Source organism: Protomyctophum bolini (assembly GCF_963924005.1).
Source record: "Protomyctophum bolini genome assembly, chromosome: 6".
Lineage (NCBI taxonomy): Eukaryota > Metazoa > Chordata > Actinopteri > Myctophiformes > Myctophidae > Protomyctophum > Protomyctophum bolini.
In genome coordinates, this window is record NC_137867.1 from 14077251 (window position 1) to 14149339 (window position 72089).

General features: G+C 42.0%; 2 protein-coding genes across 2 annotated transcripts; both read right to left on the reverse strand.

The window, feature by feature from the left end:
- Window positions 1-41519: 41519 nt before the first annotated feature.
- On the reverse strand, window positions 41520-45267 carry dmrt2a (doublesex and mab-3 related transcription factor 2a). Its single transcript, XM_080765127.1, has 4 exons — window positions 45090-45267; window positions 44455-44890; window positions 43872-43974; window positions 41520-42967 (listed from the first exon to the last, which is right to left on the reverse strand). Exons 2-4 carry the CDS (start codon window positions 44818-44820, stop codon window positions 41847-41849), a joined length of 1590 nt encoding a protein of 529 aa, XP_080621253.1. The 5' UTR covers window positions 44821-44890; window positions 45090-45267; the 3' UTR covers window positions 41520-41846.
- An 8051-nt stretch (window positions 45268-53318) lies between these two features.
- On the reverse strand, window positions 53319-56649 carry dmrt3a (doublesex and mab-3 related transcription factor 3a; the record flags this gene model as incomplete). Its single annotated transcript, XM_080766269.1, has 2 exons — window positions 53319-54346; window positions 56244-56649. The coding sequence occupies 2 exons, from the start codon at window positions 56647-56649 to the stop codon at window positions 53319-53321; spliced, it is 1434 nt and encodes a 477-aa protein (XP_080622395.1).
- Window positions 56650-72089: the final 15440 nt, after the last annotated feature.

A 72089-nucleotide genomic window follows, 5' to 3' on the forward strand; every position in this document is an offset into this window, starting at 1 on the left:
TAGCTGGACCCGTCAACAGTGCTGCAAGTTCACTTGCCTTATCATATCACAGTCACAGAGACTGATTATTTTTCATCCTAGGAAACATACATCATGTGCATTTTTCATTACTGTACCAACTAACCAACTAACTAAATATGTGCACTTAACTGAAAACAAAGATTTACAAAGTGATGTACAACATGTTCCTAAAATGAAACAGAATAACAGGAAAATGGGAATTTCAACACAGAAAAGCAGGATAATCCCCGGCTTTCAAATTTGCACAAAATACATCTCACAAGACAAAGTGCTTGCAAGATAAAGGCATGAATGGCATGAACTCATTCAAATTTTCAACTTTCCTATAAAGTTATATGGAAAGCTAGCATAGCAGAACACTTTTGTCTATGGAGAGGCAAAAGATGCGTGAAAGTAGCCCGACATGGGATGTGAGGAAATTATATCACTCCATTTCTCTTCCATATGGCCTACAGTGCAAGAATGCATCAATTTATTTAATTCACTTCTGGCAACAACTAAATCTAGGATGTCGACTGCTGGAGTTAAATACATTTGAACCCTTACCCAGTAGCTTTGTGGTACATGGCTGCTTTCTGAAAAACCTATTAAGCACTGTATGTTTTGATGCAGTTCTCAAACATTTTCGTGTCAGGGACCCCAAATTGATGTATTAGGATTAGTCCATGGACCATTGGACCCCATTTGAAAACATTTAGCTGAATTAAGCCACACATACAGTACAAATGAAATATTAATGCAATTTAAAACTGCACACTAAACGCTTTTATCTGTACATTTTACAAAAGCGTTGTTTGTACAAAACATTGTCTTAGACTTAGACTAAACAGCTCAAAGATGTTCAAGGTAATTTAATGCATGGCTATATGCAACAAGAGTCGAAGGAAAAGCTCCTCAAGAAATCTTAGAATGTTAAACCTTTTACTGAAACATCGCCTTGTTTAGCTCTGCTGTGTGGAGTAAAATGTCCAAAATGATTCACACTCTAATTGAGGGCACAGTGTCACCTTGTGTCAGTGGCTCTAGGATATAGTAATTAATAAGTTAACAGAAATTGCAACAACTCCAGCTACAATAAGTGGAAGCTGTTATCTCTCTGTTAGCCGACTGTCTGGTTTGTGTTTTCCACCTTCAGGATGATAGTTGTCCACATGTTGTTCCTCCAAGGTATTTCAACGTGACTTATGGCTTGATCCTGGGATGGGGATGGGGCTCCTCAGTTGGGCCTTGCCCCCCCCTTAACCCCCTCCCCAGACCATATGGTTTGACTTGGTTACAGCGTGAGTGTGGTAAGATACTTGTTAAAGTGTGGTATGTGGCGGCTGCACTTGTTGAGAGTCTTCTCCACCGTGTGATGTTTTGCTCCTTGCTTTTGGGACAGAGCGGCGGGTTGAGGGCTTGGGGAAGGGGGTGTTGTGTTATAGAGGGAATGTCAAGGACGCTCAAATGAACACTGCAACTGTTGTAAAGGGTGGCGCTAGTGCAGTGATGACAGTGATGGCGAAGCTAGTCATAATTGTAAATTTGGGATATTAGCAAATAAAACAACTTGGTAAAATGTCAAACATATCAGACATTTCTAAAAAGGAAATGCATGTATTCAGTTTGACCAGAAGTAAGGACGAAATATATCCAGAGCAGCAATAATATTGAATGACCAGTCCATGAGGGAGGATATCAAAACACTCCCCCCATCCCAAGCATCCCGAGTTAATGCACACGTTTTCACAACAATGAAAATGTATATATACACATTCAGTCAATTTTGCTAGCAGAAAATATACAGTAGATTTAGATGTTCTTTTCTTTCTTTCTTTTATATTAGAAACACTAATATGCTTTCACTCAGAGGTGGGCGATATGACTGTTATGACAGGTATACAGTAGCCTATACTATATATTTTTAAGATAACAAATTGATAATATTAACTAAACTCCATTCACAGGAGTATGCTGTAACCAGTTGGCAAGGAGTAGCTGTTAAAAAAAATCATGCTCAAAAGCCAGCAGGGCTGTAATGTCACTGTAACACACTAACACGCTTTCATCCTTTCAACATCAGATGACGCAACCAATCATACAGTAGCTAAATGTGTGAAGTCGCCATGTGATTCCAAACAACCAAAGGGTGGGTAATAATTACATTAGCTAATAGCTATCACAGGTTTTTTTTCATATTTCAATACATCTAGCTGTCAAACATCTCAGTAATCTTAGTGGCGTGTGCACTGTGCAAATGGGGTGATCACTGCCATGCCTCCTGTGAATCTTTTAATTTGTGTTTATTTTTCTTTTAATATAAGTTAATCATCTTTATTCACAGTAGGCCTATAGTATCTTTCTTAAAAGGGTTACAAAGTGTGCATGCTTTACAATAAATTAAATAATCAGGTTTGAATGTCCAAAAATAACTACTTGATTTTCTTTACTTACAATTCATTACAACAACAATTCACAATAGATACCAAAAAAAGAGTTTGACAGTGTACTGCTTGAAATGCTGCAAACCTTTTCTAAGCAAATCACTGGTAAATACCTCAGTAATTTGTATGATCTATGATCTTCAGGTTATTCCGGTTAGTAATATTAGAGGTGAAATTTAATAGAGATTGAATACATAATACCTATACACAATCCAGGTTTTTTATAACATTCCATTTCTGTACTGCATAAAGAAGGATTCCTTCCAAGTTGTTGACCAAATCCCCATTATTATCCGCCACTGATTTTGGGAGGCCACAATGGGAAATCTTTTATGGCGCTATAGAGTTCTGTCCAGATAGAGATGCACACACATTTGAACAGGATCCACAAATGAGTCAATCTGATTTGACGTTTGGTCTGAGAGCACATCTGATTTTCCCATTTCTACAGCGCTTTGGCATGGTCTGTCCTATTGGTCCATGGAGACTAATTGTTTCTGCCTAAGTGTCCTTCCTCCCACTGAGGAAACACGTAACCTCATCTGGAACACAACAGCCTTAGAGAATGTATTGGCTCTGCTCTCACCAATCACTTTTGAAGAGCTGACACCCAGATCGAATCACATTGTTCCGTAAAAAGCGTAATTTATGATCCATTACCAATGTTTTCTTTCTTTAGCTTTCTTTCTTTCTTTCTCCCCTTCTCCCCGTCCTGGCTCCTATACCTCAGCTCATAAGGAGCCTAACAAAGTCCTTTCTTTTTTTTTTGGATGGCGGCATTTCTCATGGCTCCCGTAAAGTGGCTGTATTGCAAGAGAGAGGGGGGGAACCGTGAAGGCCAAATGCAGCGAGGCTGATGCCTAATTTATGCTCTGTCGTTCGACAGTGTCGCTCTCTGAAAATAGCCGATCTACAAGCTCACTACGTGTCAAAGATACGACACGTTGTCAGATTGTAGCGTGTCTATTCTCGGTGAGCAACACCGTCGTACAACAACATATACATCAGGCTTTAGATGGAAACTGAAGAACTCATCAAGCTCATTCATCTTGTTGGATATGAAAGCCCAAAGCACAGAAGGGAGGGAATTTCACACCCGCTAATCTTTCTTATCACAGTCTATGAATCATATCAGATAGCGGGTAAAATTCTCGAGCCATTGAAAATTGGAGGAGATTTGGGACTTATCAATAATGGTGTGTGCTTTCCAGACATGGGATGTACATTTCAGTCTTATTATAACTAATGCCCATGCAGTCGCACCGTCTCTGCTGAGCCCAGGAATCCCCTCCTAGCCTTGGCAACTGTTGGTGGATACCTCTGGCTGACTATCAAACAGGTAGTTCAAGAGATTTATGCCTCTTTGTCACAATCATTGCACAGCCAATTGATGAGAAGGAAAGAAGCGTAAGGTAATACCTCACTAGGCACAATATACTGCTGAGAACTTGCCAAAACATGCCAAGTATTCTGGATGCCCAGCAAAGTCAGCATGTCCTTTAAATGCATCCCAGCTCCAGGGAAAAGAGATACTGAGCTGGACTGACAATTGGAAAATTTAAAGAAGTAAATTTATACATCATCATAAAGAGGTTTGATGTAACCGTGTTCCACATTTTCAATTCCTTGGTCCAGCTGCATACTTAACCACATGACCATTGTGTCTATATTCTGGGCGTATCATAATAGTTGAATATTCAAAGAAAACGGCCAAACATTTGGCAAAAATAGCAGCACTTCAAACTTGCAATATAGATAGATATTTTATGGTTTAGCGTAGAGGCAAAAAACCCCCAAGGGTTGTTAATTTGAAACAAAAATGACAGTGTTGGAGAACATGAAAAAAGTATACGGTATATTCATTCTATGAATGTGCTGCACATTGCAACCAGTGCACACACAACACTTAACATATCATCTCTAGTGATTAATGCCCCTGAAACAAGGAGCCATGACATGCTACAAATAATCAGAGAAAGTCAGGACATTGGAGAGCACTTCAAATGCAACACAGGTGGTACAAAGCCTATCTCCTTGGTATGTAGTGTGGCCTGCCTTTATCCAGCTATCTCTTGAGGCCCTAAGTGGCAGTTTATCTCTGCCACGAATAAGCATATCAATCCTTCGCTTGTCATTCTGAAGATTCTGTACCAGAAGAAACCAAGGGTTTGGCGGTGTGAAACGACACCTCTGGAAAAGGAGGAATAGTCTCTGATATCTTTCACCTCCCTCACAGCAGTTGCTGCCAGGTTTCAAAATGTGTGCGTGCGCACACACACACACACACACACACACACACACACACACACACACACACACACACACACACACACACACACACACACACACACACACACACACACACACACACACACACACACACACACACACAGTCCCCCCCCTCCCATGACCACATCATGACCTCATTCCAGTCACCTGCTGCTGGGACCGTGGCTAACCTGCCCTCCTAACCGGAAAATCAGCCGCCTTTTTACAAATGCTCCCTGAAGCTCCACAGGTCAACATGCTACTTGGACGGATACATACCTTGGCTGTTTGACATGTTTGTGCACCAACACAGTGGGTGGAAATTGTTTTGTCAAAAGGAAAGAAAGAGGAGGGGGAAAAAAATCAGTGCATTACATGCAAATCTAAGCTGAAGCCTGGTAGTGAGGAAGGGCATGTGTGATGCAGATATTGAATGCATATAGGTGTGTCAGCACATGAAATTGAATGAAACCATCTTGCAAAGTTACATCCTGTACAAGGAACAAAGGCCCTTCCTCAATGAGCCCCTCGGGATACCCCGGCCACTCTTAAACACTTGGAACATTTACGCCGCTTTAAATTTCTTTTTACATCTTGATATTCGGCCCATGGAATGAATTTTGTTTGCCAGAACAATTCGTGTCTCTATTGTGAATACCTTTTAAGTACATATGGGGATTTTGTGGTTAGAGTATTCAATTTCTAAATGCAGTTTATTACAGATTTAAAAAAAACAGAATGCATGAAATAGGTCACTTAAATGTAAGGATGACTTGTTACTAGACCAAGGCAATGTAAAAGCTTTTGAAAATAGCACAGTTATGTTTCTATGTGCTGTTTATGTATATGTTTTCCATGAAATGTGGGACTTTTGGCTTTTGTGGGGGATCACAAGCACTTGCCAAAGCAAAGAAGCTGTCAAAGGACATGTGTTTCAACATATCCTCATCAAATTGTTTTTGTATATAGCCTCAGGAGGAAACGGGCTTATTTATCCGTAGTGTGGTCATTTAACATTTTTAATGCTAATAATGAAGTATAGGAGGCTCATGCCATTGTGGCAATTCCCATGAAATCTTCTGATATTTCTTTCATTTGTTCTCCAACCACAATTAGTCATGGTCAGGCTGATCAAAGGCCTCGGTCGGGCAGTTGCATGTGAACTGGCGTCCACTTGCAATGACATCCACAAACCAGAATGAAATATGAAATATCAAGTTTCCACGGATGTATGGACTTGTAAAAAAATCTCAAGAATAGGAGGATTTTCACACTGGGTAATGTGAAACATTTGGTGCGGATTGTAGGCCTCAGTAGAGGGAAGAAGAGAGCCAAACTCTGTCCGGCAGTAAAACCTGAAGCAGCCAAAAGTTAAAACAACAGCGGTCACTGAATCCTATTGATTTAGATGTCATTCTCCTCCTTGCTACACAATAGTTTGTCCTTCCGGAGTGCATAAAAATGGGGTTACCCGCAAGGCAACTGTTCATATTGTTGGTACTTGTGAAATGTGCAGCTGTTGATACATCTCAATACAGAGAAATATGGAAATACTGTAGTGTGTGTGTGTGTGTGTGTGTGTGTGTGTGTGTGTCTCCAACCCCTTTACTTGTTTCTTGTCTCTCTACACTGACTTGACTGACATATGGTATATACAGTATATTTACCGATAATGCATTGACACAATTAACTATTGCATCTTTGAATGAAAGGGAAAAAAATGATTATTTTTTTACTTGCAACATACAGCATAAAATAGTAACACTTTTCATGAATTGGATTAATATAGTGATATTGGAAATAATAGCTCCAATTTTGACATTATATAATACTGTAGGTGAACTCTGTTGCTCCATGTGCAAGTGTATGACGGAAACTGAATGGAAGGCCTGCTCCTGACTACAATAATGATGGATCTGGAGGCCCACAGAACAAAGCCTGCCTTGGACAAATAGTGTACAGTATCTGAACAAAATGCTTCACTTTATCATCCTACGGCAATTGGCAGTAAATGTGGTGTCAGGTTCCCTTGTGTCTACCCACTTCACCTCACCATAAATACTGTGTGTGTGTGTGTGTGTGTGTGTGTGTGTGTGTGTGTGTGTGTGTGTGTGTGTGTGTGTGTGTGTGTGTGTGTGTGTGTGTGTGGCGTGCATGTGAGTGTGCATGAAGAAAAAATTCCACTCTGGTCCACAAAAAGGAAAGATAACAAAACAGACTTTGTTGTAATTAGTGTGGAGTAAGACAGGTGTTGGAAGGTTATCAACCTCCAGAGAGTGAATGGGCCACTGGAAAGCTGTGTAAGCAAATAAATAGACATCCGTTAAAGAGGGGAAAGCACTGGCGTGTGTGTGTGTGTGTGTGTGTGTGTGTGTGTGTGTGTGTGTGTGTGTGCTGGGGGGGGTGTAACAGAAGCAGGAGAAGAAGCGTTATCTCTTTAGCAGGCGCCCTGTCCTCCTAAGTGTCAAGACCATCAGTGGTGAGAAGGCTCTTCGCGAGGATTACTGTGGGCCTTTAATTGCTTCCCATGTTTTTTCCATCTGTGGGGGGCGGTGTGGGGGGGCGGTGGGCGGTGGGGTGAAACAAAAGATGTTTGGTGTGACCCGCCCCCCCCCTCATCCCTCAAGTACCTCTCGGTGAAGTTTGACTGGACAGAGTGCTACTGAGAACAAAAGTTTTCATTTTTACGTCCATCATTGATTGATTAAGACAGGGCACTGAACCACACTAATAATAATAAGTTGAGTCTCTTTATATCAATGCAAACATTCTGGAGGTTTTTTGTAATATGATTGTCTGATTATATTAAGCCAGTGGTTCTCAAACATTTTCATGTCAAGGAGCCCAAAACGGTGTTGTTGTGTGTTGTGTGAAATAGCCGATCTCCAAGCTCCTAAGGAGATCGCGCTTATAGATCTGTAATTTTTTAATAGACAAAGTAGGCTATATAATATGGTTAAAGTGCTTAACATGGACCCCGTGGTCTCCCTGGAGGTCCTAAAACCCACTTTGAGAACAATTCGTCTTAAACTCTGAAATGCACGGCAGTTCATATAAGTTTTGTTTTTTTATTCTTCAAAGGACATTATCAATTCTAAGGAGCTTTATTGGCATGAGAAAACATACATTTAAATTGCCAAAGCAAGTGTCAAAATAAAAGTATACAGTTGGAGCGGGTACATTATCCTTAGGGCAGATTCTCCATTATGAAGCATTGGTGTAATGGATCTTTTATCGTTTGTCCATTGATAATTTCAACATGAATATCCAATTAATGAGTTTATTTAGCATCTTTAAAATAATCACCATCTAAACTCAACAGCCACTACACAATGAACATTTAAACATGGTTTTAACTTCACACAAAACAAATCCGTGCCAACGTATTTTTTTGCTAAGGTAAAAAGCCCCAGCTGCTAGTTTCTTCACTGAGATGACATCACTGTCTATAAAGATTGTCTTCAATTGAGTTGATCTGAAACTGTCGGATCTTTGGTGGTCATTATGTTTTATTAAAATAAAATATGATCAGAATAATCATGTTTAAGCAGTGTTGTTCCACTTTCACTTCCCCTTTGAACTTTTGTCAAGGGATCATTCAGAAATGGGAATACTTTATGGGGGGGTGGACAGGGTGTAGTGTAGAGTCTTGGGCCTTTTTTTTAAGTTCAAGGGCCGTGCATTTATTTTATTACTACAGCTTTAGAGTAGATCCAGGAAGTGGAGTTTGATCGCAGACCTTGGAGACCTCAGTCTCCAAAATCATTAGTCAGAGCTCGACAGACTCCAAGAACAGTGTGTGAAAACCAAGCCAGTCTCACACACTCCATGTACAAGCTGGTACTGTGTGTGTGTGTGTGTGTGTGTGTGTGTGTGTGTGTGTGTGTGTGTGCGTGCCGTGAGTGCATGCATGCGTGTGCTGTGTCGTTCACCAGGCTGGGGGTTGTGTGCCAGAGCTCCTTGGAAAATGTGCTCATAACCTGACAAAACCACAAGCTGGAAATGAATGAGCTCTACTTTTTTTTTCTTATACATTGCCATAAAGCGCTACAACAAGGGCAGATATGTCATCCTCCATTTTGTCACTGGTTTACAATGAACAGCTCTTGGATTAGAAACCACAGGCCATTGTTCTTCTCCCGGAACATCTCAGCTTCTAGACCAGTTCCTTTGAGGTACATGCTCTAATTACCACCTCTCCCATTATAGTTTTTCGACAAAGCTACTGTACGTTATGCAACTACAGCACAATATAAAGCATGTACAACCAGTACTCACAATCTTTACTTACGTAAAAGGTATCAATACTGCAATACAAGTACCCCATTACAATAAAAAGTTCAAAATGATAAATGTACTCAAGTAAAAGTACAAAGGTATTGGTATCAAAATGTACTTAAATCAAAAGTAGAATGTACTCATTATGTTAATGTCCCATTTCAGTTTTCAAATATTTACAAATCCTTTTTTAAATAGCAGATCTACAAGCTCACAATGTGCCACACCACGATGCATTGTGAGATTGTAGATCGGCTATTTTCAAATGGCCAAAATGGAGGGGTTAATGACATGTATGTTTTCGTAATAATACGAAAACATACATGTCATAAATAATAATAAAAATATACAGTAACTAGTAATTCAAGTTTTCAAATAAAATAAAAGTACAATATTTGGATCCAAGATGTAGTAGAGTAGAAGTAAAAAATATTAGAAATTGGAAATACTCCAGTAAAGTAAAAGTACCTAAAACTGTTACTTGAGTAAATGTACTAAGTTACTTTGAAACCGTTCCATCACGTTTAGGAGTTGCTGATCGATTGACCTCAAATCGCTCCAAGGGCTAATTCACCATCACCAAACAACTTGCTATCGGTTTCCTGCACTGTCAGGAAATGACTAATGTCATGTTATACTGTACAGTAGGCCTTGCTCTTCATCCATGAAGTATCTGTGATGGATAGCAAAACAAAAGCAGCTTTTAGTGAGATTCAAAACACCTCACTTGATAAAAAATGGCTTTAGAGTCCCATTAAGCGTGTTCTTTCAGGTCTGTCATATGGCCGGAGAAGGGCTGTATAACAAGAAATCTGCTTTGTGTGCTCAAATATAAAATGGAATAGAATATTGTCACCCAGAAACATTATCATAGTATACTACCCGTTCGAATATATGAACACAAAAGTATGTACAGTGTGGGAAATGCGATGTAATAGATCATATTATTGAAGTATGTGTTTTGAGGTGTAATCAGTCTGGTGTCAGAGGCACTTGCACGTCGGTCAAGTACAGTACAGGAAAGGTGCAATTCTGGGGAAATATAGGCCCCTCCCACTGATTTAGCTAGCCAATTACAATGTCAAGTCACCCCTGTGATCATGTGTAAGTAATTGTTCTGCATTTGTGGCGCCCCCTATGGATGAAAATTGCAGAGATTACAATTTGGCGTGGATTGAACATTCCGTTTGTGGAATCTTTTGTAAAATAGGCCTCTCCCACTAAATGTGGAAGCCGATTACGGCCGAACCAAACCAATTGGATCGGTCCAGAGATAGTGTACCGGTGTTGGAAAATGGGCGCAAATGGCGCCTATATGGGGAGATGATAAGCGTCATGATCCCAGAAAATTATGACCTACGGTTCAAGAGTTTTAATAATAATTATTATTCTTATTATCTTCCACTCCAAGTGTAACTGTAGCCCTTACGGTTTCTGAAAGAAAAATACTTGAATGTGAGTTTTTACATTTTCTCTTTATAAGTCTATGGAGTAAAATGTATTCACAAATAAATGTAATTAACAAATAATTAGTCAATTTAAAACAGGGCTTCGTTAATACCTCCATAATGTAATGGTCAATGTCTGGAAATTCAGAGTGATTATGCATGGTGCAGACATTCAGTTATTCAGATATTGCCTTAATTATGTGTTAAATGTTGGTTAAGTGCATGTAAAACATCTGCACATTTATGTAAATCAGGCTCACGCTGAATATTTGTATTTAGTGAATCAAAAATAACTCAAGTGTTGTGAACATACTGAAAACAAGAGCCTATAAAAGCCCTGGGCCTTGACACACCAAGCTGCTGACTTAAGAACTAATTATAGCAACTACTACAATCACTTTGCGTCATCTCCTATCTCTGGTCAAAGTTGCACTAGAACACACTGCAAAGATAGCCGACGCTCAGCTGATTCCCAAAATCTGCGCGGCTGTATTCTGTATCACGGAATATCTAGCAGGGCAAAACTCCAAAGCAGAGATTACGAGGGCCATTTCTCAACTGTATCACAATGCAAAGAACAGACTTGCATCCTTGGGAAGAACGTTCTCGTCAAGTTGACTTGGGGAGAACCGTCAGGAAAATGTCTTCTACATCCTGACAGTTTTCTGAAAAAGCTATGTTTCTATGTCAGTGGTTCTTCGATCTTTCAAAAATAGCAGACCTACAAGCTCGTAGCGCGCCACTCGGTGGCGCGCACACACACACACACACACACACACACACACACACACACACACCTACACACAGTTGACTTGCCCTTTGGTGTGCCTTGGGCACAAAAAGTTTGAGTAGACAGGCTGCTGAACTGTCTGTGGCAGAAAGTGCACATAGCTTCCTTCCACATGTTCACTATAGGACTGAAATTCTCACCACAGAATCCAAGCTCCCTGGTACTTACAGCTGGCTACTGCCACCGCCAGACAAACTTATTGACCTTGACATTGCTTTTGAAAAGTGTGCGCCCACTCCCCAGTTATTGCTTATTTCCTCACATCATTTAACACCTCGCATGCACCTGGGGTTACCAGACATGGCCTTCTCAGTTACACTTGGCCAGGTTAAGTCTCTCCACTCCACTGTGCGCTCTCAAACTGCACAGTTGTTTTATTTCCTCCTGCGAAGGATTAAGTTATATGAGGACTGTCAGCATCTCTTTGATACGAGTCCACCACACAGTGGAAGTCAACAGGAATGATTTCAACATGTGCCTAATCATTTAGCCACTGCAAGCAAACTGGAGCTACTTTGTAGCGCTCAAACACGGATCAGCTTTTCTGCATTAGAGCTTTGGCTCAGGGGGAGTTGCCATGGTGATAATGCATCATGCACTGAGTTACAATTTAAAGGTCATACCGTATAACCATTTAAAAAATTATATCTAAAGGATATTTGTATGTAATATTTCAGTATATAATATATATGTCACAATAACCATTCCAAATAAATGTGTTTTTTTGTAGGGCTAATATTTTAATTAATTTGAGGCATTGTAATTAATCTAAATTTGCATTTCTATATAATTTTTGTGACCCCGGGTTAGCACAGACATTACAGGAGAGGCATTTTTATATTTGATCTGATAAGTATTTTTTTTGCAATTAAAACAGATTTTGGTATATCCATCCATCCATCTTCAACCGTGTCTGGAGCCAGCCACGGTACACTACCGTGTCTGGCGCCAGCCGCGGTACACTACCGTGTCTGGAGCCAGCCACGGTACACTACCGTGTCTGGAGCCAGCCGCGGTACACTACCGTGTCGGGAGCCAGCCGCGGTACACTAACGTGTCTGGCGCCAGCCGCGGTACACTACCGTGTCTGGAGCCAGCCGCGGTACACTACCGTGTCTGGAGCCAGCCGCGGTACACTACCGTGTCTGGAGCCAGCCGCGGTACACTACCGTGTCTGGAGCCAGCCACGGTACACTACCGTGTCTGGAGCCAGCCGCGGTACACTACCGTGTCTGGACTCTGGAGCCAGCCACGGTACACTACCGTGTCGGGAGCCAGCCACGGTACACTACCGTGTCTGGACTCTGGAGCCAGCCACGGTACAGTACCGTGTCTGGAGCCAGCCGCGGTACACTACCGTGTCGGGAGCCAGCCACGGTACAGTACCGTGTCTGGAGCCAGCCGCGGTACACTACCGTGTCGGGAGCCAGCCACGGTACACTACCGTGTCGGGAGCCAGCCACGGTACACTACCGTGTCGGGAGCCAGCCATGGTACACTGCCGTGTCGGGAGCCAGCCACGGTACACTGCCGTGTCTGCTATCGGCAGTTGCCGCGTCCGCTGCACTAACCGGCAGGAGGAAACACTGCCATTGGCTGTTGCCTGAACTGAAGCCGCACCCACAGCTGTTGTTGTATGATAAAGGGGGGTTAGTCGAGGGGAAGATATTGTGATGTCACTATATCACTATACATGTTATTTTTCATTGGCACGTTTGACTGTCAAGGTTTCAGCCTCCAGGAAGAAACCCTATAAGACAGCATTGCACATAACCACACCACAGGGTTTTATGCCTCCTTATGATGAAAATCCGCTTGAAAATAGTCCCATGATTTGTTATTGAGCAGACACATACACTTCCGCGATCCAACTCACAGACAAAGAGAAAAGCGGGCTAAGATCGTCCATACCATCTCGTTCACTTTGCATTGGACTCAGTTTCCCAGAAGCCCTTGCAAGTCGGTGGTTGGTTGATTTCCGTTTACGTCATTATAAAGCATCAGCGAATTAAACGCATAAAACAAATAGCGGGTTTATCGTATTACGCAATGGAATAAAACGCTGGTATAACAGGTTATGTAGTCAATGTGTTAAGTGGAAAAACAATCTGAGAGGAGGTGATGAGTCACTACTCACCTCCTCCCTTTCTCCTCCTACTTTTCACAAGGTGTCTTTCTAAACGCATCTCTGTCCGTTGTTTTCCATTGTACTTTCTCTCATCTTGTTTGGGAGGCTGCTCCATAGCCTCAATATCCCCAGATGGACACGAATGCCCATTAGTTATGCTACGAGCTGATTCCAAAAAGGAATTATTAACATTCAATAATAAAGTTATTTTCCGTACTGAACAGCATTTTACTTACTAATAAAGTTCTTGACCCCCCCAGGAGACTGCGGAGAGCACAGAATAAGGAGGAAAAAAAACACCTTTAATGTTCTGTGCCGTGATGACAGACTGAACTAGGAAAAAATAAATTTAGATTTTACGACCTATGGTTCAAGAGTTATAAGCCAAAACGTAAAGTGGGCTGTTATACCGCCACCATGAGGCCAACCAATATAATTATAAGTTAATTCATTTTAGTAATTATTATGTACCTCCCCTCCAAGTTTTGAAACTGTAGCCCTTACGGTCTCCGAGGAAACAATACTTGTTTTCGCATTTTCCCATTCATGCCAATGGGGACATTTAATGCACGAATAAATTAGTGCCGTGATGACAGACTGAACAAAATGCCCACTCACTCTTAAAACCTATAGACCATAATTGATTGACTGATTGTATGTTCAATATTTTAACACTATAAGTAAAATCTGTCTTAACTTACATGCAATGTGAATTTTATCATTTTTACTAAATAATACTTAAATAAATAATAAATAATATAATAAACAATCTCTGCAACAATGATTTGCAAAGTTCTCTTCATCAGCTGTCCTCAAACATGGCAATAAATCTATCTATTTTAAATTGCTTTCTACTTCCTTTGCTTAATTTAAAGTTGTTTTGGAGGTAAACTTCACAGTCAAGCAAAACATAACATCTGTTCTTACACAACCAGCTAGCCATAGTGGCCTCGTCAAATATGACACATGCTGTTTAATATACCAACATTGCTTCCCCTTTTTTCCATTGTAACAAGCAATGCTGGCCTTGTGGAAATCAGTTGGAAAGTAGCCAAATTCATGGAAAGTCCCTGCAAGGCACCTCTCCTCACAGCAAAGCATCAGTTTCTGTTTTGCCCTCAACAAGACAATGTGTGCTGCAAAACAAAAAGTGTACTGTGTCTGTTCAAAGCACTGTCACCAGTCTCGCGAGAGCATCAAATGGCTCACTCCATCTCAATAAAGTCAGAGCTAAACTCTCCCCTTGGGAGCAATATATGCTGTGGCATTAACCAATCACAGACAAACTTCACTGCCTGCAAATTCCCATTCACCCAGAAGAAAAGCTGGACTCGTGCAAGCGAGGGTTTGCTGGGGTCAGAAATATGAGAAGGGCTTGGCTTGTCTTGTGAGCATTGCCATTGTGTAACACAAGATGGTGGGAGACTAAAAAAGTATTTGCATGTGAAGCATTAAAATTAATATGCGTTTCCTGCTTACATTAGCGTTGTATATTTTGCCAAAGAGTAAATGTGATCCCAACTGTCTTCAATGCTCACTCCCTTTCTAGCCTACTGTCTTTGTATTATTCTTATACTCGTTCCTCTCAAAAGAACAGCTTTAATGCTTTCCAAAGGTGCCAACTTGTTGCACTCCTAGTTCTTAAATAGCCTGTATAGATCTTTTCCACAGAGGCCACCAATTTCTGACAGCAGGGTAAATGCATGTTACTAATTATACTAATTAAGAGTCCATTCCATTTAAGTCAAGCAAAACCGAGTGGAATAGTTAGAGAGTGGCGACACTAGTGTTCACTCCCATTGTAACAATGGTATGCGGAAGTGCTCATTCTATCTCAATGGGATAGTTCCAATGTTTGGAACTATAGCCCATAGGCATTAGGCACCCGCTTTGTGGCGAGATCAAAGAGTGTCGCCACTCTCTTATTATTCCACTCGGAGCAAAACAACAGCAGTTGACCCGAAGTGCTTTCCAATCAAGGATGACCAGATGATTCAGGTCAAACAGAGTCAGGGTGCCCATATTGTGCATGCATGTTGGCTCACTGAAATGGCTCTGCTATGGTAACTGGAATGGAACCTTAATTAGCATCATTGGTAACACAGGTGTTACCACACCACACCACTACTATTTCATGTCTACCATAAAAGTAATATATTTTACTATAAGAAATGAGTGTGCAAATCAACATTGAAATACTAATAATAACATTGGCAGGACATGGATGCCTTACTTTACATAACATAACAACATATTACAGATCAGTAGGTCACTGTGGTTGGACAAATGACTATGTCATCATCTGTCCAGACTAGAGTTAATTATACGGCAGGGATGGCATTCAAAGAGGAATTTCCCTGGAATACTTCCTTTCCGGACTGTGGCATTACATTTTCATCTTTGGAGTTCTACATTTTTCTCTTTTAAATTTAAAATAAATCTAATGTGTACCTGGGATGATTATTTTAGAAACCCCATTTCTGATGCATTGAACTCTCAGTCCCTCTACTGGTTATTAGAGTGCCTGTTTTTGCTATCATTGGACGAACCCAAAAAAAAAGTAGTTATGCCAGAATAAAAACCCGTGTTTCTCCCAGCAGTGACGTATAACTTATTTAGGTTTTGAAGCAGTGCTGAGGAGATGTCTGAGAGATTACTTTATGTAGACAGGAGATTGGAACCATGAAGCACATCTATCTATCAGGCCTGGCAGTGAGTCAAACTGACCCTGGAAAATACGCAGGGCCTCCGGAGTGTTCCATACTGGAGCGTGCATCTGAAACCATGCCAACCCCCTGCCTCAGCTCCCCTGGAGCCGCTTGATTGGCTGACAGAAATGATGTAGTGATTCTTTCCCCCAACACAACAGTGATTCCTCTTCTCCATTCCTCAGATCTCCATTGGTCCCCCGTGGCACAGGTGAGATGAGTCCTTCTAGTCTTTCTTGGGGAAACGTATACACACCTTATTTAATGGCTTAATGAAAACCTTCTGTCAGCGCCAGCTCTCTCCTGTCACTTTGGCAAAGTTGTAATTCAATGTAAAGCATTTAATAGTGTAGGATCAAGGGATAGGACTAGCCTATATATACATCTATAAAATGTTTATCCATATGCAAGAGAGAGAGAGAGAGAGAGAGAGAATTACCGTAGCTTTTGTCATTGTACAAGGGCCAGGGGCTGCTATATCAAGGTCCGAGCCATAGACAAGAGTTGATGCAGCTATGCCTGTGGCATCTGAACGAGAGCAATGTGCAGTTGATCAATGTTTTTACCACATAACTCTAACCTTATTTATCAAATGATTCCCGAGCGCGGCACGGCTGCAGCTCAACGCTCCAAGAGATGGGTCAAATGCGGAGAACAAATTTCACTGCGGTAACGTCTGTGACAAATCGTATTACTTTGACTTTGACTTAACAAAGACAGATGAGAAAATAGCATTTGATCAATACTTTAACACTAGATTAACAGTAGCCTACTGTCAACAAAGAACTGCCCCAGTGTACAAAATGTTAGTCCTGCTGGGATTCCCCAATCGTGTGTGTGTGTGTGTGTGTGTGTATATGTGTGTGTGTGTGTGTGTGTGTGTGTGTGTGTGTGTGTGTGGGGGGGTTGGCTGAAATCATGGCAGGTGCTGCTGCTGGCCCACCACACTACTTAAAGAGATATGTCAACAATATGACGCACGCGTATGTATTTGATTATTATTAATGGACACATGAACACTTGGTTTTCATTTCGCCGTGTTCTTTATTTGACATTCCACAGTAGACAACTGAAGCCAGTGAAGTTAAGGGATGCACTATAAACACTTTGTCATTGATGCCGTTGACTGCTGTTGCCTTCCAGTGTTTGTGTATGACCTATAGTGACACATGGCTATAAGATGTTGGCCCGTTTGAAGTGGAGGGGTGTTTTTCCATGTCCTTAACTGAGATTACTGCCTCTGGACCTGGAATCCGTTGCACATCTGTAAGCCAGCGGAAATACCAAAATCTTGCATGCCTCTTTGATTGTTACATTCGAGATATCATGTGCGCTACCAGCTCCGCTGCTGCAAACCATTAGGCTCAGTAACTGGTCGCTTGTAAAATACGTTTGGAAATCCTGGAGACGAGGGAAAAGGGGAGTAGATGAGGATTCCACATGGCTATCCTAGGAGATGATAAACAAAGGGAGAAGGTGATACACTCTAAAGTGATATATTGAGCACATGTGGGATCTTGGAGAGAAAAAAGAAGAATGAAAAAAGACGGAAAGAACAAAAAACACGAGTCCGAAAGGGAGATGGTAGGGCGGCTTCTCTCTGCTGATTTATTCCAAGCTTTGGGGCTTGTGTATCCGAGAACAAGATTAGTTCAGTAGATCACATCACCCTACATCCTTTACAGATTTTCCTCCCATCCCATCTCTCCCCACCCTATAGTGTCTTCATATAGCCAATGGGGTGGGGTGGGGAGCACTTGTTAAACCTCAACTCAGGCAGACACAGAGGTCGGCAATGGCCATTGCCCTGCGGAAAAGAGACTTCCAGGATGCCGAAACGAAAACCTCCAGCAGCGATTAATGCACTCCTTTATATATGTTCCAATCTAGATTCCAGATCCCTCTTGCTTTTATGGTTTCGCAGGCATTCCTCTCGCTATTGTAGCCCCCTTTGCACGGAAATAGCTGCATCATACTTGCCAGGCTGAAGATTTGAAGTAGCCGCCCCATTTAGCCATATGCTTGAGCTATGCTCCGTCACACAGCCGTGCCGAGAGCAGAAATTAGCCGCACTACAAGCTCACAACGTGTTGCGGACACGAAGCGTTGTGAGCTTGTAGATCGACCTTTTTCCGGGCGCACAGGACTGTTGTACGACAAAGTATACATTGGGCTATATGAGGCAGCTGGTCTCTCAGAAAGGATCAGATCTGGGCAGGTCATCAGTGAGCCCACATCAAGGAGCTAAAGCACTTCAAATCCTCTGTGTTAACTTTTACAGCAAGTGTTTATGCAAGGTCATGCACATTGACTTGCACCTTTCTTTTATGTGGGGTTGCAGGACATATGTGTCAGACAAAATGTATCTTCTATCTAAGGTCCAGCAGCCCCTGTAGCTATAGGCTGCATGTTTTAAACATATTTCATTTCATATGCATTCAGCAAAATGCTTGTACATTTTATTTTCGTGATCTATGTCTAATTGTCTATGATTCAATGTCACAGCTTCGACCATATAGGCCTGTTTAGGTTCGAATAACTGAGCCCAGTGTTAACAAAACGTCATTGCAGTTATTTATTAAGTTACAGACTTTGAATTTTGGTCATTAATCAAGCTTTTCTCCAGATAACATGTTTGGATAAACATGCCAGGCCAATGGCTTGGTCCTTTAAACCAGTGTTACTCAAACATGGATCTGCGAGCAAATATACAGTTGTTTTGTTTTGTTTTAGGTTTTTACGTTTTGTCAATTGACATTTTTTTTTTATGCAGGCTCACAATGTGTCTGCTATTTTCATTTTCTATTTATAACTAGGGTTTAAGTGATTATGTTTTGCTTTTTGGCCTCGAGCTTTGAGAGGGTATTATGCATTAAATTAAATGCATTATATGCATTATTTACAGTGCAGTATATTTGGTGCTTACATACTACATACCTCAATACATTGCTTATTTTTTATCTGTAATAGCAGGTTTTTTGCAGTTGTGTTGTTAAACTTGTCATAATTGTATATCTTGTCAACAAGGTAAGCATGAGGCAATTTTGTAAATGTAAAAGCTTCATTCAAAAAACAAATAAACCATGACCAAAACTTTGGAGAAAAGTTACAACTCTTTATCATGGCAAATATGCTTGCTGATTTTACAGAAGTATAACTCTAGTTCCACGCTTGAGGTATAAGCCGAATGCGTGTGGGCAAAAATGTGCTATATTGTATATTGATAAGGAACATAAAGAAAGTGCCACTAATGTTTTCACTGTCCAGTTGGATGTTAGCAAGCAAATTCTTTTTACGACCCTACTTAACCTCCACAAAAGGAATCATGGCAATTGGCAGTGATTTGTGGCCTGCTTCCGCCCAACACCCAGCCCTTGAGTGATTCAGTGGCCCGTCTGGCCTGCATGTAGCCAGTCACCATTGTTTACACAGGGGCTTTGTGGACACGGCTGGACTAGTCATCGCCTGGTCTAGCCTGGCCTGGCCTGGCCTGGCCGGGGTCACCAAACCCCTGAACCTGTCCCAGCTGGCATTCTGGGTGGAGGTATAGAGCTGCCTGGAGGAGCTACAATGTAGCACATCTCCAGGAAGGTTGCTGACCGAGTGAGAGAGGAGGGCATCTTCCCCTCCCCAACAGAGTCCACACACACACACACACACACACACACACACACACACACACACACACGATGAGCTCAGAGGGAGAGCAGTGGGTAAAATAAAACTTGTACGGCTTTATGTTTAACATTATTACTTACGACACACGCACACACGCACACACCGCAAATGCATCAAATTCACAATTTTTACATACAGTACACAGTCAATGCACTGATCTCCTTAATGTACAAACCCAAAGCTTAACTAATCGTAGTGCAGGTATCCTCCAGTGACCAACCTGACGTGTAGGAGTGCAGGTCAGGAGCACATAATGCTTTGTGTTGCGTGTTGTGTATACTACACACACCAGCCTGTATGTATACTGTGATACGTGTATATATTTGTGTGTATGCTGAGATGCTGTCCGGCTGATGAGGTTTGAGACTAACCCTCTCCATTTCAGGCACACTCCCATTTGTCTCCTTGTGGATTACCTTGGTGGGCCTATGTGGACTTAGGCTGCTTGAGAATTTGTAAGCCTAGACGACAGCGTGTTCGGGGAGGTTTAGAGACGTCAGCGGGCTTTAGATGACCTCGGGTTTCAAACAATGTAAGATATCCCGTGGGACAATGCTCTCCACGGGTCACAGAACAATAAAGGCCATTTTCTTGTTACAAAACGGCATTAAGACAAATTGAGCAATGTAGTACTAAGATGTCAGAAAAACAACATCTGCGACCTTCTGCAAATTAGTTTCGTGTAACATCTGTTACACACAAAAATGATATGATGCCAGTACAGTAACAAAGAAACTGTAAAACTGTAAATCGCTGAGAGAACATTTTACTATGAAAAAGTAAACCCATATCCACTTACACCCTATACTTTGTTGACAGGTGTCCCCCAGGAGTCTATACTAGGTCCCCTACTTTTTCCCCTCTACGCCGAAAAGAACCGATCTTCAAGCTCACAACCCGTTGCAGTGGCAAAACATGGCTTGTCTACTTCCCACAAACTCAATCCCCTTGACAAGAGGAAGTGCCTAACTCAGGCGCAACGAAGGACTTGGAAATTAACTTGGACATTCACCAGGCTGTGGAGTTTGTAAATGTAACGAGCGAGGGAAAGGATCAGAGAAGGACAGAGGAAGATCTGAAGAAATGACAGAGCTGATAGAGAGAGCACCGGATAAGACACGGAGAGAGAGAATGAAAGAAAGTATGGAGGGAGGGAGAGGGAGACAAAGGTAGAGGGGGATAGAGAGAGGGGCAGGGAATGTCTGGTTGCGATTAGTTCATCTCTTTGCCCAGCTTGTGAGGGGCCTGGACTGCTGGCTTCAGCGGATGATTTGACTGTCAAGGGCCCCTGCTGGTCCCATCAGGGTGTCCCCCTAGAAAGTATTTGTGTTAGAGGGAAGCGAAGAATCCTGGATAACCCCTATTCATCCCCCGACTCTCTCTCTCTCTCTCTCACACACACACACACACACACACACACACACACACACACACACACACACACCTATCGTCAATGCATGTTTGGCTCTGCTGCAGCGGAGGCTGGCCTGGGAGGAGCGAGGGTGAAGGCGTCAGGGGCTCATCACAACCACGCCGGAAGATGGTGATGATTTTCATACACATTGCACATGGAGGCATACGTTCATTTTGATGAGGAAGAACAACCTTCTTTTGTCACTAAAGACCATTCAAAATGGTCTGAACACGTGTACAAGTATTTGGCCAGTTTGCAAGCATGCCAAGTAAATGTAAATTCAACTTGACGACTGACTTTAAAGTCAGTCGTCCATCTATCATACCTTTCACAGCTGTGGCGTACAGCCGTACACATTGCCTGGTGCTCCCTGGGCCCGCCGTATCGGAGCCCTTGAGTGACAGCTGGGCGGGTCATCGCCAAGCTGCGAGACCCACGCCACGTCCACGCCAACAGATTGGGGCCTTCAGGCGATGGGAGGGTGTGGTGGGGGGGGGGAGGGTCTATTATGTTTATGAGGACTTGGCTCACAGGAGACCACCCTGCCATCACGCTATCAAGTAATGCCACTAACTTTCTTTACAGAGGGCAAGGCCCACCTCTCTCGCCTCGTTTATTTGTTACAATCCTGTGGGAAGGAACGAGAGGGCAGCGGCAAGGGACAGAAAGAGTGTGTCTGAGTGGAGTATGGTGTGAGAAATGGACACATTACTCCACAGCTCTCCTCTCTGCCGCCAGTGTAATTAGGAATTTGGTCCATATTCCTCTAAAATACAGCACAAATCATTGACTGAGGCTATCCAAAACGAGGCCCACGACTGAATACCGTAACTTGTTTATCACAAACCCATAGGTCTTATTTATTCACAACATTTTGTACCTGAACTCTAGCATCCATATGATATCACCTAATAGGTGAAGATTCCAATATTTAACATTCAACGGGAATAGCAGATCTACAAGCTTGTACAGGAGACGTAAAGGAATAAATAGATTATCAATGCCATCAACGAGTAACTGCACTCGCTGGGATTTCCCAACGGGAAGGATCTGGCTGAAAGCACAGCCCCATTACGCAGCCATTCTGTGACCTTCTTGTTGTATACTAGGATGGCACGTCAGAGAGGGACAGGAAGTCTCCACATTGTAACAAATCGTTTCAGCCAGCATCTTAAATTTGTGGTGGCCAATCAGGAGCGGCATAATGTCTTCCAGGAACTCCCCGTCATTTGAGGTTTTGTTCAGAGAGTGAGATTTTCTCGACAAGCTACAGAGAAACAATAAACTGAAGTGATAAATGTTATCATGCTACTATTCAAAGAGCTTTTGTAGTTCTCGATGAAAGAGGTGATGGCCGGGCGAGAGAGAGCCAGAGTCTCCATATGACAGGCGGTCACTTGCGTCAGCGATACCTCCGGAGAGTCCCCGTTGTTACAAGCTCACCCAGTCAAGTGTGACGGGACCAGAACCGCTTAACCGTCCTCTTAAAACATATGGGGCCTTTTAGCATCCGTCCAAGCTGTTACACGCACTTTGCTTTTCTCATCAGCTCACTCAATTTGGAGGAAGTGGATGGCTTTGTCGTTCTCTGCGGCCCAGTATTATTATTCTTTAACCTTGCTTTCCCTCCAAACAATACCACAACATTTCCTAATGTCAAATATATATATATTAAAAATGTTTCAAATTGGACCATTAAAGTGAATTACCTCAACTCCAGCTCTCTGTTGCTGAAGGTAAGGCCTGTTGCAGATACTTAGCAGTAATGGTAAAAGAATGTGGATGGGCCCACTTTAAATGGAGCCATCAGCATGGCACTGCAAGAGGGGGGAAAGGGAAAGGGTTTTTATGATTTCCCTTTGAAAAATTGATTCCAATTTATAAGGGGTCCTGCAAGGGTGTCGTATACAGTTCCCCCTCTTAATACTAAATCTTTCAGGCAGAAGCTTTTAAAACTTCAAATGCTGCTAGATCTACTTACACATGTCATGCTATAGCCTATATAGCCCCCTTCCTGTTCGCCCGGGCAGCTGAAAGGCAAACGTGTTTCATGGATGTGAGGTTTTTCCAGCGAGAAAAACAGAGGAGCGGCCCATAGTAAAAAAGAGTACACATGATGTCTGGCTTTCCCATCAATCCTTGTGGACAGGCCAGGGACTCCTCAGGTGGCTGGAAGCTGGTCCTGTCCTCTCCGGAGTTGACAAGTGGCTGATTGCTGATCACTTTGAAGCTACGACAACGTCTGGGTTAGTCGCAGTTGTGATGAGCAAAATGAAAATGTCACCGTGACATTTTATACTGCAATTCTTTTCTTCTGCCAGAAAATACAAAAAAAAAAGTATTGTCTGGTTTTTCCGTGACTATCTAACATTATGGTGTATGTGCTATGTGGTATTATGTCCTGCTGCATGCTGGTGTAGCTTTGAGTTTCATGGTGATTCCGTCAATGTCTGAGTGATTTAGAAGTTTTAACGTTTAACAGCAAGATGAACCCTCGGAACTACAGTATATGAAAAGAGCCATTTATGAAAAATGGGAAGTGTGTGCCAAGGAGCATGCACTGAAAGAAAACATAAAAAATATATTAAGCTATGTTTGACTGCAGAAATAAAGCTCAGTTGGATACAAGCTCTATGTCAACCCTTTTGAAAGGGAGACAGTGTTTTGTCCAACAGTGATAAAGTACTTTATCCAAAAGCGATAAAGTATCCAAAAAGATTCCACATATTTCATTCAGTTCAATATAGTCAAGTTCACATTTTCTTAATTTAATCCGAGACTTTTTTTCCATTAAAAAGGAAGTGGGCTCACTGCTAAAATCTAAAATATCTAAAACCACATATTGCACACATAAACACTCCCAGGAAAGTGTTCTAAATCTTCTAAACGTCATTAACATATATATTTTCGCAAAAAGGTTGAAGTGTCCCTTTAACTCTACAATCAAATGAAGGTGTGGCTTCTGCATTGTGTGTAGGTGGCGGTGCACATTTGTTTTGGGGGAAATTGTTCTCATTGATCTTTGAATGTACTATTTAGAGCAGACTGTCAAAACGTTAAGCACTTTAGTCCCGGTACAAAATGTAATTAAAAAAAAAACGAATCTTAAAATGAAATTAAAATCTTTACAAATATTTATAATATATAAAAATGTAACAAATGCTCAAGCCAGCAAGTTTGTTTGTTATGTGGTGGTTCTTTTCTATATTTTCACAGAATGGTGTTTGTAACTATTCTTGTCGGTCACGTGACGTGACCCACATACCATACTGTATAAGGGAGGCTGTCATTGTCATTGATTTTGTCACCTGATGATGGTTGTGTTTGATACCAATGCCAGTGTTTTAAAATAATGTAAGCACTGTGGAGCAGAGCTGTGTGCGGACTTTTCTCTTTTAAACATTATTATCATATCATATATCATGGTCAGTATCATGGCCAATATCATGTCAATATGTTTGTATCATGGTCAGTATCAATATCATGTTATGACAGTATGATGTCAGTATCATGGTGAGTGGCAGAGGAGGCTGAAAAAACACCAAAAAGACACGCACATCTACAACGTCATAGGCTGCTGGGTACCGGATCAAAAACAGTGATAGTTCAAGATTAAAAAGAGTCTGCATACCAATTTCTGCTCCCAGATAAATCTTTTATTTCAAGTGGTAACTGAAGACTCTGCTGTCACTGCCACCCGTATGGTCTACCGAGCAATCTTCGTTCCTACTCTCACCTATGGTCATATGGTGTGGGGTCATGACCGAAAGAATAAGGTCACGAATACAAGCGGCTGAAATTAGTTTTCTCCGACGGGTGGCTGGCATCTCCCTTAGAGATAGGGTGAGACATTCAGTCACAAGAGAGAGACTCGGAGTACAGTCGCTGCTTCTTCGCCTGGAAAGGAGCCAGACATAGGTGGTTCGGGCATCTGGTTAGGATGCCTCTCGGGCGTCTCCCTAGGGAGGTCCACGATGCACGTCCACTGGGAAGAGACCCAGGGGCAGACCACGCATGGAATAGGGATTACATCGACTCACTGGCCTTGGAACGCCTCGGGATACCCCAGGAGGAAGCTACGAATGTTGCTCTGGAGCTCTCTGGTGGAGCTGTTGCCCCCGCGACCCGACTACGGATAAGCGGTTGAAGATGGATGGTAACGTTTCGAGCCGAAGTTCTTCCTCAGACCTGAGGTCTACTATGAACTTTAAGCAACCTCACTCGCAATTCCCCAGGATTGCATCTTTGTAATTCATTATAGTACCGGATCACTACAATTTGGCTCAAGTCACTTTACATTGTTCCCGCACACTGACAAAGCACTGCTCAGGGCCAACCTGTTATGTCAATGTCTAAGTCAAATCTATGACACACAGTATGACATTTGGGCAAGGTTGAAACCTGGGCTGAAGCCCAATCCGAACTGCATCAACTTGAAACACATGAAAGAATTAGCAGTGTGTACAAGAAACTCAAATGTGTCAAATACAGCCACTTGGGCAAGTGCCAAAGATATCACTTTCCAAAGCTGTGAATCCTGCTGTCATTACTTTACTTAAAGCACCCAATGACGGTGATGACCACTCATACTCATAATAATGACATTCCTGGACATTTAGGCAAATATATTTTGTGTGTTGACCAGAAATAAAAAAATATGATACTTGAACTTAAGTCTTTATAATGTGTTATGTTTGTTATAAAGCATAACGAGTACCTGAGTCCTGAGCAGATTCTAAAGCATAAATAGTATGCTCATAATAATGCATTAGACAGGGGCTTCAAGTGTGTATGTGGATGGGTATATTTGATACGTGTGATCAAATTATTCCATTTAATATTTGTTTGAACACACAAGGAAAATCTAGGGCCCAATAATAGCCTGGTTGTGGTGAGGTCTGTTAACACCAGGTCTAGAGGTAGGAGTGGAGACTTTTCCTGTCAACACGGTGCACTGAGAAAGCAAATAGCTTTCTTTCCCCTTTTAGGTATATTTCACAAGATGTGTGATTTTTTTCCCCCCCTTACACTCAACACACTATTAGTGATGCTGGATAGAGAGGCCTGCTTCTGAGAATAACTACCAGGTATTTGGGGGTTCTAGTTTAAGTTTCAAGAATGATTATTATCACAGATATACACCATTCAAGAATTGAATATAAAATGTGCCCTCGTGTCGGAGCAATAATCACCTCCTAGTATATGTGGCCTGCAGAGGGATTTTGCAGCAGGGGTGTAAATCTTGCCATCCATTATTGTAACGTGTGCAGCTTTTCCTCTGAAAAGCTGCGTCCCCTGAGCCATGCGAAGGCAAGCAGCTGAGTAGCACATGTGAAAGGACCTCCTGCCATCTTCCAAAGACCCGCTTGATAAATTTACTACAGGTGGGGTATTTTTCAGCTCTCCGAGATACGCAAAATGTACAATACTATGTATTTTAGAGCATGGGTGCGTATAGTTGATGTTTATCCCTCAACTCACCTGATAGAACATTACACCTACATGTCATTCTCATTTTCCTGTGAGTTCCACGAGGGACCTGCTTCTTTCATCTCTGTACTACATCCGTTGTTCATTTTCACAGGGGTGAAGAAAAAAAAAGGTAAAGCCTGGTTTCTTGTACTCCAGGAAAATGACTGACCGCAAGCCACCGGGACCTTTTGCTACAGGTGAGAATATTTTAGGCCTCATTGATTTTCTATAATGAGCGCTGCATAAATCCTATTGGAGACCACATCAAACCCCCTGTTAAATGTCCTGCTTGCCAGGAAGCAAGAGCTCCAGTTTCATTGTTCATATTCCATACCAATTCAGTGGTGATTATTTTTAGTCAAACTGCAAGATGTCGTATTTGTGGAGATGTGAGGTTAGGCCAGAATTGCACAGAGGGAAAAGCACACTAATAAATGTGTCAACTTTTTAAAATTGTACATCTAAGTAATTAAAGCTTGTGTGATATGTTTGTTCTATATTTTGATAGTAATCGTTGCTAGTGTCTGTTCAGTAACAGGGGGTTCGAGATCTCTCCAGCTAATTAATAAACAGAATATTAATTGGAAGAACTGTTCTTTTTGGGGTTTTTTGCATCACTTCCATTTCCCCTTGTTTATCCTATATGTCAGAATCTAGAGCCATTTAATACTTATTTTACCCCCCCCAAAAAATAACATGCAGCTTTGTCTTTGGTAGTCTACACTCTACACATTACAATATGATACTTTAAAAACAGCCTCAAAACATGGTACCATGGGGTGAAAGCTCGAATAGCTTAACCCCTCTATTCCAGAATCTCAATACCTATAGTATCTGTAATTTAATGCCTGAAGCTGTGGCAGATCCAAGTATTGCAGGTAGAGACATAAAGCTTGTGAACATTACACATGGAAGATGTTACAGTACTTCTGTAGCCTATATTCCTTTACTCCCCATAACAGCAACTGGTGTACGACAGGGTTAGGGTTAGCTAACTCACAGCTAACATGTGACACACGTGATTTGTGTCCAACTGTACCATGGAATATGCTTCCCCCTGAAACTGAAGGTATACCGTCGAACTCTGTGTCCGTTCTGATCAAAGGCAGGTCCGCTGTCCCTTCACAGATAGACTTACAGGTGATGTATTGGATGAGTCCAATGTCCAAATCCACTTCAGAGGTGGTATCCCCCTGTGTCATACAGGTTCCCCATAAAACACTTTCATGTAGCTCAATAAAAAAGAAAAGTCCTGTAAAGAAATTTAAAGGTGGAGTCAAATGTGGGGGTTTCATTTTTCATTTAGGCCTCAGGTTTCATTTTTGACCTGGCTTCTACCTGCTCAATTTATTCTACCCAGGGCAAACATCAAGACGGGTATCATCGACAACTTCTCCTCTTGAGTTGAAGTAATAACTCAGCATCCCTGCGACTGACGACATTGCGTCATCCTTCGCCGGAGCACCCCCTCATCATCTCCCCCTTTGTTCTCTCCCTCGTAACATCTTGATGCAACAATGTCACAGGAAAAACTGTGAGGATTTAATAGCCAATCTCCCACAGCCATCTTAATCAACATCAGCCCAAATTTGATAAAATGCAAGGAGGGACATGGGGGCTGGTGGAGGACGGGGACAGGGGGGCTCTATAGAAAGGGAATAGAAAAATCCAGAAAACTTCAGCGAGACCAAAATACCACCTGGGGTTTGTGAGAGTGCCGAGTTCCAGGCCTCTGTGTGCTCTGTCAGATATGGTATGGATTAGTTCAGTAACGGCCTCTTTTCTATTCCTGTTTTCCAGTGTTGGAAGAAGTACTCAGACTACTACTACTAAGTAAATGTAGCAATATCACAGTGTAAAAATACTTTGTCTGCATGCATTCAAAAGCTATATACTTAAGTCAAAGTAGGAAAGTATTAGAATACCAATCTAGGTAAAGAAGAGAAAGTAAAAGTTGTTTTCTTGTGGCTTTCGCCTATATTTTACATTTTATATGGAGGGATAGACAGTAGGCTGACAAGAAATGGGGAGAGAGATGGGGGGATGACATGCAGTAAAGGCACACTGCCAGACTGGATTACCAGCCAAGGTGCCTGGACCGCTGAGCCACAGCCCAGGCCTGTGTCATATCATCTTATTTGACAATATTTATTGATCATTCATTAACCAATAATGCACTATTCTATACTTCTACACGTCTACAAACTCAAAACAGGTCACATGGCGAACTTGTAGAGCAGCTATTTTAATTGAATGTTTTGATTCATTAGGAACAAACTAAAATCTGCAAAGTAACTAGTAGTAAAAAGTATGATATATATGAGAGTATAGGTATTGAAAAATGGACATACTCAATTAAAGTAAAAGGTACCTTGAAATTATATTTAAGTACAGTACTTGAGTAAATGTACTTTGTTACTTTAAACCACTACTGTTTTCATGCGAGACCGGCCTGTGCATTACTAAATCTCATCGCCTGTGGAATGACAGGTCATCATGCCTCGCTCTTTTTCCATGTCCGGGCAGTCGGAGTGGGAATTAGACACGGGTCACAAATCAATATATTTACTGTTGAATTATACACTTGAAAAGATACAGGCGTCCCAGAGGGGATCCAACTATTTTATTCCTCTGTTTGGGTTTTCATAAAAGGTGCTAAAAGCGCTCTGATTCATTTCACAATTGCTACAACGTATTACACCCAGAGCGAACTTTAGAGGCAGGGTTGCATTAGCTGGCTGCAAAACATCTCTCCGCTTCACATCAAATGGTGTTCGGCTTGACTGAGCTATTTTGGGAAAGGGGAAAAAATATATAGAAATACTGCATTGCGGTTGTATAGGTACGCCAAGCAGTTGCAGTTTATTATGCATGTCTGTGTATTAGTGAAGACTTTGAAGGGATTTAATTTAAAAAAAGGTGTTAAGTGTATATTACTATATTTTGGCAAAATGTTAAGCTAAGTATATTGAAAACGTGTTTTGTGAGGTCACATGCAGTGACCTTGAGGCTTGAACTTTCACTAACAGAGGTCCAGGTGTTATTTTGTGCAAAAGCGCATTATTGGCTATTTCCCCTACCATAAGCCCTCAATGAATTGAATTGAATTGCTAATTTGCTTATTTCCATCGCTCAATAACTTTGTAATGCTACTGACATTTGAAACTCTTGAAAACAAGAGTAAAACAAAGTATTGCATTGTGGGTTTGAGCTGACAGGCCCTATTTGATGTCAATCAATGAAGTCGCCTTAATCCAAGTGGCAGATGCCTTTTTTTTATTTTAATTATATATATTTTAGGGCCATGTCATGTGATCTACCTGCAAAGCTAGAGGTACAAAATATATTGTGCTGTGAGTCATATGATGAGCGTCAAACAGGGTTTTGATATTCCATACAGTTTGTCTTTAAGTCGTAGCAAGACCAGACAAAGGAGAAACAATGCAATACTAACTTTTGTGACTCTGCAGCGTGGGCTATAAAGCTATAAGAGGGCTGGTGTACTTAAGTGTGCGTAGGTGCGTGCGGTCAGTCTGTCTGCCAGATTTAATCTCATAAACAGGTGGACCGATTGGTGCCATTTTTCTATTCACAATGCCCAAATATTCTATTCACAAATAGACCACAATCACACCTTTTCGGATATTTCCAAATTAGACACTACATCTCGTCCATGTTTACTGGTTTCATTCTTCATTCATTCTTACTAATTCTGATATCTCAACAGAAGGCAGTTATTTCCCTATTATACTCTAACATCATGTCACTTGATTTAAACACTCCACCAATAACACAAAAACAGCTTGGGAACAGGAACTGGGTATTGCACTAACTCAGAAATGGTGGGATGGGCAATCGACAAGGTTAGCTCCACCACCTCTTGTGCTCGTCTCGGTTTAATTCAATTTAAGGTTTTACACAGAGTCCATTACTCGATATATATATACACATAGCGAGACTGTCCACGGTTCCCCATGCAACCTTAGTCACATGTTTTTTTGCCCCAAAATATACTGGGAATCAATTTTTTAAGGCCCTCACCGAGGTGCTCGGAGTGGATATACAGCCATGTCCGCTACTGGCCATCTTCGGCACTCCTGCTGAGTCTCTGCGTCTGGACATCATGAAAACAGACATCGTGGCTTCCACGTCCTTACTAGCCAAACGCAGGATTCTCCTGCACTGGAAGGCTGCCCAGCCACCTTTCTTTTCCCAATGGCTAAATGACGTAATGTACTTCCTCCAACTCGAGGAAATTAAATATTCACTCAGGGGCTCCAACGGTAAATTAGTTCTAAAATGGAATCCATTCATAACGTATTTCAAAAACCTGGTTGGGTGGTAGAAGGTTGTCCTCTAGGGAAAATACTTTTCTCCTGCGAGATATTGTATGTTGTGACCAACTGCTACTGGTATGAACAATAAAAAACTATGAATAAATCAAACAAATAGACCACAGAAGCACCTCTACGTATTTGTTTCTCACATACCGTTTCATACTTTAAACTATTTAACTTTAATTTCATAATAGAAGTCAATGATGATTGGACTGAACCCTTGCTCAAATTTGCTTTCTTTTTGCATTTTATGTATCCAACTAGCTGTCACTACAGTAAATGGCGAGGTCGCGTGCACGCATCCGCCTGGGTGACGACAGACTTTGGCATGGGGGGTCAGATCAACATTCTGTACTGTAATTCTGTACTGGCCATATATGGAGCGTGACTTGAGTGTTCAGGGTTTCAGGAGGTCAGTTCAACATATGGAATGTCAGAACAGGAAGGACGGGTGGGGTAGAATCAACATATGGAATGTCAGAAACAGGTCAGATGATCCATATATGGAAATCTAAGGGTTTGAGGTCGGATGTAGAGTTGCTGGCTGGCTCCATAAATGCACATCTAGGTGATGATCCAGTCTTCTCCATGTATGGCTATCCAGGGTTAGATGAGGTCAGTGTTGTCAGAGACATCGAGTAAGACAGAGTTACAACATTGAGGGGGCAGAAAACTGAGCGCTCGACCGCTGTTCATGCAGCCTGGAGAGTGACAAGCTGGAGTTTGAAATACATTGATTTCAACGAGGGCGGCTCAAATATCAGCAATTTTAGGCATGTGTGTAACATATTGTACAGTGACAACTAAAGTCTCTGCCGCTATAGGACGTCCTCGCAATCCATTAGCTAGGACGGCTCCACACGTCCTACAGTCTAAATGGGTTAATGAACTGCCCACAACCCCCGCTTGATCCTTTTCCAAACCGAACCCTGTTTAACGCTGACATCATGACATGACAAACATGCCGGAAGCCGATGAAAGCGCTGGTGAAGAATCTGAAGATGCTCAATACTGTCAGATAAGAGATTAAGGCTGAACTTTAGTGAAACTGTCCGGACGTACAAGTGAATATTGATAATTGAAAGAGTAGACTGCAAAATCCTCAATGTTAATTGTAACGCGTACATGCGTCTCTCTCTGAGACACAAATAGATAAATGAACAGAGGATTTTACTGTGTAGACTTCCCAGGGACAACAGTGTAAAAACAGCCCCCCTCAGAAACCTGAGGAGATAAGACATTCAAACCTGTTTCTTCACACTGTATTGTACAGGAAACAAAGTGTGTTGATGTGACAACACAGAGAATAGCACAGGCTCTGTTGACTAAACGGAGGCCAAGTGTCACAGTGGCAACAGGCTCCGTCAGCGGCCAGGCCACCTCCAAGGTTAAAGCCTAGCTCTGACACCTTCAGGGCCCAGTGTCTATTCATCCACGTTCACTTAACGCCAGGGTTAGATTCGCTGCTTCTGGTCTGACTTCAATCAGAGTGACCGACTTAAATGCACGCAATTCCTCCTGGGAAATGTATACGGTGAGTGTCTGATACGTTTGATATTAATAATGAATACAAAATTGACCATAACCACATTAATGTTAGCGTCCATATTTTTAGACAAATGTCAAAAAGCTCACAGCACGTGTTGTGAGCTTGTAGGTTAATCATGACATGACAAACATGCAGGAAGCCGATGAAAGCAATCTGAAGATCAGATAAGAGATTAAGGCTGACCGTACAAGTGAATATTTGAGTTTGACAGATGTTTGAAGTGATTGTGCAATGTTCTCAGCAAATTATATTTTGTCCCAGCTATACTAATGACACTGTGCACTCCACAGAGGCACTGTCCATGTGAAACTATAAGTTATCCATACATTGACAATGAATCCACCTTTCCTTGACGAGACAGATTTGGAACCATACTCATAAATAGAGGTGTGCAATTTTTTTTATGTAGAATACATTACTAATCAATTAGACCTCCACAGGAGAAGTTAATTTTTCAGCAGGGGGTTAGGTTAAGTGTCTTGCTCAGACGCATTGCCCAGGCTGGGAATTGAACCTGAGACCGTCTGCTTCCCAGGCGGCCTCACTACGCATGCAGCTACAGTATATGCCACTCAAAACAAAGTCTTCCATGCCTTGGCAGAATGGACACTGTAAACTTAAAGTGGGAACTGGGCTGGAAACTTGAAAGTTTGTCAATACATTTGGTGATTAGATTTTTGTCACATATACGAGTATGTCATGTGATCATGTTTCTCAAACTAATCTGTCACTAAGGATTTTGTTTCGGCCAGGAGATTGAAGCTCTGTGGCAGCTCACACATGTAGGCCTACATGTGTACATGTACAATACAATACACACTGTATTTGTATGCAAGATAAGGGATATGAAAGCAGCTTATTCCAAATAATATGAATGAACCCATATGAGCTATAGTCTCCCGCATAGGAAACATATACTTCTCATCTAAAGGGGATTCCCCAGCAGCCAAAGGAGACATCTTGGCTTTGGGTCTTCAGTCGGGCTACTGATGAATCGCAGAACAACTGAGCAGGCAGGTCAGTTAAACCAAAAACACACAAACTCGCGATTACAGACCAACAAAAAAGCATGGAAAAAGAGGGGTGTACTGTATATGGGGGCCTAAATAGACACAAGTGAAATAAAAGTACAATCTAGGCATGCACCGAATGGGAAATTCTTGGCCGAAACCGAAAACCGAATAATTATAGGAAACAGTTGGTGTCAAAGTTTTCCTCCGCCAACGGTGTGTGAATGGGTGAATGTAATGCACAATCTATGTAAAATGCCTTGGATAAAGGCGCTATATACTTGTAAATACACCATTTATTTATTTGGGCCAAAAAAGGAATATGATAATAATAATAATTGTTTAATAGAGCTACATGATAATGGCAAAAGACATGATTACATTTTGATCAACATAACAATGCCGCCGCCGGCCTTAAGCCAATGGGAGTCTGACTCCATACTCTGAAACGCTGCACGGATGTCTCAACCAAGCCCCCAGACTTCAATTGAAGTGAATAGCGGGGGGCGGGCCTGTCACTCCTCATCCGCTCTCTAGATATATTATAACTCTTATGGTCTCAACCCAGAGTCTGTAACACTGCAGTGCGAACTCTGCGAAGAGAGCCACTGACAGCAGCAGCTAATGTTTATTCATTTATTTGACAGGGACAATGCTCATTAATCAACAAATCCGTTTTCACATCCATGTAAATGGGCCAGAGTTAGCCATAAGCTAATTTCCAATAGTCTCTGAGTACTAGGTTCTTAAACAAAATGATGATTAAACTATCCATACAAAAACACATACAATACAATACAAGAACAAATAAACATGGTACATGCAGGGGACAGAACAACTGCAGAGTGATGTGAGAAGTGAGCTGATAATTACTCATAATTACAGATTTGATTTGTTTTTAGCCACCTCTTCAGGTTGAATTTGAAGGTCAAATACTCTCCACCTAGGCCTTCGGCCTGGTGGAGATAATAAGAGATAAAACATACTCTCCCCCTAGGCCTTCGGCCTGGTGGAGACAAAAAAGGGGGCTGTTAATGATACGTGTGTCATTCCTGTTTTTTAATAAAGTGGCGTCAAAGCATGCACTCCTTTACAATAGACATACTCATATGAAATAGGGTACTAAAATTGTGTAGTAGGCTGTTAAGCAAATGTACCTTTTTCACAATATCATCTCTAATCAGTGGTATTTTACATGGGACGAAAATCTATCTATCTAATATCTATTATCTATTTAAAGCAACAATGTATTTTTATTTTAAACTGAAGAGGGGGAACAATCATATGTACCACTCTAAACACATACTTTGTTCGTTTAAGGGGAGGAACTATTTGAATGGGCTTTTACAAGGCTATGCAAATTAGAGCCTCTATAAGTGTTAACCTTGGCAATCATGTTGTTTACTCAACTTGCCAGGTGCAGTGGTCATTTATCATTGTGTTACTAGCATTACAGCTGTCCCGGCAGCAACTACCTCTACATGCAATGGTGGGTGCTTAATTGCAACAGGAATTGCTTTCCCTTTCCATTCATAGCTGCTTAAAAGTAGGAGAGGTACAGTCGTTACAGATAGGTGACAACAATATTGACAAACCTAACTTTCATGACAAGTGCATGGCTCATTGCTGCAGTACAGTGCAGTACAGGAGGATGAGGCTATTTTCTTTGGGTGAAAATGCAACACAAAGCATTTTTCCATAGCATTTACATGAGTGTTTAGACTGGCAAATCCCATGCAATGGCTCAGTAGATCAAGAAGATACTATGGCGTGTTAGTCACAAAATGGAAGACGTTTTGCTTCAATGATTTGACACACAAAGAATATAGAAGTTGAAGATGCAGCATGAAAGAAATGTGCTGTAAAAACCTTGAGTTCTGTTCAAAGTGATACAAAATGAGAAAGCTTTTCATCTCACATACTCAGCTGTGTCCAGCTTTTCTAAGCATTGGTTCCTCCAAGATTTACAACTATTTACATGAACTTGCAAATGTGGCCATCTTCGGGATCCGAAGTTGCTCATTTGCCTTAAGTTGCTAATTTGACTCTAGCCTTGATCCTCAGGTAAATGTTTCTAGCTCTAATCACGAGTGAACATCTCTTGTTTTAAATCATTTTACTTTTGTGTTTATTTTGTTAGTATCCTCTTTCTCAACATATCAAAACAGTCTTTTGATCGTTTCCCCATGACCTCTCCTGGCACAGGCTACTGGTTTTATTGACCTGGGAAGTGGGAAGAGCCGAGCTACTGTTTACTTTAAAAGACGCACATTGGCTATTCAGCTGCTGTTGTTTTACTCAGCCTTGCAAATGTCAGTTTGTGTAGCAGCAACACCTCTCTGTGCCCTGAGTGGAGGAGACAAGGAAGCATGCTGCCAGAACAACAACCACAGGTGTTAATTACAAAACATGCCCTGCACCCAACAGCTCTCAGCCGTCTGAAAGTTGGGGACTTCAGGTTAATACGTCAACCACATGAAACCTAGCATCCCGTTTCTGGGCATGTCATGCCGAACATTCTGTGGTTAACCACTTAAATCGTATTTACGGTGCTTACAACATGTAGGGCTAGTGAACTTGTAGATTGGCTGCATTTGCTCATTTAAAAAAGACAGTGTGTGTGAGTGTGTGGATGGATGTGTGTGATATGTAGGTGCCCGCACACGTACGTGATGCGTCTGTGAGTAGGCCTATATGTCTGCATGCACGCATGCACTCTGCGTGCACGCATGCACTCTGCGTGCATTGTGCACCTTCATGCATGTGTCTGTGTGTATCTACAGTATGTTTTTGAGGTATAATTCCCAGCCCCTTCAAGAGGGATCACGGAGCCTTTGGCCCCTATCAGCCTCGCTGCCTGTCAACCCAGCCAGCACGGTAATTAAGTGGCGGCTACTTGTCAAAAGCTCCAGTGCTACACATTTCTTACTGGATTACAAGGTGCCAGGGAGGAATGTGCGAACCGGCCTGGTGTTCCTTCACTTGCTGCTGGTAGGCACAGGGGGGGAAACACATGCTGCTGGTAGGCACAGGGGGGGAAACACATGCTGCTGGTAGGCACAGGGGGGGAAACACATGGGCAAAATGAATAGGGATCCTACCCTTTTACCTTCACGCCTGCTGAGCGCCAGCACAAAATAAAGCATGTGCAATTTATACCCAGAGTCAAAATAACCCACCATGTGATTATTACAATGTGTATCCGTGTGTATCCGTGTGTGTGTGTGTGTGTGTGTGTGTGTGTGTGTGTGTGTGTGTCCATTTTCACTTTCAGAGTGTGTGGTAACGGGTGAGCCTGCCCTGCATCTCAGCTTAAATGCACTGCCTCTCAACATTGAGTCTGGGGAGGGGGACCACCAGCAGTCCGAATGGACCCTTATGGGTTTGTAACTCTGAGAGTGAACTCATAGTTTAGTCATTCTGACATTCTTAACTTCAAGGATATGCCACGGATAAAATCTGCATTGTTATTTTAACTCAAGAGTTACAGCCCCATAAGGCTCCATTTGGTTCAATTACACTCTCAGAGGTACAGACCTGTAAGGGCCCACTTGGATCCCCTGGTGGGTCCCCGGACCTGATGCTGAGAACCGCAGAGGATTAATAGATTCTTAATGTGCAAAAGATCGCGCTGTATCAGACATGTTGGGAGTTCAGTGGCGTGACAAAGTCAACAGCAGGATGGATGATTTGCTTCAACACCTGGAGAGGGGAGAACAGGGTGGTGGTAGGGGGTGGATGGGGAGGGGGAGCATGGGGAGGGGGTGCATGGGGAGGAGGGCTGCTGTGGCAGTGCGTTATGGGCTCTGAGAGAAGACTCGTACAGTGAAAAAGGAATAACGCAATACCCCCCAGTCAGTCACTGGCAAGGCAGCCAAATGCTGATATGGGGCAAGGGACTAAAAGAATGGATCCGTTGTGCTGATCACAGGGGAATTCTGCAAAGCTTGCCTAAACCGACACGTTTTTTCTTATCAGGGCCTGGGCTGAGAGGCAGTGATTATGTTTTCACCCTGTCCGTGTGTCCGTGTGTCTGTGTGTACAGTAATCTCGGACACTGCTGGACCAACCATCAAACGTTGCATGCACACGTTTCTGCCTGTAACTCTTGTCTTGATCCATATAGGTCATACAATAAAACATTTTGTTTCTTGGATTCCCCATATAAGCCACGCCCAACTACATTTTCCACCATTTAAGATTGTGTTCAAAATACACTTTTAATATAAATCTCCTGCTGGTTTTGTCCAAAACTCTCACAAATGTAATACACATCTGGAGTCATGTATAAGATGTGATGACTCCATGTCATGTGATGGCCCTATGTATCATTCAGTTGCTTCCAAAGTTTGAGGAGCCACATTTTACCAAAAATGTCAAAAATCACGAGTCCAGCTACAAACTACCTCAATTAATATGAATCCAAATAGCGTCTTATCGGTCATGAACAAAAAATGCATAGCCAAAAGCATTTTTATACCCATAGAGGGCGCCACAAATCATACAAATGTCACTGTTGCACTAACGTGTATTATTCCACTTCCATCCAATTAAGTAGGCTACAAATGCAGGTTAAAATGAAAAGGTCAGAGATTCAATAGCTTCACCTGCACCAAAAACAAGTACAACTTTGAAAATATTTACCATTCACCAAGTGTGTGTGTGTGTGTCTGTATTATGTTATTGCTACTGTAGAAAACAGACCTGTTGTTGTCTTGACAGTTGACTCTTGTGGTGTCTGAATTTACTCCAGTCAAGCATTCTTCAACCAGAACCACATGACGATTCCCAGATGTTATCTTCTTAAAACACCTCGGCTGCATAAGGTAAGTTACTGAAGTATCTCTGGATGTCAATTGACACCCGTGTACTTCACACAAAATGCTACTGTGTGAACCGACATGTCGATAAGAGGATAGTAAAAGGAGCTAAGTCAACAATGCAACTCACTTTGCTAAACGCGTTAAATCTGACACTTTGGGAACTGGAGGAACATCAGCAGATACTTATCAAGGTGGCGGTTAGCGTGAACAAACACTAGCAGCGCCATGTTCGGCCAACAACATGCTGCGATAGACATGCGCGGAGTAGGCTAGGCTACAGAGCATGCATGAAACACGGACACGCACGTGCACGTGCACGTGCACTGTGCACAAACTGCACATGCATTGTAGTTTGATTTAATATTGAAAAATATAGCCACACTAATTTTGCTGTGCTCCTGCATGCTATTTCTATTCCACAATACTTCATATGTGTGTGTGTGTGTGTGTGTGTGTGTGTGTGTGTGTGTGTGTGAATGTATAATGTAGGTTATAATATATAGGCCTGTAGTAGGTCTATGCCCTTATGGGCTGGCCAGGACCTATAATTTATAGGCCTACAGCAGGCTATATATAATAGTCTTGTTTTCCACTGCCATGTCTTAATTGGACAATGGACTATTCTCAATTCAGTATAGTCAGAAGATATTATATCTGGGAATACATTTCTTACCAATAATTGTCTTCACCACTGTGTTTGTAAAGGTGATTAGCCTACTAACATAATATCCCTGCACATTGGTTTCTATTCAACCACCCTAGGGGAGTTTTTGACAGCTGCTGAAAGTTGGGGTACCATACATAAGGCAAAATGTTATACATTTCATTATGTTTTAAGTAGCATGTGATGTGTCAAACTAGGGTGTTTACATGATTCTGAATCCATTCCAAGCATTAGTTTTGCACGAAAAACACTCCTTGGGCTAAAAATGGCCATAGCTGTCATCACAAATATGATGAGGTCAGCACATTTGGGCATATTTGGGCAAGTGGCCAAACTAGGGGGTCTATGCCCAAACTAGGGGTCAATAGGGGGGGTTTCATTATTCTGAATCCATTCCAAGCATTAGTTTTGCAAGGACTGTTTTTCATGCAAAATTAATGCTTGGAATGGATTCAGAATCATGAAAAATTGAAAACCCCCAGTTTGATATGTCACATGCTACTTATAAAGCATAATGAAATGTAGAACATTTTGCCCTATAATGTTATGGTTCCCCAACTTTCAGCAGCTGTCAAAAACTCCCCTCGGGTGGTTGAATATAAACCAATGGGATATGTTAGTAGACACCTTTACAAACACATTGGCGAAGAAAGTTCTTGGTAAGAAATGTATTCCCAGATTTGACATAATACTGATACTATTCCCTGACTAGTAGGAGTGGATGAAGAGTAGGCATAACCTCAAATCAAATTAATGCATCATTTTGTCGATTTAATTGATTGATTGGTTTAACAGCAAACTCATAATTTTGCCTATGCACACTCGGGCAATATACGCATTTTAACGCACTCACGTACGTGCACATATAGATATACGCACGCACAGACAGGCCCTATACCTTTCTCCACTTAAAAGTGATGTCAGCCCTATCTGGTGACACGAAACGTCACCATCGCTCTAAATCCAATAACCAACAAGGGTCCTTCAAATGAATGATTGCAATAATCTTTGAATCTATTTGGCACGTCATTTTTAAGTGGCTCTCAGTGCAAAACGGAAGACATGTAGAAAAATAGTTCTTTTGTATGGGGGGGGGGGGGGTCCGCGCTGGACACTGCCGTGCCGATTCATGTCGATGAAATACAGAGTCTGTTGCCAGAAACAAGAGCTTAACGCTGTTTAGGAGAGGGTGGATTTAGCCTGTCTCTCCCCACACAGCTCCGCGTCTTGTTCATTATTGCACGGATCAGTGTTCTCCCGCTCATGTGAAACCCATGTTTGGAGCTGTCTTTCACCATGTGTCCGCAAGCCGCGTCGCATTCTCCCAGAGTCCCAGCCCACAACTCAGGCGAATGAGTTGAGAATGAATGGAAGACCGACCTACACACAATTTATAGGCTTATCGTGTTTCCACACTGAAGAATACTGTTCTTTACATCACATCTGCCCGGTACTCAACTCCTCCGTCCATCAGTCAATCATTAGATTATTGATATAGCCTATAGTCTGCTTTATATAATTTTACGCAGGCTGATGGACCCGATTCTACTTTTAACATTTTGAATTTATCCTCATAAATTCTTCATCTGCGTTATAACTCAAGAGTTTTAAAAAATAGGAGTCTCTTGATTTCTTTCAAACATGGATCAAATCGACATAATGAAATTAGACTAATAAATGCTATATACCCACATTTTTCATTATTTTGAAGCACTTCTATGTAACAAATAATTAAAATGTCCCTCTGCTTTCCCCAACATGGAAAAGCCAACAATGTCCAAAGGTTATAGGCTATAGTCTATAGGGCAGGCTATATATAATTGCAATACTTTTTCTTAATGGCATTTATAATTTTATTTTTTTCTGCAAAAAAAGTAATCTGTTGATGGTTATCTTATAGTAACTAGATTATATTTATCCAAGCATGAGAATATAAGAATATGACGAAAAAAACGAATCAAATTAGGTTATATAGGCTATGAAATTTTAAATGTTCTCTTGTCAAATTACAACATACAGTATAGTGAGTTCATTGTAGTACACTGGAGTGCTGTCAAAATACAATATCCAATGATGAACATATTTGATCAGTTAGGCATATATGTTTTTTTTATCACAAACACATGTGCCACATGCACTTCATGCATGCATGTAGCTTAAACTTAAATTAATTTAGAATTATTAAAAAAAGCCTTGTCCTTGTATTTGTTCCTGCGTGTGTCTGTGCCATGTTTGCAAGTGTCTATATGTTTGCACGAGTGTCTTAAATTAAAATGATTAAAATGTGTTCCATGCTTTATAAACCATTTTTATATCTGGTTTGAAACATCTCTCTTGTCTCACTGGGCAGGTTTTAAATTATCTGTGAATTACATATAGTTAATGCAGGTGTCTTGACCTAAGAAAAACTGTTCTCTATTAAACCCATTATATAACTTCAGCATAAAATGAAATACAACTCCTTTTACAGAAAAATGAAATACAACACTTTCTACTTAAAGGTCTGTCTTATAAAGTTTATTGACATGAGGAAAACACTGGGGTAATGTTTAAATACTCTATACACAATAAAAGTAATTTGAACACATGCACACATAAAATACAATTATACATAAATATTACATCAGAATTTAGAAGGAGAAAATATGAAAGAAATGATCTAACATTTTGTAATTGACTTTACAAAAAGAAGAGATGCAGTGCCATGTGTTTGTTAATTCCTCTAGCCCAAAATCACAGCTGTAGAACGCCTCTTTTTAGAAGTGGAACTGGGATAATGTTCAGGGGAGTAAGAAAACCTGCAACTTACAGTGCAATTTGGGGAAATTAACAGTATTAATGGAACGCTCGACTCATGGCAGGGGTGGGTCTCTTCAATATGGCTTCCACTGAGAATGACAGGGGCTCGCCGGACCCCGTCTTGCTCCCTACAGACTTAGACAGAAAATCTTTTGCGTACCTGTCTGTGCATTTGAGGCTGTGAATGTCCTTGACGGCGCCTTCCCTGTATTTGCGGGCGGCCTCTTCTAAGAGCTCCTTGCAGTAAGGGGGAGCCCTGAGCTCCGGCCCGGCGCCAGGCCCGGACCCGGCCTTCTCACTCAGGGTGTGCTGGATCAGCGAGTGAAAGGAGTTGAGTTTCATCGACAGCGAATGCTTACTGCTGTCCTTGCTCAGCTTATTGAGAATGTGGCCGTGGCCGGGGGATGCATGGGGATGCAGGTTGCCTCCGAAGGTCTGTCCAAAGCCCCTCTTAGGGGGAGAGAAGGCAGAGCGCTCTCTCTGCCCCGCCTGAGCAATCCCAGATGGCTGGGGATCGGCCCGCGGGGGGTCCGACGCGTCATGTGGTGCGGCCGCTCTGGACCCCTCCAGTCTGGCGGCCGCGGCGGAGTCCTGCTCCGGAGGCTGGCTCTCCGCGGGCATCGTCTTGGGCTCCCACACCGCGCCCGGCTTCATGTTCTGCACCGCCGTGGCGTTGAGCAGGCACTGCTGGTAGAGGAGGGCGTCTCCCAGGTTGGCGGCCCCGCGGGGCCACACCACGAAGCCGCCCCGCGAGGACTGGAGCGGGTAGTGCCGGTAGGTGGTGGCCACGCTGACGTTGGACGAGATGAGCTCCACGTTGGCCGAGCCGGAGCCGTAGTGCATGGACATGTCCAGGCAGTTGGGGCCGATGAAGCCGCCGCACACGTCTTTGGGCTGCGGCTCGGCCTGCGGCGCCGAGGCGTAGGCCGCCTTGTAGGAGTTGTACTCGGCGGCGTGGTGGACCTGCACGCCGTTGGGAAAGAGCACCGCCGCCGCCTGACTGCTCTCCAGCAGCTCGCGCTCCTTGTACTCTCTCTCCAACATGATGGTTTCCAGCTCCTTGTCCGCAAAGGCCCTTCTCTTCCTCATGCGGTCGCTCAACGGCGGCGGGAGAGACGAGCTCCCCATGTATGGATCGGACTGGACTGGACGGTATCCTATATACCGTGAAAGGAAAAAGATCATGTTGATGTCTGCGTTGTGCACAGGAAAATAAAGGTGCCAACTGGAACCAAAACAGTTTCTTCAGGGATGGCGTATAGCCAAATAACTATTTATTTTAACGGTTCTTTAAAGCCTTTAATTATTATGCATCATTGACCGGTGTCTGTCAGGGGTCTATGGTCAACTCCTTTCCCCCCTACAGATCTCTCATTTTCGGTGAATGCTCAATATTAAAACATGCCCATAGAATAAGGATGCTAAGGTTTAAGTGGTTAAAGGTGCATGAAAACGAAACAAAAAACTGTTATTTAAGGAAACCATTGCGTTCTATAGGTTATTTGTGGAACCAATAGCCTTTTAAAGAGCAAAGAAAGAACGTTAAAATATTGTGTCTGCAACATATGCAAACAACAGATGTTGAATCTCAATCTTTAAAGGTTAATTCTTTCTGCATTTATCTTTTTTGTTTTTGTTTGGCATTAAAAGTATTTTAAAATCAGATATTTGTATAGAAAGGCCTGACCAGGGACAGGGGTCACAAATTAGTCTCAGCTAGAAACCCAATTCAACAGTTTCATGTTTTGATACATTGTTTTTTTGTATTGTCCCTGTCAAATAAACATATATACAAAAATAAATAGTAATATTTTTGGTCTGTAATGATGACAATGCTGGAGATGCAAATTTGTTAGCATTCTATAATTCAGAAAAAGAATGTTATAGCAAGTCAGAAGAATAAAGAAATCCAAGTGGTGTGATAAATAAGTAAAGAATAACAAATTGATTATTCAAACTGGAAAGAAGTAGAAGTTAGCCTGTTAAGAAGGCAAGGATTTCCTGGAATGTCATTTAACAGTGCTATAGCATTTATGAATGGTGCCTCTGTTGTTCTCTTACCTTCTAAGATGCTTTTAGCCAGCATGGTGGATGGTCGAATATGTCGTTGATATATTGTTCTTCTTTCCGCTGGAATCTGCTTCCCGGAAATCCCTTTCTTATCCTGATAAATTGATTATTGAGACAATAGAAAAAACGTCAGATCATTGAAATGTATATTTGATGCCTCATTTTGTAAAAGTGAGTGTCAGCTTTAAAACAAATACAAATATTCCAATATAAAGAATTATATAAATGTATAGTTGGCTAAATCAACAGATATACAAATACCACAAGCACAATGCAGCCCTCGACACGATTATTTAGCTATATTGTTTAATATCTGTTTAATAAGAATTTGTTTAATTAATGAGAAAACTGTTACTTTGTCATCTTTAAGTGACTGCTGTATAGGCCTATACTGCGTCTTTATTTAATTTTAGTATCCACACAACTTATAGCCTGCATAGCTTACAAAGTCAAACGTCAGTTGACACACACACACAACACACCCCACACACACACACACACACACACACACACACACACACACACACACACACACACACACACACACACACAAGACAACTAACTCCTTTCTCACCTCTGTGGCTTGTTGCCTTCGCAGTGCCACCTGTGCGGCCATAACCCTCTGTCTCTCCACCACTAGCAGACAGTTGGCACACTGGCAGTCTCGCCACCGGCAGAAGCGCTTGTGTCCCTTCAGACATGACACCACGCCGTGGTTTCTACAGCGCGCGCACTTCGGCGTTCGGCTCAGCTTCCTCTGGTCGCCTGCAGGAGCGACGCTGCCGGCGGTGCCCGGCGGTCTGTCGTCGCTCTTGCTCCCCGCCGCTTCGTCCTCCGTGGCCGCGGACAGCGACGAGCCGGTGTAGTCGCCTTGGTCGTCGCTTTCCGTTTCGAGACTTTCCACGTCGATTTCGAACTCACAACCTGCGACGTCAGTCATGTTTGTTTGCCAAAGTCCTCCTCGGTCGACTCTCGGTTACCCACGGTGCACTCCACTCATGCGTGTTTGCCTGTAAAAGATAATGCGATTGGTTGGTTATAATAGCCTATGTGATGTGACAGTTAACTTGACATATGGGTTGTAGTCGAATAGGCAACAAATTAGGCTATCAACCACTGTCGCGCCTATCGAGAACATCTGCGTTTAGATACCATTAAACCTATATATTAATTTAACTATCATGCATGCGCACATTACTCCAAACTTACTTCTACGCGGATCCAAATGATGTCTCCCTTCAGATATATAGTCAACACGATGCGAAGATTGAAGAATCACTATAGTCTCGAACTCCAAACAGTTAAACTCGTGATAATTCGGCCTATAGTCGCTCATTTGGGTGACTGCTCTGCGTCTTTACGCACGGACCTCGTACTGGCGCTGTCACTAGAAAGGGATCGAGGGTTTTCTCCTTGGAACAAAGCGCCACCCCTTTGAGGAATTTGGGTATGCGCGGTTTGTACGACGATTGGCTCATTTTCAGTTGACCAATTGGCTGCAGTCCACGAGTTTCCCAAATGATGAGTGTTTCGAGATCATCAGATGAGTGAGGCCCGATCTGTACAAACACACAAAGATCTATACAAACACACAAATCTTGTGAGCTTGTATATGGATCTGATATTTTCGGCGAGCCACACTGTTTTGCGACACAATCATAGAATTTGCTTTTGCCTATAAAATAAGGTCATGCAGTGGACAACTTGAAACTTATGATAATAATAATAATAATAACAACAAGGGTAATAATAATAATAATAATAATAAAATAGGCCAATAAAAAGTTAGCCTACATTATTATATGGCCTATATATAAAAAAAATGATCACTGCGTAAACATTATTGTACGGCATTTAATTGCCGTGACCAAAATGTATACACGCTAATAATATATAGAATATATTTTACGATAAATGGACAGAAATCATGCAGTTCGTTATATATATATATATATATATATATATATATATATATATATATATATATATACTTGTCGTTTTCAATAAACTTTGGTCACCATATTTAAAATTATTTGAATTACGTATAGGCTATACGTATATGTTTCTTCTCTACAGGGTTGACTTTTGAATTCATTGTAACATAGTAGCCGATGTATTGTTATACTTTTACTTAAGTACAAAATCATGGAGTAGCCTATACTTTTCCACCATGTGAAAGCCAAAGGCCACCGAGACTAGTTAAACAGTTCTATTATTGTTACATTTCCATGTCACCTCTGCTCTGCTACCATTTAGAAGACATAAATTAGACTAGTATGATGGTTCTTCTCTCGGGCAGATGGGTTAACAAAAGTAACTGAGTTCAGATTGGATGATTACAATGTTTTCACAACAAACGCGTCTGTGAAAACATGGAGTCAGCATGCGGGAAAGAACACAAAACAACTCTCACTGATGTGACTGATCAGCGGAATACCTGAATGTCACCCGGCCTATTATTACAGTTCAAATAATAGGCTAAACATCGCGAGAATTGTCCTCCGTGGGAATATAGAAATTAACCCCTTTCACATAGACTCAATGCTCAATGTTAAATTAGCTAATAATGTGCATATAAATATAGGTTTTATTCATGTTATAACATCACGTAGGCCTATAGGCCTAAAGAGCAAGTGAACAATATGGCAATTAAAAAGTGACAATATATAGCAAATAAATAAAATTCAGCATGAGGCTTGCTATAGACAAATGCATGTCATTCAAATGGGAAATAGCCCTATAACCCCTACCTACACTTAACTTTCAAAAAAAAAAAAAATCCGTTCTAGTTATAAGTCCGAAACTGCAAGAAGTTTTTCATTTCCACCAAGCGCGGGACAGAATCCTTTTTATTGCAGAGTAAAATGTATTAACCCCTTCCTATACGTTTCAAACAACGCAATTATGCCTTTTTATATCTTTAAAAAAACAAAATAAGATGATGATGATGATGATCGTATCCGTATCCGTATATCTAAAACTGAATCGCAAACATGATTTTTCATTGCACGGAATAATGCAGTGAGAATCGGATGATTTAATTTCCCCAAAAGGCCGTTCTTCAATAATAGGCCGTATATAAAACATACCGCCGAGAGTGTACAAATGGGGCCCTTATGAGTCCGTAACCGTTATTTGGTTCCATTTGCACACTCGTCTCGGAGATACATTAACCCCGAGGATTTTCCAGTGATGATGTTGTCCCCTGCGCATGCAGTCCAGACCAGACGTGCATGTGGTGAAGACGTCAGGCATGCAGGTGCAGCTTTGCCACTAGCTCGTCTTCTTCTAATTTATTAGCGAGGTTGTGACCGGCTACCTCTGGAGCTACCCAGGGTGCAATTTCCATATAAAGAATGCTTTGATCTTGGCCGTTCACCCTGTCTTCAAAACACATTAGCTGGTCAAATATGAGGAGCGGGTGCTGTCTTCATACCTCCAGGTGAAACGTGTTGTCTGTGTCCCGTCCCTGGACACGGTATAACCTACTATGGGTTTATAGGCCTATTATTGTCTGGCCCAAGTTTGCATGTAAAATATGTCAAAACCTGGATTTCGAACGGCGTATAGGGATATAATGTTATATATGCATAATTATACAATAATCCAGCTATTTAATTAGCTTGTTGTGTGTTTGTCCATTGATTCTCAAACTAGGACACAACATGTCTTGCTGCAGTCTAGACCCCCATTTGAAAATAATGTGTGCCCTGGGACCCCTGTGTATGTTGTTAAAAAATGTTTCAAAAAATATTCCAAATTTTTCGCATTTCTTTCAACATTTCAAATAGCCGATATGGGTTTAAGTGTTAAGCTTTTTTGTATGCATGCAGTATTAAGTAATTATGTTGGGGACCCCACCCCCCCCCCCCCCCTCCAATTAATAATAAATACATAAATAAATAAACATCATGTCAGATTTTCTTTTTCCTGCAGCAGCAACCAAAACACCCGCGCAGTTTATCTTTCCCGTGTGATTGAAACAACATGCATCTCTCTTGGAAATATCCCGCTGCGCGGCTCCCAGGGAGCCGCTGTCACAAGCACCTTGGGTCGGCACGCCATAAAGTGTAACAGGAGCTGTGTATAGACAGAACAGATCTGTGGGATCACTGGGGCCCTGTTATGTTAATTAGCTTCTGAAGAGAGGGCTCTGATGGACTGGCAACACATGCAACCGGCTAAATACAAAACCATGCGGGTGTCGTTTGTCTCCATTTGATGGGCGCGCACGGAGGCTGCTGCCTCGCTGACCTAGCCGCCTGTAATGCATTGCAACATCATCACACCCCCATCCGCTCTCTCTCTGTGTGTGTGTGTGTGTGTGTGTGTGTGTGTGTGTGTGTGTGTGTGTGTGTGTGCGTGTGTGTGTGTGTGTGTGTGTGTGTGTGCCTGTCTCATTTCAGAACATTTCATTCTTTAATACCACTTGCCAATATTAAGAAAATGTATGATGAATAAAATGAATTAATGATTAATACAAAATAAATAAAGCTTGCTGTCTATCAGCTGTGCTCTGACTGCATGCAAAATGTTTGACCTGCATGAGTCACCTTAATGAGATGGGGCTGATTTACGTCTTAAATCTGAGGGGATTTAAATAGTATTGAGAAAAAAATGCTGCTATTTGTCCCAAAGTGACTGCAAAAAAAATGCTGCTATTTGTCCCAAAGTGACTGCAAAAAAAATGCTGCTACTAATTTCAAAAAATCTTTATACCATACATGTGACATAGTTCCGTTTACAAAATGCTGTACCCCCCCCCCCCCCCCAACTGTATACGTTCCTGTTTTTATACAACTGTTTTTATATTTTGACACTTGACTTTGATTTATAGCCAATCTGTCCACATTGTAGCCTAAAAGGAAGTCACTTTATCTTGTTTAGACCTCACGGTTAAACGTTGTAATTTGTTTGCTGCTGTGTCGCTAAATACATATTTGTTGAGCATTCCAAACTAAAGTGAGTTGCGAGCCCAGTTTGGCTCAGTACCAATATACAAATAACGGATGTGCGTTATATTTTGACTTTGACTTTAAATGATGCCATATATTTATTCCTCGTATGACCACAGGATGGCAGAATAGCTTAGTTACATCATCACATGTGTGAAAACAAAAGTAACAAACAAAACAACATACCTGGCACGTGTCCGTTCTGGCAGGGTCCATCCAGATCATGAATGTAGACAGTAGGCGCCACCTAATTACAGGGGAGCCATTGATTAATTAATTGATTGATTGATTGATTGATTGATTGATAAATTCATTCATTCATTCATGTATGTTGTAGTTGTAGATGTAGCCTACATCTACAACAAGATCTGTATAGGCAAGCATTTTGTCTTAGATAAACATCATGTAGGTCTATAACGAAATGCTTGCCCTTGGCTTGAGCAATAGGCATAGGCCTACATCCACCCATGGGCCTGTTATAGCTCCAATCGGAACTCTCCCTCCACCTGCAATGTGAGGTTCCACTGCGTCGTTAGTTACATAGCTAATAATGTTCAACATTATATTGTTTGTATTGTACATGAGAAAAGCCTGGATCAATGTCAGCACTAGATGGCGCCATTGTACAGGTTTACAAAGGCAAAACATCTATGCAGTGGAGCTGAAGCGTATAGCCTACGTCATAGAGATTGTCAGGGAGCAAAACACATTGTTGACCTTGTCAAAGCACTGGCTTTGTTACACACATGGCAAAGATAAATGCAAGTTTTGCTGGTCGCCAAGATTTGCCTAGATGCCAGTCTAATCCTGATGCATCACTGAACAGTATAGGCTACATGAAATGAGAGAGAGAGGAAAAAATCACACCCTGAGAAGTAAGTGGTGCAACTCCGTGTGGGGGGGACCCCGGAACTTCCAGACCCACAGGAACGCACCTGAAATCATCATACAGTTAATATGTTTGTGTGTGTTAGACACTTGGTTTTGAAAAACAACCAAATGCTATTAATGCTCAGACACAGGTAGCCAGCCAGCCAGGCAGTCAGGCACACACAAAGCACTTAATGAAGTGGTTGCACCACTTAAAAAGTGTTTTGAGCTCTCATTTTACTAATATAAGCTGCAATACTGATCTCTCGAACATCATACCTCACTCAGGCGACCCAGCTGGTGTGATCAAGTCCCGACTTACGTCCCAGTAGCTACCCTCGATCAGTGCCATTAGGGAAAGACCAAGGCCACACAATCCGTTGGAACTACTCCAGAACTACTCTGCCGGGGCTGGGAGGTACGCTTCTGGTGCATGGAAGGACTAGGCTCTGTGGGTTGACTCCTGTCTGGGCCCCTCCTACGTCTCACCAGGTCCACTCCTGCTCTCACCAGCCCAGGGCCTGTAGGCTACATTGCACCAGAGTCCCAGAACCAGACATTTCATTCAGGAGTGGTGGATTCCTCAGCCTCCACCTGAGCAGCAAGGTGGTGCTGCAGGCTCCGCTTGCGGCTTGAATGGTCCTCCCTTGCTGAATAACGTATCGTTTATGAATTCGTATTCTTGATTTGTTTTAAAATTGTCATGTAATCATCAAGCCATATTTTAAGATTGATCGCTCATTTAGCACAAAGAAAGAAGTGATGATGGCCAGTAGACGTTTAAAATAAATAAGTGACGAGTACTTTTTTCCATTTGAAAGTAAAGAAATACAGAATAACTCGAGGTTCGGAAACGCAATGGTGGACAACAATATTGGAAAGGTGATTATTAGGAAAGCCAGAAAATAATGTCAGACATTGTTGGCCGCTAGGAGTGTCAGAAAAAGTGAAACCAAGAGTCACTTGTCCAACGGACAAGTACAATTTTAATGCACTCCGGAAAGATGTATTACTTGTCCCCGACAACAGGACAAGCCTTAATGTTAAGCCCTAAAGATACCTTGACACTCATACACTTAACTACAGAAGTATTAAGTATAGCTCATCCACCCCTGTTAGTACCGGTTCAATTCATTGTAAATGTGATTTATCTTATAAATATTGTGCAAGTATAGATAGACCATCTATCATCACCCTGTGGCTTTTCTTTAGTCTAAATGTTGTAATCAGTAAGCTATTAGTCTCCTTACCGATAAGCCTGTCCACTGAATCAATTCAATAACACACACTTCTTTGGACCAGCAGCACTTAAGGGTATTTGAGGGTCAGTTACAATATGTATACATTAAAGACATAATACAGTCAGAAATTGACTTGAAATGAAGCTGCTATACCTCAGAAACCTCATGGCTCATTGTCAAATCCTACTGTTAGGTAATCTTTCTGTTACTTTCCCTGCTATACTCATGACTACCGCCATCACTCACGCATGCAGCCAGGCACACACTCACACACGAGACCAGATGAAATCATGAGGAATATCAAAGTGTCAGTAAAGGCTAACCGTGGTACAACATGAGTGGACAATCACTGAAAACCTATACTGTATAGTACAGAGGTTTCAACTTGCCTGCTCCAATGTTGATACAGCTGAGCTGGTCATTGGCTGTCAGTCCTTAAATAGTGGAATAAGTATTAAAACCTGTATTCAAATTACAAAGTACATTTAATTCGATTTTCCAGACATTTAAAAAAAATACCAATTGAGTACTATAGATGAATAAGTCCACACTAATTATCCATAATGTATAAATGATGGATAAGGGGTCAGGACAACTAGGCCTTTTCGTGGAGGGGTCAGAATACATTTTGGACTTAGACTGTTATTCGTCTATAGTACTCAATTATTTAAAAGAAATAGCTGAACTACAAGCTCACGTCATGACACATTGAGCTTGTAGATTGACTGTTTTCACAATATTTGCACCTTTTTCCATTCCTAGAAATGTAATGGAATCAAAAGTACCATATTTGTCTTTCAAATGTCATGGAGTGAAAGCATCCAAAAATACAAATACTCAAGTAAAGTACAGATACTCGAAAAGAGTATGCATTGTCTCGTTTTCCAGGGGGTCCTCAAGTTAACTTACTCACTTAAGTGCAGTACTCAAGTAAATGTACTAATTTGGAGTACATTATTAGTACATTAGTACAGTATATTCCAGATACAGGCCACTGCATGACAGTGTAAATGGGTAGCCATGAACCCCTTTCTAAAGAAATCCAATCAGGAGACGTGCAAACTATGCAGTCTGACCACTCTAAACAAACACACAATCTCTGAATTGATGAAGTCTGCAAACCTCACTAAACCGTAAATCCTCAGTCTTCAGTTTAGAGAGAGAGTGTTCACATTTGTACACTACTAAGAGTTACAAATTAATAAATTACCACTGAGGATGCTAGAGGAACTGTTACTATGTGAACGGTTATTTATTACACTATTGTTTCATAATATTTTACTAGACTTTTCAATCTTCCCGTTCTTATAATTTGTTGGTCTAATCTCTAATGCATAATGTATATAGGCCTATAGAACTACAACCTTACTATTAGAAACTGTCAACATGTGTATGAGTGATGGGTGTTTTGTCAATATTTGTCAAGATCAGTGTCATGGTCGTTGGTCACCATGATGAATCCTTAACATTATTTATGCTGTACTTTCTTTACATTCCAATGAAGTGATTATGATACCAAACACTAGCACTTGAATAATCTGTGGTGTCAATATATCAGAATTCTTTAGAAAACACATATTTTGCTTACACAACATTTCTGCAATTGAAATGGATTTCAAATTCACAATTAAAGGTGATAATGTGATTTTTTGTTACTTCAAACTAAGTATTGTTAAATAGCTCTAGCCTATACTCACGTTATAGCAATAATTGCTATAGTGTTTGTTCAATAATTGGAAATCCGGATGATTCTGAGATCAAACTAATGACAGCAATCTCATACATTCTCTATTAACAAGGTTTATTTGGCATACTCTTGACACATGCATTGATGTTCTTTACATCGAATACTTTCACAGTACTAAACATGCTTACAGGAAATATTTGATAGATTTTCATAAACCACTTGACCATTCTGTTACAATCGTCCATTTCAGTCACATCCATATCAGCCCATGGGTATGTTGACAGCACGAGGGATGCTATTAAAAGGCTACCATTTCCATCACTTTCAAGGGGACGACCGCTTGAAGGAGATCAATTTAACCACATGAACGTCATCATCGGCGAACATTCGTCGAAAGTATATAGGTTCTAGAAAAATATCAGATCTATAAGCTCACAACGTGTTTTGTCATGGTGTGTTGTGAGCTTGTAGATCGGCCATTTGCACAGAAGCGATTTGGTGCAGAGGAAATAAAGGAGCGGGGGGCAATACAATTACAGACCCCTGGGGGACTCCGGTCAACGAAGTATTAAACAAGGAATCTGTCCACTTTTCACATGAACATACATTGTTCACTCCAATTGCTATACATTTTTTGGTGCTTTCGGTGGCCTTTGCGGCATTGTTCCGGCTCGCCCCGGGCCGTTCAGGTGGAGGAGTTGAGGATGCGGGAGTCCGCCGAGTCTGAATGCTCGTCATACTCCTCCTCGGGGGAGTAGAGGCTGGGCTTGGGCCCCAGCGAGCAGCCCTCCTCCTGAATGCTGATACGCTGCTCCTCGGCGGGCCGGGAGGACAGGATGGGGGAGCTGCGGAACATGGCGGCGCCCCCGGGGGCGGCGGCGGCGACCGGCGGGAAGGGGGAGACGTACTGCGCCGCCGAGCGCAGCTGGTACTGCTGCTGCAGAGTCATGGTATTCCACAGCGTCACGTCGTTGTGCATGAAGGGGTTGGCCTGGCTGCGCGTCAGGGAGTTGCGCAGCATCAGCGGGTAGCGGCTCGGCTGGTGGAAAGGCGCGTGGTGCTGCAGGGGCATGCCCAGCGGGCCGGCGGACACCACTCCGGACGTCGGGTCGGACGAGAAGCGCAGCGACTCGGGCACCCGGAACGCCGAGCCCACCGACCACTTGGTGGAGGTGGACACCGGGTGGTACGAGCCCAGCGTGTGCTCGAAGAGGTGTCCGTTGGTGGGCAGCACGAGGGTGTCGGGGTGGGGGTCCGAGTGGGGCAGGGAGCCACTGTCAGGGGTCCGGCTGGACAGCAGCACCTCGATGGCCCCTACCAGGTCGCCTCCACAGCCCCGGAGGATGAGCTCCAGCACGGGGGGCTTGTGAGTGGGGAAGATCTTCTTGAGGACGTCCAGGGGGGGGCGGTTGGCCCGGAGGTTGAAGGGCAGAGAGATGGAGCCAGCCATTCCCTCGATCATTACGCTCTGCTCAGCAGGGCTGGGGTACTTGTGGCCGGGGCTTCCGGGCTTGGCCTCGCGGCCCGTGCTGCAGGCTTTCGGCAGGCTGAAGCGGCTCTCCTCTGGATGGGAGGGGGTCTCGGGGGGGTCAGGGGTGTAGCAGGAGTTGGGCTTGGAGCCTTCTGGGGAGCTGACGGGGTCCTGCTCCTTCTCACTGGAGCTGCCCCCGTTCTCTCCTCCCGACACCTCGCCTGCACCGTCTTCAGTCGCTTCTACAGACCAACAAGACATAAGAAACAGAGGATTATTAATAATAATAATACTTAAATGATATCTGTTGAGTACATTGTACATTCTAGATGAGTTATATTATAATTTTGAATTGCTGTATAACATGTTTGCAAAATGACATAGCTTAGCACATACAGCATACACAACACACCACCTGCAGTGTAAGCTGCTCAGGCCAAGGCTCTTAAAGTCCTCTTGAGGAGAAAGGTAACATACAATTAATGGGTTGTCAACTTGTCTCCAACACTGCAATTTATGTGGATTTCCTTTTTTTCCTCCCCAATTCTGTTAACACAAAGTGCTGACTGGGTGTCATTGAGGAATCTGCTATCGATGCCTTTTGACCACATTTTGTAAACAGATTGCCTGTTGCTTGGTAACATTTCACTCGAAGTTGACCTCCTGCTAGAAATATGGCGATTACATTCGATTTGCGCTGTCCAGCGTTGATTACAGTAATCTTTTAAACCAGTAGTTTTCAAAGTGGGGTCTGGGGACCCCAGGGGTCCTTAAAAGGTGGTTCCATGCAGGGTGTCCACAGCTAAATTATTGATATCGGAACCAAATGGACCCTCACAGGTCTGCAACTCAGAGAATTTACAAACAGAACCAAATGCACCCTTGATGAGTTCATTTGGTTCCATTTGTACACACTCAGGGTTATGAGAGTCTGTAGCCATGCCGACTATACTATACTGTGGGGTCCTTGAAATGTAAACGTTTTCAACCCACAGTTTTCCAATTTACTTGGCCTTTTGTGTATATATATGCCAGTCTCAACACTAGAAGAATCAAATAGAAAATAATGTTTTAAATAAAATATATAAAATAAAAACAATGTTAAATTGTGGCTGGATTATTGTGTATGGTATAAATAAATAAAACTCATGATCTCAATGGATTGTAAAGTCAACATATAGTCTTAAGGACTGTTTCAGGAGGGGAAAAACAGCAATAATATTTGGTCAGTCACCGATATTTGATTGAGAGAGTATAATAGTCCTACACTGAAATCCTACCTTGATATTTTATATGTAGGTCAAACCACTTTTGGATTTCTCACAACAAAGCCCTGCTTTCTCTCAAGAAAAAGCATAACCATATGTCTATATAAAATAAATACATGTATTTACTATTTACCTACCTTTACCGTTGTATATTGTAGGCCTATATGAAATACGAAATTACACAACAATGACCAAAACCTACATTTTTCAAATTTATGTTATTTTTCAATGTGTTTAAGATTCATTAATAATAATAATAATAATAATTATTATTATTATTATTATTATTATTATGGTAAATAGGTGGCAGAATGTAAAAGGTCAATTTCAACTATAACATTATTGCACTGCATGTGAATATTTACAGCCTGCCATAGGCTATTATTTAGAGACACCTCGCACTTTGAACTGGAATGCACTGATATTTATTTTGATTGTGTATTTTATTTATTTTTAATTTTTTTGTGAAACGGTCATTCAATTGTAAAAAATAATAACATTGAAAACGGTGTTTATCTGAACTGTATATAGAGCAGGCCAGGCCTGCAATCCAATAAGCAATTATAGCCCATTTTAAAGTGCTGTCATTGTTCATTTAAAAATCACAAGCATCCATTGTCGGGTTAAAGTTATACATTGTTTCCTCCGTTTCTCTAGAAACGTAGCCATTCTCAACTTGTTCCTATTTTATGAATAAATAAAAATGTATCGGTTAATTATACCTTCAAATAAACCTATAACCTATTCGCCATATATAGTCGCAGACACATCTCTGCCTTCGCACCGAAACACGTTTTCCTGCTAGGCTACTTTTTCGTTGTTCTTGACTTGAACGCGTCGACAGGAGGAGTGTGGAGACCGCTGTTTTTACCTGTGCATGGCTGCGTAGTTCTGGCCGCTTGTTCCGAGGAGCTCCACCTCAGGTCCAACTCCTCCGCCCGCGCCGCCGCCGGTCCCTGCAGGCTCCCCTCGCCCGGCACCGGGATGCTGATGCCGGGCAGCGCCCGGAGCGACTCCGGGATGAGGCTCTCCAAACTCTCGTTGGCCTGCTGCCGGCGGAGCGCCACCTGCGCCGCCATGACCCGCTGGCGCTCGATGATCAGGATGCACTTCTCGCAGGTGCAGTCCTTGAAGCGGCAGTAGCGCTTGTGGCCCTTGAGCCAGGACAGCACGCCGTGGTTCCTGCACCGCGCGCACTTGGGCGTCCTCTGGAGCGGCGCGCGCGGCTGCGACACGGGCCCCCCCATGTAGAGGTATGGGGAACCGTAGCCGTTCATTTTTCAAAAAAGCCGGGGGGGCAGTTCTTCAGACGCGGGCTGTGTCCAACAAGAGCAAGAAGAAGGACGCGCACACAAGTGCATCTGATAATAAAGGCGTGGGTGCAGGAGTGCTGTCACTGTCAGCACACACAGCAGTCAAGAGATGAAGCTCTCTTTAGCTGCTCGCTACACGCATGATAGGCTAAGTGAAGAGGTGCTGGCTTGGAGTGAGTGGAGGATCCACCTTTCAAAGCTGCAGCTGACGGCCAAAGATATGCATCAGATGATCAGATTGACACGCATTGTAACGAAGGGGTGCTGTCAGTCGCGCCATGCATGGCGCTCCCAAAAGCAGACACATGCACTGCACACACACTGCCTGAACGTTATGGAATTTAAAGATGTAAACATTTCACAGGACTAACTGTTCATGCAGTTTAAGGAAAAGAAGGCCTGGGGACTCACTGAATAAGATAGATGGCATGGCAGAAAAACAAACTGAACTACAACCCAATGCTCATTCTAAATATTTTCAACCGTTTAGGCCCCTAAAGCATAACATGCTATATGACTTACAAGTTATATAAATAGGCTTTATATGAACAAGGTATATTTGGTTTAATGCAATTGAAGAAGAAGCCAATACAAAAAAATATTACATATTTTCAAAATATCTGATACCCTCCTCATCCAACTGTAAACAATAATAAACGCCAGAAACGACTGCATTTCTTATTTTCTTCTATACATTCCAGCTCATAAGTGCTTTACTGCCTACAGACATGTAGACATAGAATAATTAATTCTGGTAAAAAAATATAATGCGATCGCGGATCGTTCATTCTCTCACCTTTCATATAAATGCGCATAGCTTAGATGATTAGGCATGTACACGACTCGAGCGCTTAACTGCAGGGCATTATAAAAATCCCTTTTGGAACGAGGAGCAAAAAAATTGTTTAGGATGGTGATATGTCCCTTTCGTCTCGCCTAATAGAGGGCATTGAAACATAACACCGGACAAACCCCAGTCCCATTTCTGACCGTAAAAAGGTTTATTCAAGCAAATAATGGGATCCGAGGCGTGCGGCTTTAGAGAATAAGGCCATGGTAAACTTCACCACATGAAGCCCGTCTCCAGGGCTATTAAGCTTTTAATTGGAAAATAGCAGAGGAAATTTCAAGGTGACTAGAATGCGTTTGCAGTTTGTGCCGGCCGAGTAAATTTGTGGGAGTAGGAGTCAGTGGTTGAACGCCCACACGACAATGCATAATAAATTTATTTACGTTGTTCGTTGATAAGAGTAAAACACAGACCTAAATAAAAGTTATATTGCCAACTAAATATAATTGGCATTGGCAATAGGCCTATATTTTTGCATGAGAATGTGATGCATAAAATGTATGCAAGATTTTTTTTTAGTGATAGCACAACATGCAAACATGATCCACATTTTATGCTTACGAGCCCAAGTCAGCCATCTGTCAGCCTGCAAATGAGAGAAATAAAGACTTGTTTGTCGAACCGCAATTAACTAACAAATGTGATGTATAGGCCTAGTATTATTTAACACACTAATCTTGTAACATGTCTATGGACAGATTTCAAAGTTGATTAAACCAATATGTAATATAGTGGTTAAGTGCTATATAGGCTTAATTAAAATGCTATAGGCTAATTCAAACGCCATTTGCCTATAGGGCTACACATAATATTCTAAAATAAATCTTCCCCGTTGACATGTTGGATGTAACGGGGAAAAGTCACCCTGTTAAAACCAATACATTTTATATGTGCATAAACTTTCAGACTGAAAAATCCTAAATATTAATTTGAACAGAGTGGGGGCATATAGTGTGTGTGTGTGTGTGTGTGTGTGTGTGTGTGTGTGTGTGTGTGTGTGTGTGTGTGTGTGTGTGTGTGTGTGATAAATTGCTGTGGAATGTGTCTGTTCAGCTCTGTCTCTCATAAACTCATAATGTATAAACACCTACATGTAATTCAAGCTAATGAATAATAAAATCATGAATGCATAACATAATAACAGATTCTTGCACAATGTATAATAATGTGTTACATTAAGAACCTTACATTCGCTCATAATGTAATAACAGTTCATATATTGTATAATAACAGCTCTATTGTTGAGAGAGTATATCAGTTTCATGGTCAGTGTCCTGGTCAGTATCATGGGCATGTCAGTATCATGGTCAGTGTCCTGCATGGTCAGTATCATGCATGGTCAGTAACATGCATGGTCAGTAACATGGTCAGTGTCATGTCAGTATCATGGTCAGTGTCCTGCATGGTCAGTAACATGCATGGTCAGTAACATGGTCAGTGTCATGTCAGTATCATGGTCAGTGTCCTGCATGGTCTGTATCATGCATGGTCAGTAACATGGTCAGTGTCATGTCAGTATCATGGTCAGTGTCCTGCATGGTCAGTGTCATGTCAGTATCAGTGTCAGTGTCATGTCAGTATCATGGTCAGTGTCCTGCATGGTCAGTGTCATGTCAGTATCAGTGTCAGTGTCATGTCAGTATCATGGTCAGTGTCCTGCATGGTCAGTGTCATGTCAGTATCATGGTCAGTGTCCTGCATGGTCAGTGTCATGTCAGTATCAGTGTCAGTGTCATGTCAGTATCATGGTCAGTGTCCTGCATGGTCAGTGTCATGTCAGCATCATGGTCAGTGTCCTGCATGGTCAGTGTCATGTCAGTATCAGTGTCATGTCAGTATCATGGTCAGTGTCATGTCACATGGTCAGTTTTTTTTAGCAAAAGGCCGATGCACACCTCAGAAGGCTACAGTGACAGGTGCGTATATAGGGCAATATAGCATACATTAAAAAGGGTACTTTGAAAAACAAAGAAAAGGTCCGGCACACTGTCAGATATATACTCGCCAAAACTTTGCTCTTTATTGGGTCGATGTTTCGGTCGATTAGACCTTCATCAGGACAGACAATCATGGTCAGTATCATGGTCAGTATGTACTCTTGGTCAGTATCATCTCAGTATATGGTCAGTGTCATGCAGTATCTTGGTCAGCAGGTCAGTATCATCTCAGTATATGGTCAGTATCATGGTCAGTGTCATGTCAGTATCATCTCAGTATGGTATCATGGTCAGTGTCATGTCAGTATCATCTCAGTATATGGTCAGTATCATGGTCAGTGTCATGTCAGTATCATCAGTATGGTATCATGGTCAGTGTCATGTCAGTATCATCTCAGTATATGGTCAGTATCATGGTCAGTGTCATGTCATATCATCTCAGTATGGTATCATGGTCAGTGTCATGTCATATCATCTCAGTATGGTATCATGGTCAGTGTCATGTCAGTATCATCTCAGTATATGGTCAGTATCATGGTCAGTGTCATGTCATATCATCTCAGTAAATGGTCAGTATTATGGTCAGTATCAGTCATGGTCATGTCAGTATCATGGAGTAATTATGGTATAAGTATCATGTCAGTATCATGGAGTAATTATGGTATAAGTATCATGTCAGTATATATGTCAGTATGATATCATGGTCAGTATGTCAATATTGTGTCAGTAGAATATCATGGAGTAAATATGACAATATCATGTCAGTATAATGTCAGCCATGATATGATACTGATATAGTCTGATACTGTTCTCTCGTGATATTGTTCTCTCTGTCAGGATTTAAACGTCGATAAACGTCAAAAAAGTGAAATTGAAAGTGATGGAAAAAAAATACCAGATAAAATCAATATATTTAAAATAAATTTGAAGCCGATAAATTGTCTTTTGTGGGGTTCTCTCTCCAGTCCTCCTGAATGGATACATGTGTAGATCCAATAGACATTTATTTCAAGGTGCGTGCCTGGGCACGCACCTTTAAAACGATTCGTTTTCGATTGTTTCGTTGTGCAGCAACTCGTTCCTGTGATTGGTTCTTTACTCTGCCAGGGCTCGTTTGAGGGGCTTCGGTTCTATATAGGCCTACAGCTACAGGTTCTCATCTCATGTCAGTTTTGGATGAATCTGATAAGACCATATATAGGCCTAAGACCATACGTGACTTAATTGAGTTCACTCCTGAGGAGACGTGACTGCGAAAATATAGCCGATCTACTTGTGAGCTTGATGATGATGTGTGTATACTATACACATACTACAACCGCAGGCTCAGCTTGTGAGCTGGCTATTTTCGGTGCGCGTGCGCGACACCATCGCACGACGAAGTATAAATCAAGCTGTCCGTCCGTCGTTGAGCCCATCTCTGAGCAAAGTTATTCTAACGTGATTGGGGGGCGTGGCTGCCACTCACAGGGCCTGTCACAGGCGTGCTGATTGACGTGTCCCCGGGGAGGCGGGACCCACCCAGAGCTCCTACAGAGGAATTAGCTGGACATTAGAATTATCTAGACGTTCATACAATGCACACTTCAGAGAACATTACTCAACCATTGAAACCCATTGGGTTCATTGCTGTCACCGCGCCTCTCCAACCCATAAGTCTCCACGGACACATAAAATGGAAAGCGGTTCTGGCTGATGAGTACATTATTTGTACTGAATGGCATTGATACAAATTACAATATTATAGCACTTGATCTGACCATTGAAATACACCATTTTCACATTTGATATTCTCTGAGAGTTTGCGGGACTGCATGACATTGAATTCCTTTATTATTCCTTATTCCTTGTAGGCCTAGGCTACTGTAAAAAAAAAAAAGAAAAAAAAAAGGCTGAGGTTCTCAGGCCGTGAGCCCCCAAAAATAATCTTGAACTGGGGACCCCTGGCCTAAATTATATGAGGCGCATGGAATTGTAGGAGTTGGGGCATTACAATTTTGTTCCACAGATAAATATTGTGAAAATCTTATTTTTTTCCCTTTTTTTCCGATATTTTGGATATCCGTGGATATACACGGCATGGGATCTAAAAGCTCCAAGTGTTTCGTACACATGCAGTTGTGAGCTTGCAGATCGTCGGTGCCCCGCCCCCCACTCACCATGAATCCAAGCAGAGATCCTCACAAGTAGCCTATAGGTAAAACACTGCCACTGCCAGTGCTCAAACGCAATGGCCCATTGCAAAGAAGTTGAGATTTTACTTGTGCAATATTCAGATAATCTTCAACCGATTGTTATAATTCGAAGTGGTATATATATATGTGCCATAAAGAACCTGCTATTATGCTAAGCTCCTGTGTGGTTCTTTAGAGGTTCTCTAGTGATTCAGTTTAGTTTAGGCCAGTGGTTCTCAAACCTTTTCATTTCAAGAACCCCCATAACTCTCATAGTTACAAACGTCTAAAGCAGGGATACTCAAATAGATTTACCTGTGGGCCACATTACAAAAATGGCAAGGGGCCAGGGGCCAGTAGATAAAATTACGACATTAATGATACTTGATAACTTCTCTCTTTCAATTGCTTTATTTTCGCAAAATGTATCAAAGTACAATGTGCATGCACACAATATGTAAATAAATAAATGTGTTACATTTTCTTGCATAAACACAAAGAGCTGTTTCCATAACTGCACAAATTATTGCACATAACATGAGTAGCTGTTATAATAACATAATAACATAACATGAGTAGCTCTTTGCCTGCCTGCCTGCCTGTCTGTCTGTCTGTCTGTCCATGAGTAGTTATTTGTCTGTCTGTCAATGAGTAGCTGTCTGCCTGCCTGTCTATGAGTAGCTGTCTGTCTGCCTGCCTGTCCAATTGTCCATGAGTAGCTGTCTGTCTGCCTGTCTGAGTAGCTGTCAATACAATAAACACAATTTGCCTGAAAATAGATTACCCAGCTATGACCTTTTTCATGAAAAAAAATGAGTAGTGATATGGCTGACTGAGTAAAATAAAACAATCTACCTGAAAATAGATAGCTATAAGTGAAGAGCAATTTCCGCAATTTCCGCAATTTCCATTTCCGCAATTTCCATTTCCACCATTTCCGCAATTACCATTTCCTCAATTTCCATTTCCGCATTTCCGCAATTTCCGCAATTTCCACAATTTCCATTTCCACCATTTCCGCAATTTCCGCAATTTCCATTTCCGCAATTTCCGCAATCATTCAAATAAAATAGAATTCTGTCCGTTTAGCTATAAAATTATGTCAGGGAATAGGGATACACAGTATATGTCTTTCATTTGCATTGCATCTCCCCCCCCCCCCCCCCCCCCCCCAAGCTTTTATTTTCGTTCGAGTAATAGTACAACTCTAATAGTATTACTTATAATAATGTAATTAAAGATAACTTCATTCAGATTTATTTATTTTTATTTCATTTTCCAGATTTTTTTTCTTCTTTTTTTTAGATTTTCATTGGTGGGCCAGTCATAATGGTCCCGCGGGCCTGATGTGGCCCGCGGGCCTGAGGTTGAGTATCACTGCTCTAAAGGCCTATTCATACAAATTCATTAAACAAATTCATTAAACTAAATTCATCAAACTAGAGTATGAATTTTGTCCCCACACGTCTCAAGATTTGCCATTGACAATGAACGGGGAAATTAGGTCAAAATTCCGCTAAATATGAAATTAAACATCAAAACATTAAATGCAAATCAGCTAACAAATCACAGGCAACAGGCATTCTGATTGGCCAGTATGAGATGATCCATGATGATGTACGATGATAAGAGCGCCCCTCACTTCACACAGGTGAAATTTTAAGTGATAAGGTGACCGCTGCAGTAGTTGGGAAAACTACAACATAATGTCACGCCGCGGTGACAAGCGACACTCACCTCTCACCCGAACCCATCTCTGTTTATGAGGGGCGCTGCTATATATTCAGCTATTAGTGTAGAGATACACAACCATTAAATTCCCATTGGAGAATTTACGAAATAGACATGAGAAAATAGACATGTTAAGTTACATGATGATGTATATGGGGTTAAGAGCGCCCCTCACTTCACACGGGTGTGATTTTTACAAATACTAGAGCGGTGCCCGTTGGGCACTGGCCTACTTGGAAATGCATGCCCCACCACAGTTATGGAGTCTATGCAGACATAACAACAACATAATTGTGATGTCAGAACAGGCCAACTCCATATATCTAGTCTGTCTATCTAGTCTGATCAGGTGTGATCAATTGGCAAATTTTGTCCAGACCCTGGGCAGGGGCTTACTTGGAAGTTAGAACGGCATGCCCCACCCAGTTATTACTTGGGCAAGCAGAGCGTGCAAGTAATGTTATCAGTCAGGTGCTACATGTCCCTTAGCAGCATATGATATGACGTCATGCTGGCACGAAGCAAGTGCTTCATATATGGAGTTCTTTGTCAGGCATGCCCAAATATGGAGTCTATGCAGATGTCAGAATGATGTCAGAACAGGCCAGCTCCATACGGAGATCAGGTCCAGAGCCCGGGCAGAGGCCTTCTGGACAACCGTGGGTCTGACAGGCTCGACACGGGCCGCATGCACTCCCTGTGCGGGTGTGGAACGTGTGTGTTGAATTTGTCAGACAGAGACGTGGTGCATTTATAGACAGACAACCACACGGAAGATAGGTGCCATAAGGTTCCTCTCTATGATACGAGCACATTTAGTGCTATTTAGCACCATTTTCATTTAGTGCGATAGATAACAGTGAAACCCTGATCAAAATAGCCTCTCTCGTACGTTCCCTAGTGCATTTACTTGATCATTAACTAGTCATTTAGCTGGGTTCTCCCTGGAACCCCCACAAGAACCTCTGGGGGTCCCTGCCTGGTCTCAACCTTGGTCTAGATTCTTGTAGAAAAAGTGTGTTTTAGTTTTCCCTCTGCTATTGTCCAAGAGAAAGTGAGCACTTTTACCTTCATATATGGTGGGGTGGACAGATAATAACACGGCCGGGACAAATGATGTGTAACGTCCTAAGATTGGCCCCGGATGCACAATGTCAACGGCAGCCCCATAAGTTGGTTTAGCCTGTCTAATATAGCCTGTTTATTGGTGCCTGGCTCTCAGGGCACAGACATTTATGGCCAGAGCACTGTCTGTCCTTCAAACTACCACTCAGTGCTGTGTTAGACACCCTGCCATTGGACAACCGCTTCTGGCCAATACCAAGGGAGACCATATAACTCCACCTCTATACTTCACAACTGCACAGGGTGGAATGGTTGATTACTATCATGTTAAGACAAAACACATTTGTGTTTTTTTGTTTTGTTACAATACTGTGTGAAGTACACTCGCTGTCCATCTGTACGCAGTTCGACCCTCACTCAAAAGTGTAGCCTACATAATGTAACCAAATGGGCCAGTAAGGGTCCATTTGGTTAAACTGTACACACAGAGTTACAAATGAAATAAACAATGTGGAATTCACTGTGTATACTTTGCAAGTGTTATAGGATTCTAATGTGCTTCATTATTACCAGGTGAAGATTACAATTACATGATTTAATATGTTACAATACTGTGTGAAGTGACAAGACTGGACAATACAATTCCAGTAATTGTAACATCATGGAGTGTGCATTCATTCTATTCAAAATGTGGCATGACTTTAGACGTGTTGCTGTCTAGTGGCAGCAGCCCTGGACAACAATCACACATCACATTCAAACCATAAATATGCAAACAGCCTCGGGGTCATCAATCTAACGGAATCCAACATGGAGAACTGCTGCAGCAGTCGACCTCACACTTGAGGTATTTGGCGGATACTGAATCAACTATTTGAAACTGTCAGTTCACAGCAGCGGCCTTGAGATAAAAAAGATTTTTCTTTTGTTACAATACTGTGTGAAGTACACTCACTTTTCCACCTGTACGCAGTTAGATATATATCAGTGGCAACAGAGAAAAAAATGTTGCAAGACTGAAAATCACAGCACACAGAAACCTTGAAAGGTTAACAAAACCTTTGTTAAAGAATTTAAAAAAATGAGTTATCCAAGTATGCTGTTGGGAAATCACACACACACACACACACACACACACACACACACACACACACAGATGGATATAGTACAACCCCACCACCCCATTATGTTCTATAGAGACACTGGGGCGATGGAAAGACGTATGTGAACCGGACAGCCTATATCGATCCAATCCATAAGTCATGATTGGCAATGTGGGGTGCTTTAAACTTCTGTGTGCTCTGCAAAGTACATGCATACTGTACCACAAACACTATTGGAGCATGCTTAATTAAGCATTCATACTTGGCTACTGGTGGTGTGTACACAGTCAAAATCTATCCATTTGTAACTCCTATAAAACACGCAGTGTATATGAATGATAAACAGTGCCTTAATAGTTTCACATTTCAGCCCAAAGCATACAGTCTTGCTGCACCCTCTTCTGCCACAGTGCGGGCTGTAAGCCGACTCCCATCACTCCACCAGAAGGTGTCACAGCAGGATTCAAGTGGATTTTATCTATTATGGGTGGGGTGTGATTCATGGAGGCAGAAGCAGCGTTCTCCCCTGCGCTGTACGCAGGCCAGCAGCAACTACAGAAGGACAAGGCGCGGGGCTGCCGGTCGGTCGCCCCTGACAACCGTGATAAAATGGCCTTCCTTAACTAAACTCGTAAAGCACAGGGCAATAAAACTCAATCTTCTGTAAAATCCAATTAAGTCATTATCTGACTGATTGTATCTTTAATTGAAAACAGAAGTGACAGTAAATTTCTGTGATATATCAGGATCAATCGATACTGCTGTACAATCCGGTCTCAAGAAGTGATTTATAATGTCAAAGCCATCTAGGTAACTCCACATTCTTCTCTCTAAAACCACTGGGGGATGAAATTAAGAGTAAGTGCATTTCATAAAAAAACAACATGGTCGCGTTATTGATTACAACAGATGGGGCAGAATCCAATGAATGTTTTCAGAGTGCAGCACAAAAGAAAATACAAGTAATTTTCTTTCTCTGGTTTATATCTACGCTCCTGAACACACAATCACATTTACACTCCATCATTTACAGCACTTTTATTTCATCCGAACTTGTAGCGACATAAACACCAAGACTCCAAATTACCTTTGTTGCTGTTTTATTAAAGCGTAAACGTGAATAACAAATTCAAAGTGTGCAGGGCAGAATGAATATTATATCCATAAAACATAAGAACATAAACACTGACCCACTGGTCTACTCCACAAACATAAAAACAATTTTGTGCATTTTGTGCACTATATAAAATAAGAAATCAAGGGGATGAATACAAAAATGAGGATGAATACAAAAATGCTATTAAAAATGTTTGCACAGGGGGTGTAACTGTTGACTGCAGATTAAAACATTTGGGGGTGGTGGCTTGCAGTTAAAAAAAGTTTTCCCAATATAAAATTGTTGTAAAATTGCATGCCTCTGCCAGGGCCTTGGTTCCAAGGGCACATTGGGGTATAAGATATAAAAGTTGTAAACAGCAAGTGCCCTGGCACTGTGGGGTTAAATCTAATACACATGCAAATCCTGTGGAATAAATGTCATTGCATCAGTGCCATAAATAAGCAGCCTTTGCTCATCACACGGCAGCAGAACTGAGGTTAATGTGATTCATGTCGAACCTGTCCGTTTACTTTCTCTCTGGCTAACCTTCACTATATAGTAGCACTACGAGGGAGTACGTCAGACCAGAGACAATCTCTCATGGGGCTCTTGCTTGGTCACAGCAGTTGATTTGTGACCAAAGGTCTCCCAGTTGAATTATGAATTAATTTAGTCCAATTCCATACACCTTAAAAAAAGATGCTCATGCTTGTACATTTCATAATAACGTACACTTGCACTCAGAAGACCTGTTTTTTTGTAGTACAATCAGTAGTCCTGTCATCTTAATCTGTCTATAATTTTCTTAGTATTTCAACGTCCTAATGCCACCAAAAACGTCAAAGTAGTGTCCACTTAAGTGCGTGTGTGTGTGTGTGTGTGTGTGTGTGTGTGTGTGCGCGCGCGCATGATCATGTATGTATACAAGTGTGTGTGTGTGTGTGTGTGTGTGTGTGTGTGTGTGTGTGTGTGTGCTGGGGGGGGGGGGGGGGGGTAATATAAAAATAATCTCCAAAGTGTTCATGAAACCAAAAACAACTTAAATGAATGGCCATTGTGAAAACATGGCACATTTGTGTGCTTCCAATCTTTTCCAATCTTGAAACAGTGTGTCCTCTTATTTGAACTGAATAAGAACACATACAACAGTGCTTACTGAACTTAATGAATTATTATATAATAACCAGCTAAGAGAATTGCAGATGAAGTGAATTTGTGAATTAGTACAAAGCATTTGTGCAAACCTAATGACATTCAGATTGTCTTAAAGCATACTGTGTTATTGCTGCATAAGCCCGATCTATACTCGGCTGCACACGCTGCATTTTTGGTATGCCGCCGGCATGCAACAAAGTATTAAAAGCAATACCGTGGTTGGCTTTTATCTGGTGGGGCCCTCAATCATGGAGTCCACGGTGAAGTTGGCGTGCTCGGCGCTGCCTTCTCCTGCCTTGCCCATGGAGCTGACGGCCATGGCGGCGGCATAGCCAGCGGCAACCCCGTTGGGCAGGCCGGCTAGATGGGGGGGAAAAAGACAGACAGTTCTTGATGTCAGAGACAGCAGGGCTGGGCGATACGTCGGCAAATCAGTGTCACGATTATTGTCTCGATTACAATTATTTTTACAAAGTTAAAGTATCAGATCCATGAGCTCACAACACGTTGTGATGTGACGCGTTGTGAGCTTGTTGATCAGCTATTCCTAGACGCCATTGTATAAAGTATAATACACAATTGAGTGTGTTATTGCTCCATTATAAAACATAAATATATATATATTTTTTGTGTCGATTTGTTGATGTATAAGAAGTAAAAAACATTATGTAGGGTATATACATGAAAAAACCACAGTAATTCGCTATTATTCGATGAATCTACATGAGCAAGATTAATTGATTCTCAATTAGTCTCTTGGTTATTGCTCAGATCTATTTTGGAGCCATGGTTGAAAGGAGCAATAATAACTGAACCATATTCACACAACCATTTAGCGCTTACATCATGGTCATTTGCTTTGTAGCTTAATAGCTCAATAGCTTTGTTAGCATTGCAAGGTGGGAGATTGTTGGATTTATTAAACACATTATATGGTAGAGATAAGCCAAATATGGTTCCCATCAGAATAATGATGATGTTATTGATATTTGACAGCATGCCAGCTCAACACAACTTTACCACCACACTCCCAGGGTACCAATATGGAATCCTATCCACTTAAGCCCATTTAATGTGACACAATGTGAGCTTGTAGATCTGCTATTTTCCCATTGTTTGACATACCCAAAATAGGGACTGAAAGTGTTTAACCTACAAAAGAATATAATGGAAAAACATTGTGCTCAGTACAACACAGTGCGGAAAGAATATGTGGGCAAAAACAATCTCACATATAGCCAACAAATCTTTTTTTTTTTTCTTGGATACTCCTCAAACTCATTAATGTGATGAATGATTATTGCCTGTGGCTTCAGGATAGGTACACAGTACAGCAATATATGGAAAATAAAAAGGTTTACACATGACAGGCAAATAAAAGGGAGAAAAGAAATACTATTGCTAAACAGATAAACCAGCAGAGTAAAAAACAATACATCACCGCTCCCAAAATGAATGGCCCATTCTGTAGGCGTTGTATTACTCGGGACTCTGACCTACGCTATAAACGTATTCTTGCCAAAGCATATAATTTACAGCAAATTGAATCACCCAGCATTTTTTGTATTTAAAGAAAGGAAGACAATAAACACAAAAGTGGAGGCGTTAGCTCTTTTGCAGTAAACACACAGGAGCTCGCCTGTGTGCACCCAGCCATTTTAGCACACAATGTCCCTCTACTGCATGAAAGGGATAAGAACAGCATGTTGCTGGCAGCTATTAAGCAAGTCAACTTGCATCTATTCTGCGATGCCATTCTTGAGGGCAGAAATTTTTACTTTCCAATAAATGCTAAACATTTTCACTACACCTTTTAAATCCTAGATTTTCTTTTCTTTCCCCTTGATTCACCTTCACCTATAATTTCAATCTTGTATACTTCCCCCAGGCTATATACTGTACTGCGCCCCCCCCCCCCCCCTCCTTTTCCCCTCTATATAAGCTCACAACACGTCACGTTAGGAATGCCAGATGATTCATGCTTTAGCATTGTAGACAATAACCAGCTCAGTGGCCTTGTGGTTTGAGTGTCCACCCTGGGACTGGGAGGTCAGGGTTCGATCCCCGGCCGGGTCATACCAAAGACTCTGAAAAATGGGACCCAGTGCCTCTCTGCTTGGCACTCAGCAGCAAGGGTTGGATTGTCCCTGCGACATACTAGCGTCATGTTCAGGGGGTGTACTCATGCTAAGGAAACAGGAGATAGGCTCCTGCCCCAATGGGCCTCATGGCTCGGCAAGGCTTACATACTGTAGACAATATTCTCTGTGGTGCATTGGTACAGTGTCATGATGAGATCACAGGCTGAAGTCTTCATTCTCTTTGGGAGTGAGCAGTTCATGTTCTCGGAATTGTCCTGTTCTGCTACTGACCATTACTAATAAGTAATGGAAAGTAGATAATGGTGTAATATAGAACTGAATGGTCCATGCACATTTCAGTAGCAGGGCTGCATTACACTATGCCTACAGTATATTCAACATGAAATACCTAATGCAATGCTCTATACTAGTACTACACAGGGTAACAAGAAGACTCGCCACTTTTACCACTTGTGAAGAAGACTTTTTTTTACCCTTTGTGAAGAAGACTCGCCAAAAGGGGAAGAAATCTTGCGCAACGCGAGGTATAACCCCAGCTGCAAACGATCCGATCTTTGATTGTGTGATTATAATATATACAAATCATTTTGGGCCAAATAATAACAATTCTGGGCGTGGGGGGGGGCAGGAGCAGGAGGAGGCAACAGGGCGTGCAGCCCAACAGAGTTTTGGAATGGATATTATGGACTACAGTTTTATTAAGGAAAGATTGGCATGTCAACGCCGCAACACGTGTTCGGGTGTCAATCAAATCAACTGCGTCAGACATTTCCCGCAGCCCACCGTTAAAAAAAGAAATAAAAAAGCAAAGAAGAAGACTCGCCAAAGGTGAAGATATCTCGCCGGGTCGAGTCTTCCGGTATTCCTACACAGAACATAAGCTTAAAAAGTTGAAATGAATCCAACCATTGCAACCTTACTGCAATCTCTCATCAAAGACAAGCTGTGTAAGCAAAACTATGCACAGTGCATGTTATCTTGTACACGCAACTGAATAACAATACAGTATAATGATGATAAATTCAATGTCCTAGTCAAACAGATCTGAATTTCTCACCACCACAATACAACTTTGGTGTGGCCAAACCTAAGTGAAGTCAACTTGAGATGAATACGTTTCCTTCCCTGCCTATTAGAACTTCTTGGGCCTCACTCAAGCTGGCGTGGCCAGTGCCCTGCACCTCCCTCTCTCTCTACTACTCCTCCTCAAAGAGCCTGGCTGGGAGCAAGAGGAGGGGTGGAAAAAAAAAAAAAGAGTAATTTTTCTCCTCATTAACTTCCTGATTGGTTTCGGACTCCGATTTCTGCCCGTCTGCAGTTTGTCACCCATTCCAAACTGGTGCTCCAATCGTTAATACTAATGTTTGTGTAGCTAACTGCACCCAGCTCTTTTTTCCCCAGCAGTCTACTAGCCCATTTTGGGCGGGAACCCCTTTTGGTGTTAGCATTATGTTATGCTTTAGTTTAGCTATTGAAAAATGGCAGATCTACAAGCTCATAGCGCGCCACCGAGTGGCACGCTACGAGCTTGTAGGTCTGCTATTTTTGAAAACGACTGACATAGAAACATGGCTTTTTCAGAAAACTGTCATTTTCAAACAGACATTTTTAGAATCTGATCTCAGGTCAAAGATGGGCTAGTGCAGCAATAGCGCTGTGAGGGTGGGGGGGGACTAGAAGGGGCAGCGGTTGTGAATTAGCCTGTTCAATGTTAATTCCCCCGTGTTCTGCAGGGGGGTAAATCTATGGCGTAATTAAAGGTGAACGTGACCGGATGTGTTGTTTTCACAGGCCATAGTTAAATCACGAGAGCACGCGCCGTGTGTCAGGCCTTGGTTACGTATGGTTGTACACTGATCTTTTTAGTTTAATACAGATTGATGTCGGTGCACTCAAGTATCAGAGAAATACCTTGTTCTCAATTAGGCCTTCTGCGCTAGTAAATTATGAGACCATTCCACTCATTTATACCCCATGCATTCCCTCTGAGCCAATTGAGCTTATCTATGGAACCATAACGTGAAGCATAGTTTGGGCCTATTTCCCGCCTGATTTTCGCCGATCAAAGCTGTAAATACTGTACTTCGGTGTATGCTCCAAAGGTAATAGGACAGTCTAGGCAGCCTAGGTAGGATGAATTTAAAGCCCCGAAAGTGTTAATAGTCTCGAACTACCGGCATACTATAAA

What these genes read in the sequence shown, in the direction of transcription:
- dmrt2a (XM_080765127.1), bottom strand. Translation starts at nt 44,820, where the DNA reads ATGACTGACGTCGCAGGTTGTGAGTTCGAAATCGACGTGGAAAGTCTC. An exon ending in GAAGGCAACAAGCCACAGAG is followed by an intron (nt 43,975 to 44,454) that starts GTGAGAAAGGAG and finishes TCAATTTATCAG; the next exon opens with GATAAGAAAGGGATTTCCGG. An exon ending in GGCTAAAAGCATCTTAGAAG is followed by an intron (nt 42,968 to 43,871) that starts GTAAGAGAACAA and finishes CACGGTATATAG; the next exon opens with GATACCGTCCAGTCCAGTCC.